At 38.4% G+C, this 61,063-nt stretch overlaps 6 protein-coding genes and 1 long non-coding RNA gene across 10 annotated transcripts; 3 read left to right on the forward strand and 4 right to left on the reverse strand.

Moving 5' to 3' along the window:
* The first annotated feature begins 10,293 nt into the window (after positions 1-10,293).
* On the forward strand, positions 10,294-13,994 carry LOC112166961. The gene is made up of 4 exons (XM_024303900.2): positions 10,294-10,447; positions 11,238-12,337; positions 12,915-13,318; positions 13,540-13,994. Exons 2-3 carry the CDS (start codon positions 11,293-11,295, stop codon positions 13,292-13,294), a joined length of 1,425 nt encoding a protein of 474 aa, XP_024159668.1. The 5' UTR covers positions 10,294-10,447; positions 11,238-11,292; the 3' UTR covers positions 13,295-13,318; positions 13,540-13,994.
* Positions 13,995-27,480: 13,486 nt separating this feature from the next.
* Positions 27,481-28,633, forward strand: LOC121049459. The gene is made up of 2 exons (XR_005800285.1): positions 27,481-27,933; positions 28,099-28,633. It is a non-coding gene; the product is annotated as an uncharacterized LOC121049459 (long non-coding RNA).
* LOC112167448 (G-type lectin S-receptor-like serine/threonine-protein kinase At4g27290) lies at positions 28,616-33,157 on the reverse strand. Of its 2 annotated transcripts, XM_024304473.2 has the most exons (7): positions 31,546-33,156; positions 31,216-31,335; positions 30,525-30,655; positions 30,235-30,445; positions 29,419-29,656; positions 29,178-29,328; positions 28,617-29,096 (listed from the first exon to the last, which is right to left on the reverse strand). In XM_024304473.2, exons 1-7 carry the CDS (start codon positions 32,873-32,875, stop codon positions 28,791-28,793), a joined length of 2,487 nt encoding a protein of 828 aa, XP_024160241.1. In that variant the 5' UTR covers positions 32,876-33,156; the 3' UTR covers positions 28,617-28,790. The 2 variants fall into 2 exon arrangements, with proteins under 2 accessions (XP_024160242.1, XP_024160241.1); XM_024304474.2 differs by lacking the exon at positions 31,216-31,335 and having other exon boundaries at positions 28,616-29,096; positions 31,546-33,157.
* Positions 33,158-33,794: 637 nt separating this feature from the next.
* Positions 33,795-37,249, reverse strand: LOC112167449 (protein Iojap, chloroplastic). The gene is made up of 5 exons (XM_024304476.2): positions 36,957-37,249; positions 36,419-36,545; positions 35,626-35,764; positions 35,429-35,517; positions 33,795-34,315 (listed from the first exon to the last, which is right to left on the reverse strand). Exons 1-5 carry the CDS (start codon positions 37,191-37,193, stop codon positions 34,194-34,196), a joined length of 714 nt encoding a protein of 237 aa, XP_024160244.1. The 5' UTR covers positions 37,194-37,249; the 3' UTR covers positions 33,795-34,193.
* A 1,133-nt stretch (positions 37,250-38,382) lies between these two features.
* On the reverse strand, positions 38,383-44,172 carry LOC112167464 (serine/arginine-rich splicing factor SR45). The gene is made up of 13 exons (XM_024304495.2): positions 43,852-44,172; positions 43,276-43,335; positions 42,576-42,664; positions 41,880-41,926; positions 41,723-41,803; positions 41,473-41,629; positions 41,170-41,380; positions 41,017-41,085; positions 40,384-40,506; positions 39,826-39,895; positions 39,704-39,738; positions 38,949-39,021; positions 38,383-38,750 (listed from the first exon to the last, which is right to left on the reverse strand). Exons 1-12 carry the CDS (start codon positions 44,058-44,060, stop codon positions 38,949-38,951), a joined length of 1,224 nt encoding a protein of 407 aa, XP_024160263.1. The 5' UTR covers positions 44,061-44,172; the 3' UTR covers positions 38,383-38,750.
* Positions 44,173-52,105: 7,933 nt separating this feature from the next.
* LOC112166162 (probable glutathione S-transferase) lies at positions 52,106-53,700 on the forward strand. Its single transcript, XM_024302934.2, has 2 exons — positions 52,106-52,549; positions 53,019-53,700. The coding sequence occupies exons 1-2, from the start codon at positions 52,235-52,237 to the stop codon at positions 53,361-53,363; spliced, it is 660 nt and encodes a 219-aa protein (XP_024158702.1). The 5' UTR covers positions 52,106-52,234; the 3' UTR covers positions 53,364-53,700.
* A 1,352-nt stretch (positions 53,701-55,052) lies between these two features.
* Positions 55,053-60,565, reverse strand: LOC112202264 (protein NARROW LEAF 1). 3 transcript variants are annotated; one of them, XR_002937243.2, is made up of 7 exons: positions 60,124-60,565; positions 58,431-58,939; positions 58,174-58,317; positions 57,492-57,732; positions 56,391-56,891; positions 55,604-56,091; positions 55,053-55,328 (listed from the first exon to the last, which is right to left on the reverse strand). XR_002937243.2 is itself a non-coding variant. In XM_024343207.2 (6 exons), exons 2-6 carry the CDS (start codon positions 58,923-58,925, stop codon positions 55,658-55,660), a joined length of 1,815 nt encoding a protein of 604 aa, XP_024198975.1. In that variant the 5' UTR covers positions 58,926-58,939; positions 60,124-60,564; the 3' UTR covers positions 55,053-55,657. The 3 variants fall into 3 exon arrangements, 1 of the variants encoding a protein (XP_024198975.1); XR_002937241.2 differs by having other exon boundaries at positions 55,053-55,520; XM_024343207.2 differs by having other exon boundaries at positions 55,053-56,091; positions 60,124-60,564.
* Positions 60,566-61,063: the final 498 nt, after the last annotated feature.

Here is a 61,063-nt window from a genome sequence, read left to right on the forward strand (position 1 = left end):
ACTTCACAAGCAGCGGCATAATCTCCTGTGTACCAAACTTGTGCGTTTGTTCGCTCAAAAATCGTCTCGGCCACGTGTCACTCGGCTGAGGTCTTCTTAGCTTACACGTGTCCTTCTGGCTTGGTGACGTGTGCGAGGGCGTGCCAACTCGCGGCCGAGAGGCCTAGCGAGGTTTTGATCTAGGTCACAGAGTTTGCACTGATCTGACTTCTAATCAGTCGATTGTGGGCCGAGGAAGGATCGATCTCGGCCGCGGGGTTCTCTCTGCCTTGGATGCAAGGACTTTACACGATTCGGCTTTGCTAGCCGGAGTGTTCGTGCTGTGCAACTCGGTGAGTGAATGTGAAAGTGTGAGTGATAATTGATAAATCTATAGGATCCAGATACTCACAAGTCACAGTGAAACAAAATCAAAATATAAGGTGTTACCCTGATGCCTTGATTCAATACTAGTTCGGACGAAGAAACTCATGAATTCTAAAAACTTGTTTATATGATTTTCTTGATATGATTTGTGAAAAAAGTAAGTGCAGGAAAAATAACGAGCAAGGAATTAAAGAACGACAAAATAAATATGCAAGAATGTAAAGGGCAGGAAAGACAAGAAAAATACCAGTAAGTAAAATAATTGACGATGGATAATTTAGATTGATAGAATGTAGAGATGCGATAGAGAATTTGAGAATGTTGAATTTATATTGAGCTGTTGTGTTTTTGGTCGTGGACCTTTAACAAAGATGTCTACGGCCCCTTTTATAGTACAAAATAAATAAAACAAATACAGTCTCGACTTTAATTGTGAGACTGGATTGATTACAAATTGGATTCTATGAATAAAATTCCTTTGATGTTCATAACTGGCAATCAACCATCATGACTCATCAACGATTATTTTTGTAACAGACCATCATGGCACTTCAATGCTTATTTTTGTAACGGCCACACTTAGTTCTGCAATGTCTCTAAAAGTAGAATTTGTCATTCAGTAGCTTTTATTTGCTCATAATGTCCTGCCATCAGTGTCTCTGGCCAATTGAAACGGCATTGGATAAGACTTTCTCAACCACAAGTAAATCAGAAATCGACTCATGTGAGCCGGATCTCGGCTGAGGTGAAGCAAGTCAGACCTCGGCTAAAGGGAGCCAGGCTGAAGTGAGCCGGGACTCAGCTGAGGTGAAGTAAGCCGGACCTCAGCTGGAGTGAGCCGAGTCTGGCCTCGGCTGGAGTGAAGTGAGCAGGACCTCGGCTGGAGTGAGCCAGGCTAAAGTGAGTCGGCCTCGGCTGAGGTGAAGTGAGCCGGACCTCAGCTGGATATTATATCACAGCTCACGATGACCTGGGCCTGCTTCATGTGGGCCCAGGCTTAACGTCACGTAGGTCTTGCCAAATTTAGGTTCAAACAGCGTCCTGAGCCGCCCAGTTTTAAGGGGGGTGTTAGAGCAAATCACTCTCCTACATTGATTTCCTCCCTCTCCACAATCAAAACTGATTGTGTAACCTCTCCACAAGCAAAACTGATTGTGTAACTGTAGATTAGTTTTGAATATTTATATTTATAGCATTGAATTCTGTTGGTAACAGTAGAGCAGATCTTAGCTATATAATTGTACAATTGTAGACATACAGATCAAGGAAAATCAATTTCAACAGGATGCCTAATTAGCCATTTCAATTGAAATTTCCACTGCTACTCTTATATCCCAAAAGCTACAGTTACTACAATACATTTTCTACAACTTATTTATGTGGATAGTTGAACACCGAACCTCATTTAACATTGGAAAGAGGTATCTAACGATCAACAGATAATTGCAAGGCAAAGTAACATAAAACGTATAACTCAAGTGAAAACTTTTGACAATATAATAGTAGTGGTATTCAATTACTTTTATCCCATTCCACCACTTTAGTCTTTCAATTCGGTTGTAATCCTTCAACTTTTACTAATGTGTTTTCTGTCTTACTCCATTAGACTTTTGTTATATTTAGATATGTTAAATGGTATGTTCAAGCCACCTCCCCGTTTTATGTCATTTATGTTGAAGGAAAATCAGTTTTGTGTGCCTATTCAAACTAGAATTAGTTTCATGGTTGTAATAGGAGAGAAGATTGTAGAATTCCTAGTCCTACTCAGATTAGTTTTCCTTATAACATTAGAACATGCACTTTGTAATTCCTATATATAGGACTCCTTTCCTCAATAATGAAATACAATTCTCTCATCAATCTCTCTCAGAATTCTCTCTTCCTTAAACACGTTATCAGCACGAGCCCTAACCTTGAGATCAAAAATCCAAAAACAGAAAATTCTTCAACATTACATTTTCACCATTGCAACTAGCCCATGCTAGACTAGCCGCTGCTGCCCACCAGCGTGCCCCTGCAGCCCTTAAGCATCCATGTGCCACCTGCTGCCCTTGCAGCACAGCAGGACGCTCGTTCCTGTGCAGATTAGCCTGCTTGCAAGCCCGTCAGCATCTTGATAGGGACCTCAGATCAAAATTCTTCTTTCATTAAAGTTGTTCGTCTCTGTCTCTTCTATCTGACCTCTGAATTTCAGCCTTATCGGAGTTGTTTTGAGATCTGTACACCAATCAAAGTGAAAGCTGTTAAGAGGAAAATCTGCTCCGAATTTCAAACAAAAAATCCTTGAAAACCGTTGCTGCCACCTTCAAGCATCGCTGCAGCAGCTCCTAGCCCGCGCTAGCCTCATCTGCGTGCCTGCCCCTGCAGCGCCTATGCGCCTCTGCACACTCATCCGTTGACCAGCTCCTCGGCTTACCTCGGCCAGACCTGTATCGGCCACACAGCAGGGATTGAAAGATAGTTTGCAATCCCCGACCCAGGATTGATATCACGCCTGCATCAACACGCGCGTGTATTGAGAATTTCAAGTTCTGAAATTCATGAGTAAATTTTCGCTAGTAAGTTGTTCCCATTTTTGAAATTTAAAATTATTTTTATTTTTCTTCGGGGACTTACAAAATCCCTTCTTCTACATCCCACCTTTCTGTAAAGTGGGTTTAATTTGCTAAAAATGGAATCGTGGGGATTCACGCTATATACGAACTAAGAGCGTTCGTGATCTTCAGACTAAGAGCGTCCGTGAGCATCGATTTTTATGAACTAAGAGCGTTCATAGGCTACGGACTAAGAGCGTTCGTAAGCATAAAAATTTGACCATATAAACGTCATTGGTTTCAATCTAAATCCAAAAAATTTGGAAACTATCAACAAAGACAGTGGTTATAACTCTTTCTCACTAGGCATACTCAAGAGTAATTGTGATGTCTAGGAAAGGTTTGAACTGAGAGAACGGTTTTAAAAGTGAGCAACGCTCCACCAAAATCTTGCCTTACCTTACCTGGTCACAACCAAATTGGAATTACCAAACGGATTGAGTAACTACTACTTATCTAAGCTTGATTATCCTTTTTGGATTAAATTTAGAAACTTTGACGTAATCATTGGCTTTCATTGAAATAAAGTGTCGATTTTGATTCGAATTTTATTCATTCAAGTATGTTTCCCAGAGAGCTAGAATGCCTCATGGATAGTGCTACTACGCACACCATACTTCAAAATAGGCAGTTATTTCTTGAGATGACGCCTACTCGATCTTCAGTGACTACAATGGCAGGTTCATCTAAATTAATTCATGGTCGAGGACCAGCTCAATTCTTGTTGCCACATGGCACAATCATTAATGTCACTGAAGTTCTCTACGCTCCTAGGGCTGAAAGAACCCTTTTGAGCCTCAAAGATATAAGAGCCCATGGTTTTCATGTGGAAACACATTGTGAGAATGGACAAGAGTTCCTTTGCATCACCTCTAATGACTACAGACATAAAAGAGTCTTAGAGAAACTTATGTGTCGTTCTAGTGGGTTGTATGCAACCACTATTCGAATAATTGAATCCAATCATGTTATGAGAGATGATTTATGGGATTCCGACACATATAGGCCTTGGCATGACCGTTTGGGACACCCAGGTCGTGATATGATGATCCATATATTAAAGACTTCACACGGACATCCATTCTTCATAATGAAGAGAAGTAAAAACCAAAAATTGGTTCGAGGAGATGCACTTGCACCTCACGGCACCAAGACTGTACAAGACCGGCAACTTAGGGCCGGCGCCGTCTACCCCCTATGGCAACAACATGGCTTTGACGTCATGGACCATTGTTTGACTCCTCTTTCTACTTCTAAAGTCAATTGTGACTTCATCGCTCAACCAAAATCCTCATTGGTTGTTTCTCAAGCCCATCATTCGTTCTGCAAAGCCTGCTCTTTAGCAAAATTAGGATCGAGACCATCCTATGCAAAGGACACTAAAGAAAATATATCATTCTTGCAAAGAATCCAAGGTGATATTTGTGGACCTATTCAACCACCATGCGGACCATTTAGATATTTTATGGTGTTGGTAGATGCATCGACACGCTGGTCATATGTCATGCTATTGTCCATAAGGAACGCTGCATTTGCTAAACTCCTAGCCCAAATTATTAAGTTAAGGGCTCACCACCCTGATCATCCTATTAAGTCTATAAGATTAGACAATGCTGGGGAGTTTACATTAAAATTTTTTGATGATTATTGCATGTCCATTGGGATTGAAGTTGAACATCCTATTCCTCATGCTCACACCCAAAATGGTCTCGCAGAAGCCGCCATTAAACGACTACAAATAGTCGCTAGAGCATTGGTAATGCGCACCAATCTCCCTATTTCTACTTGGGGCTATGCAATATTGCATGCAGTTGTGGTTATTCGTCTGAGGCCTACCGCCACTCAACCTTTTTCTGCATCCCAGATGGTGACTGGGTATGAGCCTGATGTCTCACACTTACACATATTTGGGTGTACATTTTATATGCCAATTGCGCCGCCACAGCGCACCAAAATGGGTCCTTAAAGACGATTAGGCATTTATGTTGGATATGATTCTCCAACGATTGTCCGCTACATAGAACCCTTGACAGGCGATCTCTTCACCGCTAGATTTGTGGATTGTCACTTTGATGAAATAGTCTTCCTGTCGTTAGGAAGAGATAAGAATATAAATGTTCAACAGGAATGACAGGAATTGTCGTGGTCTGTCCCCACTCTGTCTCATCTTGATCCCCGAACCGCACAATCTGAAATTAAAGTGTGGAGAATTCTCGATCTTCAGAACGTAGCAGAATCGATGCCTGATGCGTTTTCTGATATCGCTAAAGTGACGAGATCACATATACCTGCTGCAAACGTGCCTGTAAGGATTGAAGTCCCTAAAATTAGAGGACATGACGTCATCTCAAGGGCAACTGAGCAAGGCGCCAACGCCCCCTCTCACAGTGATGGTGATGTTGTGGCTAGGCCCACGGCTCCTACCAGGAAGTGCGGGAGCCAATAGGTTCGATGGATTCTTGCCTAAGAAAGAAAGCGAGTTTGGCACAAAATAATTCATTAATAATCGATGTAAATAATCCATCTCATGAGGATATTCCGGATTATGGTTATATCCAAGAGACATCATTGGGGGACGCTCCAATGTCAGAACGAATTCCAGATAATAGAGAGATCTCCATGAATTACACTAGTGTACATGAGATGATGGATAGAAATTCTATGGCTATTGATGATGCATTTGCATATTATGTTGGAAAAGGAATCATAGAATATGATGATATCAAACCTCGCTCTGTTGAAGAATGTCAACGAAGAGCGGATTGGCCTAAATGGAAAGATGCGATCCAGGCTAAATTGGATTCACTAGCAAAGAGACAGGTATTTGGGCCTATAATGTAGACACCCCTAGATGTAAAACCTGTTGGCCATAAATGGGTCTTTGTTAGAAAGCGTAATGAGAAAAATGAGGTGGTTAGATATAAAGCCGGCCTCGTGGCGCAAGGTTTCTCACAACGCCTTGGAATCGACTACGAGGAGACATATTCTCCCGTAATGGACGTTATAACGTTCCCATACCTTGTCAGTTTGGTAGTTTCTGAAAAACTTGACATGCAGCTTATGGATGTGGTTACAGCATATCTCTATAGGGATCTAGATTCAGAGATATATATGAAGGTCCCAGATGGACTTCAATTACCCAAGTCAAGTGGCTCTAAACCACGGAGCGAGTTTTCAATAAGATTAAAACACTCACTATATGGATTAAAACAATCCGGACGGATGTGGTATAACCGTCTAAGTGACTACTTGATTGGGAATGGATATATTAATAATGAAATATGCTCATGCGTGTTCATTAAAAGAACAAGTTCCGGATTTGCAATCGTAGCAGTTTATGTCGATGACATGAACCTAATTGGAACTCTGGATGAGTTAAAAGAAACTGCTAAATATTTGAAATCTGAATTTGAGATGAAAGATCTTGGGAAAACACGGTTTTGTCTCGGTTTAGAACTCGGGCACCGTAGTGATGGAATTTTGATCCATCAGTCTGCATATATTCAGAAAATTCTAAGGCAATTTAATTAAGATAAAGCAAAGCCTGTGAGTACTCCCATGATCAGTCGTAGTCTTGAGCCCGGAAAAGATCCGTTTTGTCCAAAGGATGAGGACGAAGAATCATTAGAGGTTGAAGTGCACTATTTAAGTGCAATAGGCGCATTATTGTACTTAGCTCAATGCATAAGACCGGACATCTCCTTCGCAGTGAATTTGTTAGCTCGACATAGCTCTGCACCAACACACCGCCATTGGATTGGTGTAAAGACAATCTTTCGATATCTAAGGGATACGATTGATATGGGCCTATTTTATCATTACAGATAGAAAATGAATGATGGAAGGATGGGATAGGACCAAATTGGCTCAAGATCCAACGTCCAAAACGCCATGGCCAGCAACATTGCCGCCACCACCACCAAGGGTGGCTAGCCTCACCCTCCTCCACTCCATCAAAATGACAATGATAATTTGATGGATTTTGCTAATGCATGGTACCTCTTTGACCCTCACAAAGGTCGCTCCCAAACAGGTTATGTCTTTACCATAGGAAACACTATGATATCTTGGAGGTCTACAAAACAGACCCTTGTTGCTACTTCCTCAAATCATGCAGAGATTATTGCTCTACATGAAGCTATGCGTGAATGTATATGGCTAAGGTCTGTAATTAGACATATTCAAGGAAGTTGTGGTTTGAAGTCTACCACGGATGAATCTACATGCATTTATGAGGATAATGCAGCTTGTATTGAGCAAATGAAGTTAGGTTTCATCAAGAGCGACAACACCAAGCATATATTGCCTAAGTTCTTTTATAATCAATAACAACAATCACTTCTAAAGATTGAAGTGAATCAAATCCGATCAGAGGATAATGTAGCGGACTTATTCACTAAGTCGTTACCTAAATCCACCTTCGAGAAACATGTGAAGAGCATCAGATTGAGAAAGTTATCCGAACTCCCATGATTGTAGCAATCAGGGGGAGATATCGACATCAGGGGGAGTTATGATGTCTACATGTTCGATCTCAAAAAGTGAAGGACGTGTTGTACTCTTTTTCTCCTCCTCGAGTGTGTTTTTATCCCACAGGGTTTTTCACTCGAGCAAGGTTTTTAACGAGGCAACGGACGAAGTGTCACTACCAAGTTTGAGCGGCACAATGGGGAGTTAAAGGAAAATTAGTTTTGTATGCCTATATATTCAAACTAGGATTAGTTTCATGGTTGTAATAGGAGAGAAGATTATAGAATTCCTAGTCCTACTCGGATTAGTTTTCCTTGTAACATTAGAACATGCACTTTGTAATCCCTATATATAAGGCTCCTATCCTCAATAATGAAATACAATTCTCTCATCAATCTCTCTCAGAATTCTCTCTTCCTTAAACAATTAAAGCTTCCTTGTTAAACAATTCTCATATTGACATATTCTTCCAATCTGGCAAACGGGAATGTTGCAACCTTCCCACGCTTCTGTTTACTTTCTCTTCGAACACTCTCAATATGGAACCAGGATCCCCCCCTCATCCTTGTCATCTTCAATGTCAGTAAAATCACTATACTTTCTTTTAGATGTCTTTAGCTTGATAACATCTCATAATTTTTGTCCCAGTGCTTTTAACCTTGGAAAAAGAGTTTTCATCGGTGGCCATAACCATTGAGATGAGATATGATTGGAGAAGCACATGGTCTTTAGTTAGACAGTCGAAACATTAGGTTTGGCTGATCGTCCATCCAAGTCTCTTTATGTGTTAAATAAAACAAGTCTTATTTTTGAGTTTTTGCATCGAAGAGAGTGATGATTTTGGTATATTATTATTATTCTAAGACCCCATTTGAGATTGTTTTACTTTAAAAAAAAAATCACCTTTTATTTAAAATTTTAGATTTTATTGTGTTTGGTTTTTTTTTTTTTTTTTTTTGAGAAATAGATAACTTCCAAAACTATCTAAGTTCATGCCATGACAACCCTAGTCACTTAGAGACCTCAATTGGTGTACGACTAGAGAAGCCAACCTACATAGCACCAGACTTTACCTCAATTGCTAGACACAAAGAGAGGAAAACAGTTTTCCTTTGCCCTTTTCTTTAGGGCCAGCTTCAGGAACAGTAGTAGCATATGGATAGGTGAGGTGTAGAGGAGTTATCCCCACCTTCTTTTGGGACCTAGGACCTTTATTCTTACTTCTAAGCGGTCGACCCATCTTTCACAAGAGTAACATCATCCTCAGCTTCAACCAAGCCAAGTACATCAGCATGTAATGTGAGTATCTTGCCTCCAAGTATAGTCTTGAACTTCTTAGGCGAAGGTACACTTGCTTCCTGACAAGCTCTCTTCTTATAGATCAAAGTTTGCTTCTCCACAGCTTGCTTGGGAGCAATAGGTAGGTCTGCAGATCCAGGTTCAGAAGAAATCCCCGAATCCAACCCAGTGATTTGATCCTGCAACACAGTCTCACAATTCATTCCTTCCAGCTCTGCCGTGTTAGTCACAATATCCTCCTTAGCAGCAGGATCAGAAGACAATCATTCCAATCGCCTAATGACCGACTTCTTCTTCTTCAGCAGAGTAGATGAAGGCAAAGGTAGGTCTCAATTATTCTGAGACGAGAAAGAGAAACCTCCATTGGAGGTAGAAGGACCGCCACCAAACCTCAAAACCCTAGGAGTAGAAACCACAGCATTGGGTTCCTCACATTTCTCACCATAGTGTGTAAGCAGTCCACATTGCGGACAACGACCCTTGAGATGTTCAAACTGGAATTGCAGTATAGCTAGGCTCAACACCTGGGGCCAAAAAAACTCGACGCTCCAAGAGAACAGATTTAGAAATATCATGAGAAAAAAGGATGCGGATGATACCTTTACGAAATTTCTTCTTGTCATAGTCCAAGTAGCCTCCTAAAAGGTTCCCAATGAGTATGAGGTTGTCTGATTCCTCATAGAGAGGAGGGATGCCAGAAACCCTAACCTAGATTCTGATGTGTTTCATAGGGACGTCCACGATGGCCAAAACACCATCATATTCCTCCAGACAGACCGGAGCCCGATCATAACACCACACCCCACCTTTAAGTACCTTGTTCAGATCCCGAACAGATCCAAAAGAAAATAGGAAGCGGTTATCCACTCGTTCTTGAACCCTAAATTCCTTGTCCACCATCCACATCCGGAGGAAGTGAGATTTGAAAGCAAAGGGATCCACTGGTTTACGAGTGAGCGGCTTTTTGAGAAGAAAAGATTAAGAAGACCTGCGAACATGCCCTCCTCCAATCCTCCCCATATCCGAAGCGTTTCCCCCTTCAATTAGCAAGTGCCAGAGAGGCGGAAAAACTAGCAGTCACTGCATCGATAGAAGCCATGGGAGATGGGATAGCGTTGGAAAGAGTTGAGAGACGACAAGTTTGCCACCTAGGGTACTATAGTTTGTAGAGAGAGTCGATAGGGTCGAGAGAGAATCTCGCTTACATAAAGTTGATTTTATTGTGTTTGGTAAATAAATAAAAAGAAACTTTAATTAAAAGTTATAAGTCACTGGCAGCAGATTTTAGAAACAGCCCAGATTTTGCTTTTGAAGCTGTTGTGGATCAAAACAAGCTCTGAAGTTGTTTTATGTACTTACAACACTTTTTAAATTACCAAATACAAAGCTGTTTTAATTCACAGCTGATTATTTTCACAACACAGCAGTAGCAGTTTTTTTTTAAAGTCACAGCAATTACAAACTAGCCATTAATTGTGATTGATAGGACAAATGTAAAAAAATAAATAATAAATAATAAATAAATTATTCAGCAAGTATTTTCGAACACTCCCAGTGTGATGCAGTTGTGACACTTTCACCAAATAGCCACCGCCAGTCGCTGACAGGGTATTTGCCAACTCTTTCTCTCACAGAGAACCTCTCCTTTCTGCAAAAGCCCTAATCTCCTTTGAATTGCAATTTCTGGGTTGACTTGTGCAACAATTTCATTCAACAAGGTCAGCTCTCTCTTTCTCTCTATCCCTCCTTGTGCTTCCTTTAAGAATTGCGGCTGTCTCATCTTCTCAAACCATTTCTGTATATATAACACTAGATAAAAGGAGACAAATTTGCCCAGTGTTTTTTCACTTTGGAATTGAAATACTTAGTGGGTACTCTTAATTGAAGCTAATTTTGGTTTCATAATGGTTGTGAATTCATCTATTGGGTTTCTTCCTGGTAAATTATATTTCTTTTATCAAAACCAACATTGCAGAAATTGGATAAAGCTCAATGGAGAGGGTCAACGTTGCCCCATGAATTTTTCCAATGTTTTCAATTTCATTTATCAAGAAAGACTACTTTTTTAGATATTATTCCTATAGAAATGAAGCTGTTCTAGTGCTTGGAAGGATCCAATTGATGTTGTAGTTTTGAAATCTGCATTTCATATACTTCTACATTTCAACACATTCTTACGTTTGTGCTAAGTTTAGATTTCACTGAGGCATGGTGGATATCACTTGAATTTTCTGACTTTTGAGCTTAGGATTATCTTTACATGCATAAAGATCGATGCTTTGATGTTTAAAAGAAGAAATGAATGGTGTTTTAGGTTTTACAAAGCCAACTGAACTCAATTATGATTCTTTAAATGGTAGTATCTTTTGATATTCCTAGTGCCTGGGAATTCCTCTCGTTAAGAAAAACAAAAAGAAAGATAGATTGATGATTAATGTTGCTTCTTTTTGTTGTTTCTCATGTGTTTGTTTTTTTTATATGACGTATGTTAGTTTGTAATCTATGCAGTTGATTGGATAATACCTCTGTTCAAAATCAGGTAGGGAGTATTCCAAAGGAATTTATGGCAGGTAGTGGCCTGCCATCTCTCGGTCGTGTGAAGCTAGCTGATCTCGTACCTTCTGAAGGCCTTCCATCAGATTCTTACAAACTATCTGTTTCAACTCTGTCACAATCATTGGCTCAGTATTCCGCCGCCATTATTCAATTTTCAGTGAGTGATGGAGCTCTTTTAAGGTCCGGTTTAGATTCTGCTCGCCTCTACTTCCATCAAAGAGCAGCATACCCAGCTCCCGACATTGTTCATAACAATGACCCTCGCGAATGGTGCAAGACTTCCGGTTACAATGCAGATCCTCAGTTGTGGCTAGAAACATATGATTACAGACCTGGAATAACTCCTTTAGAGCCCAACAACATGATGGAATTTCCTCCAGCAGGTTTGCCAGATATATTTTCAGTGCTTGGAAAGGCAGCTAGGGACATATTGGATGCGATCAGCTTCTATTTGAACCTGCGGAGCTCGCCATTTACTGAAATACTTGATAATGTTCCATTAAGAAATCGGGAAATATCTTCCTCAGTATTGTCTGTCTGCTGTCATGCAAGGCCATCGTTCCAAGGAGCACAACACCATAACTTTGCAACCCAAGAGGATGGCCAGTTGGTTATGTTTTCTGACCATGAGCATCAAGTAGACAAAACCTTGATATCTGTTGTCAGGTCAGATAAGCCAGGCCTACACATAAAGGACTTTCAGGGTCGTTGGGTTCTTGTAGATGAAGATCTTGGTCCTCAAGAAGCTATTGTCTACCCTGGACTTGCACTGTATCAGGCAACTGCCGGATTTGTTAACCCTGCACTGCAAAGAACAGAGATCACTAATATACAGAACAACTTGTTTGGGCGATGTTCTTTGGCTTTTAAACTGATGCCTAAATCCATGACCAGTCTCAGTTGTTCAGAGATGAGAGCCGCTGGTCATGGGGTTGAACCTCAGTTCCAGCTTCCAGTACCGGTTGATGACTTTATGCAAAGGTCTCACCCAATCGATCAACTTTTTAACAGACAGACTGTTCAGAGTTTCAATTTCCATGCAACCCCAGATGGTATGTTGCATTTAATTCTTTTACCATGGTTACAAACTTACAATAAGGTCTTGCTATTGTACTGTCAATTAATATCAAATGTATCTTTTTTAAATTACAGCACTTCCTTGATTGTCTGGTCTGCATAGTTCTGGATTGTTACGTACTATGTACTTACTCAAAGAGAAGCACATGCACGCACCTACCATATAAATTTTAAGCAATGAATTTGGCCGCTAATTTTCTTCGGAGGAATCTTGTGTAATTGATACAGTGTAGTGCTAAATTAAGTATAGCTCTGTTAGGTAGACTTTGTGCTCATTTGAATGAAAAGACTTGGATGCTGTTATCATTGATATTTGATGCCACTTTATTTTTGGTGAAAGAAAAAAGAAGGAGAATATGGTTTAGCTATTGTGCCTATTCATTAGTTTTTGAAGTCCTGTTGTCAGAAATGTTCAACCTAGTATAGTTTTCTAGCAAATCATTCATCTGATGAATGCTCTTTATGCTCAATTTCATTTTGTTCTTTGTGTGAGTAGCTCTTAGTGAGAAGCTTTTAACAGCAGGTCCTTGGATCGGTGAAATCCTGGTACAGGGTCTATGAAGCCTATGATGAGGAGGAGGAAGAATGATTCGAAATCCAAACCTCTGCCACCTTCTAAGAGATTACGACTGGAGGCCCAGAGAGTTCTAAAAGAAAGAGTTCAAGACATTGCAGACAAGAAAGGTATCAAGCTGAGGTTCTGTCCCCTGAAGGATTGTGAGAGTCACATTCAAACACTTGATAGCCCATGTGCCAATATAAGAATGGAGATTGGGTGGCCGCATGGAGTGCCATTTGTTCATCCACATGATCTTCCCAATAAGGCAAAGATTGGTTTCCTTGAAGCTTATGAACCTGGTTGGTCAGCTACGAATGATATGGAGTTGGGTCTAACTGAATCTGGACAGGCCAGTCAGTCGGCACTTGGCTAATTGTAATCCTTTGTCACATTCAAGGTATCAAGTTCGTACATGAATGACCTGCATATTTATGCATCTTATGCCTGTTTTGAGTCACTGCTTTGCAACAAATACAATGCTGGCTACCTCCCAAGTATTGCGAGATTGCTTATATGATGTGTCAGTGAAATATTGTGTCAGACGTTGAGAGTTGGTTCTTAATATAGCTAAAGTTAGTGGTCGATAGAAGTTTAAAGTTCTGTTTCTTTCTTCTGCAGGAGTCTATCTCCTTGATTTGGATAGATCAACTCCTTTTTGTGTGGTAAATTAACACCTGTTATAGAGCCACCTGACACATGTGATCCTCTTCGGCATATGGTTCTCATAGGAAATGAAAATCATCTTGACACCCATAATCCGGTATCCGGTTTGTAAATACACAATCTTGAGACTTGTGGTAGTGAATGTTAGCTCACTGTATCTATCAGAATGTACTGAAATCTGAAGAGTGTATTGGAAACCAGTCCAGGATGATCATGGAAGAGCTGAAGAAATAATGAGGATCGTCTCATCTCGATTGGATTGGAGGGGGATTTTGGAATTTTGTATTTGCACCAAAATGCTTTAGGCTGTGGAATAATGTTGATGCTGTATTACCAACACTTTTGTATAACGAGTGCGTTTCATAGATGGAATAAAGAGAGAAATCACTATAATTTTGTTGGTGGTTGTACACTCCTCTGTTTGACGTGTAATGCAGCCATTAGAAGATATGCCTTACGGTATTTGTCTAACTTCAGGCAAGAAGTTTTTAGGCCTCGTTTGTTTCACGGATTTTAAGTTCGAGGAAGGGAAAATGCTTACTTTCCTGTGTTTGGTAAGTGTAAGGTTAGGAAAATGGTTTCTCTTGCAAGGGAAAATAGGAAGGAAAATGAACCCTTCCATTCTCTGAAGGAACTATTTTTCTCTCATTTCCTAACATTTATTACACTTTTCTAACATTTATTACATATTTGTATGGCTAAAATAATTCTATAAAAAAATAAATACAAATGGCACGTGTACTTGGAATAGAAAATAATCATGAATCAGAGACATCTAGAATGAGAGAAGAAAGGAATCGATATTGATTCCGGAGGAGTTGATTCCTGAACTCATCTCTCCCCTTCGTAATAAATTCCTAAGTATTCAGGAATTGATTCCTTATAAGGAGGTGAGACCTACATCCATTATGATTCATTCATTTGTTAGTAAACGCAAGAATACTTTTATCCGGAATCATTCTGATTCCTTTATGTGTAGAGGTGGCAAATGGGCCGGCCCGGTCCGGCCCGACCCATTTTAAGCTGGCCTAGTCGTGCTTTATGCCGTGCTTGGGCCGGCCCATTTATTATCGTGCTGGGCTCGTGTCGGCCCATTTACTTAAACATTAAGCCCGGCTCGGGCCATGTTTAAGCCCGGCCCGGCCCATGGCCCGAGCCCATATCATGTCGGGCCGTGCTCGTGCCGGGTCAATAACGGGGCGTGCTCGTGCCTATCCACTATAAAGCACGATTTTAAAATCTTAATTTGAACAAATAAAAATTAATTTTATTTAACAATTTAAAAAATTAAAATAAATTAAGTTCCACAACGTTTTTCTTAATCTTAGCTTTTTAAGATTAGGTTTCTAATAATTTTTTATATTCCACTATAAGAAAGAAAGAAGAAAAAAAAACTCAAAATATATTGTTTTTAGTATATTATTGTGAGATTAATCTTTATTAATATAATGAAGATTTAGTATCTATTATTCTTTCCTTCATTCTATAGTCGTATTATATTATGAGATTAGTTTTTATTAATAAACATATATTTAATATTTAGAAAAAAATACTTATGTCAAAACAAGGATATAATGTTTTGTTTCATTATTTTGATAATATAAAAGAAAACATTGGTGGAATTGCCATGAGATTTTAAAAAAAAAGTCTCATATTCAAATCTCATCATTGTATTTTTTTAATATTTTTAAAAACAAAATGAAATTTTGTGTTTGTAACGGGCCGGCCCACAATATGTTGTGCTCGGGCCGGGCGGGGCCAATGGGCCAATATTCTTAGGCCCAGCCCGACCCGTTATTCTAACGTGCTCGGGTCGTGCCGGGCCACTAACGGGCTTGGGCCGTGCCGGGCCGCTTTTAAGCGTGCCGGGCCCGTGCCGTGCTCGTGCTTAGTGGCCCGTTTGCCACCTCTATTTATGTGTTAGTAAACGTAGGAATAGTTTTACTCCGTAATTATTCTCTCTCATTCCAAGTAAGTAAATGTGTTCTAATTTTCTTTAATTATACTATTAGTTACTGATTCTATTCATTACTGTTACCAAACACATTAGTAGGAATTTTAATTTCTCTTCCCGATGGAAATACAAAGGAACAACTTTCCTAAGAAATTCATTCCGTGAACCAAAAGAGGTCTTAGGAGAGGGTCTTAGTTTGGCGGTTAGACAATACGATTGGAATTGTCCAACTGGCCAATGAAGAGATATTATATCATGGTGTGAAAATCAAAAGATATTTTGAAGTGGGTTTTTTTTTTTTTTGAGAATGACTAAATTTTTATTCAAATAAAATAAAGATTACACCATATGGGAAAATTCGGTGATGGAAAATTCTCCACTCTCTTCCCTACTAGAACAAGTTACGGGTCTATCATCACCGATGACATCCATGAGCCAAGAGGGCCCAACCCCTACCAACTATGACGCCCATTTAACCGGGCTACAAACAAAGCAAAACCATGAGCAGCACCATTAGCTACCCTAGAAACATGATGAACACTTCGAATACCAACATACCCCAGTAGGAATTTAATCTTCTCTACTAGCAGCACTTGTTCCACTACCAGACAATCCTCCTCCCTATTTATCAAATTAACAGCCTCCAAACAATCTATTTCCACCATCTCAGGCCTCCAACCATGCTCTATCATCATCTCAAGCCCCAGGATCACTGCCTGCAACTTAGCAGCACAAGGCTTAAGGCAACTTTGGAGCCGCTCACCCACCGCAAGTAGCAGTTCACCATCACTTCCCCTTATAACACAACCTATACCAACCTGATTTCCATTATCAAGGATAGATGCATCACAATTAAGTTTCATCATACCTTGAGATGGAGGAGACCACCTAGCCTAAACAATGGGATTAGACATTGTACCACACCTACCAACCTGCTCTCGTACTTGCACCGCAAGCAAGTTATTCCAAATAGAATAACATTGCTCATAAATGATCACTGCAGGTCTAGGTTGACCACCATGCACGATCACGTTCCTTTCTTTCCAATTATTCCACATCATAACAACCAAAAGTTTAACTAACAGAACTTGAATAGCATAATCAACAAAGGAGGAAAAGTCATTCCACATACCTGGGTCCAATTTCGAATAAAATCTCACCCTTTCCAACACCACAACACTAAGGCCTCGTTTGGTTCACGGAAAGAAAAGTAATTCATTTGTCTTTCCTATGGGAAGGGAAATGAGATTTCCCAACAACTTTCCATTCTGATGTTTGGAAACGTAAGAAAAGTTATCAGGAAAGTTGTTAAATTTTTTGTAAATAATGTAATAAAATAATATGTTGTGAGTAATAAATGTAAGGAAAGAAGAGGGGAAAGTGATTCCTTAGAGATTTGGAAGGAACCACTTTCTCCCTTATTTTCCTTCAAGAAACGATTTCCTTTTCTTTTGCATCCCAAACGCAGGAAATGAACAAGTTTCCTTTCCTGATGCTTCCTTTCAGCGAACCAAACGTGGCCTAAAAGAACACTCCCATGTTACGTACTGGAACACTTAAAGGAGCTCCTGTGTCAATCACTTCCATTCCTCTCGTTAGGCGTTTCATCAGCTAATTGACACCTCGGACACAATGAAATGTTCGAAATACGTCTCTGGTAAAGTGATCACATACACGGCATAAAACCAGTCGAACATCTCCATAGAAAATGACTCATCTTAGGAGGGATTTTGAGTTTCCAAAGATGTTTCCAATGATCCGAAACCACCGGTAATGGTTGCTGTCCACTCCTTTCCAATCTAGATTCTTTAAGTCCACTTATTTATCAAAGTATTTTAAAATTTACTTCTTCTTTTTTTTGGTACAGTGGGGGCACAAGGCCCAAACGCAAGGAACAAAACAGAATAAAAAATAAATAAAAAATAAATAAAAAATAAATAAAAAAACCAAGCAAAAAAAAAAAAAAACTAGTCTATCACATGATTAGTGAATCAAATGTATCAACGCCATTGAAAACTCATTTCTTGTATAAAGTTGTAGTGTGGATCCGATCAGATGAGTCCCCTACCCCTTAATGTGCCTTCGTGACACACAACCAGATAAGAATTTTTCACTTCTCTTTTGGGTAACCTAGGATTAGGCCTGGGCCTGGGTCGGGTCGGGTCGGGCCCGGAATTTGGTAAAACTGAGACCAAGCCCGAAACAATCGGTTCGGGCCTGTTCGGGCTTTTTCGAAAGTAGAAATCGATCCCAAACGGGCTGGTTCGGTCTTCAAGCTTTTTGGGCCCAATATGCAAAATATACACAAAATTCAGTAAGAGGCGAGGTTTGAACCCCCGACCTCTTACACGAAATGCTTGCTCCCTACCACTAGAGCACGAGATGCTCTCAATACATTATGTGCAAAGCTTATATTTATTTCGTCCTAGGCTGTAGAAGTAAAAGTGTAAAACAAAATACCTCTTTTACTTTCTATACTCTCTTTCTCTTCTACATTTCTTCTTCTTCTTCTTATGCAATTCTACTTCATATCTTCTTCTTCTTCTTTTTTTTTTTTTCCTTTTTTCTTCCTTCCCAATCCCCATTATGCAGTTTTCTATTTACCAAGTACCATATCTATTTACCAATTACCATATATTCATCAAATCAACATCTTGCGTCTGGGGAGCATGAGGTATGTGTTGGATCTGGAATTCCTTCTGGCCAAAAAAAACTCTTTCAATTCCAACAAAAGCCCAAATTTGATTTCTTTGTTCACATGGTTTATGGGTGTTTACTGAAATTATGAAGATGTGGAGACTGGGGACTCCGGTATTGGTTTGGTTGCTTCAAGAGCCACTACAAATTTGAGTATGGAGGAGGAGGAGGAGTTGGCTTGGGAGGAGAGTTTCGAGAGGCTGAGATGGAGGGGAAAGGTTTAGGAGGAGGAGCAGCAGGGCAGCTGTCTTGGGAGGAGATGGTTTCGCTGAGATGGAGGAGAAATCGGGTCGGGTCGGGCTTTCGGTCTCCGCAAATTTGAAGCCCGAGACCGAACAGAAAATGTATATTCGGGTCGGGCTTTGCACCGAACCAAGATTTTCCATACTAAAACCGAACCGAATCGGGCTTTTTTGCTCGGTCCGGGTCGGGTCTTCGGTCTTTCGGGTCCCGACGCCCACCCCTACCTAGGATGGAAGGAATGGTTTTTACTTTTTAGCAAAAGTAAAACAAATTTACTAGTTTGGGTAAAAAGTAAAGGTAAAAGAAAGGACGAGGAAAATTGGCACACTCGATATGGCTGTCACGCACCACCGTTTATTTCGCTTTTCCCTATTTAACCAAAGTAGAATGATGTACATCTCTCCACATAAACCCTATTCTTTTCCGGCCTGGCCTCCATCAATGGATTTTAGCAACCACCTCCTTGCTTTGCCAAAACTTCTCCGATCCGATGCGGCTGCGTTTTCGAAACGGTGACGTCCTGCACCACAATTGGCCACCTCCCAATTGAAACTTAGGGTTTGATGCTCAAATCATAGTTTGAACTGGGATTTGGCGAATTGTGGTCGAGATTACGTACTCAACTCCACCGTTGACAAACGCATGCAGCCATCTAAGCAACCGGATCAAAGTTTTCACGGCACCCTGGAGATCTAGGATGTTACACTTTGATTTCCTGCTGAATCATCAAGTTTTTTCTTTGGCAGTGATAAGCAGAGACTCCATGAATCTTAGATCTTACTTTTCTAGGTATTTCTCTTTGTTTTACGGTTTTACTTAGTTAACTTAGTTTATGAGATCAGCTTTCTTTGGCATATTTACGAATTACATGAAAGTAGTCCACAGTTGAGAACATATATAGGTTTTATTAGAGAAGACACTGAGTTCTTCTAAGTCATTATAAATTAACCCAAGGTTAAGGGTAACTCTACAGGATAGATAGGCTTTGTGCTCGTTTGATTGAGAAAACATGAAACTAACGTACCTTGTGTTCTGTTTCTTAAATATTTTGCAATATTCCTGTCATAAACAAGGTCTTTAAATATTTGAAACTAGAAAAGAATGGACCTCTAATCTCATTATGTTGTAGCAATTTATGCCAGCTGAGAATATCTTGATGCTGAATTACAAGGGAATGAGGTCGCTATTATTTTGATTTCTGAAGCTTTTAACAGTAGGTCCTTGATCAGCTATTTGTAATTGTATGGCTAGAAGTGAAAAAAGTTCTGTCCTTTACATCACTTGGGTTCGATTTTTAATCTTCTTCCATTGTCGTTTGTCGCAAGTCCTCAAAGGTTGTTTCGACTCTTTTTGCAATGTTAGACTGTAAGTCTGTAACCGTGTCACATTTATTTCAGATGCATAAAGCGATTTGATCGAGAGTTGCATATCGCCTTTAGGTACTGAATCTTGAAGCCAATACTTTGAGTGCCATTTTAATCAAGTAATTAACATCAAGTTTTAATTTAACCTAAGTTCCTTCTTGAGTACATTTTTCTCCATCACAACAATCACTGCTTGCAAGTAAATTCACATATCACATTGAATCTATCAACAACAAAAATTAATGCAAATGCAATAAAATCCAATCTTGGTAGTACTATTAATTATACATTGAAGTGCTCTTTCCTTCGTTTCGATGATTCATCAAGAGCCATCCCACTGGATTTGTCAGATTTTACCATTTGGTAAAAGAGGGATCAAAGAAGTGGTGGAGGAAAATTCCACTCCCATCCATAAATAAAATAATAATTAAATGGCAGAACAGGAAAAAAGAAAGAAAAATAAAAAGGCTAGCCCTGATTGGATAACTACTGAATGACTGAGCTGGTTTTATTTTTTACTACTTTTTAGTAAAAAGAGGTGAAAACCCTAAAAACTTTGTCTTAAAGGTGTCGGCGAAAGAGTCGACGTCTGTGGAAAGTCAGTTGCTTGAGGCCTTTGGGAATAAGAAGATGCTCTAGTCACCGTCTTGTGTCTTGTGACTTGTGGCTGTACCACCTGGTAAGCATGTTATAAATTATAAACTTTATAAATTATAAATTCAGTAGACAAACTTCTAATCCCGACTGATTATTTGTACATGCCGTGACTAATGTCATTAGTTAATGTGCCATTTAGCATAATTTGAGAAATAATTTGGTCTCTTTACATTTGTACTCTGAGCACCTAGCTCTAACTCTATCTCTCTCCCTTACTTTGAGCACCCATCTCTCTCTCTCACTCTCTCACACACACACACACACTTGCATTAAAGAACAAGTTTTGTCAAATTGAGAACCAATCTCTTCCCTTTACCCCACCTTGCAGGCGGCGAAGTAGGCAAATCCAAATCCTATGCCATTACTTCCCTCATAATCGAATCAAACTTAGTTTGGAAGCAATGAGAGGCGAAATCTCCAACTTCCGAGACTGACCCAATTCCATTAACCCTCTCAAAATTGCATCTCAATCTATTCAAGAACAAAAGCCCCTTAGATAGATTGATCTAGACTAATCCAGATCGTTGACCCGCGACGGCGAATCGGATGGTTCTCTGCCGTCCAGCGACGATACTGTGGAGAACCGGTCGAGTTTGAATCCTCTTTCCAGTAGGGGTGGGCATTTTGTACTGAAAATGCGGTTACCGACCCGAACTGCACTGAAAAAACGGTTCGGCAACTGCACCGAACTAAAATGGTGTCGTTTTATGATCATACCACACCAAACTGTATAAAAGCGGTTCGGTAGCTGTCTCAGGTCATAAACCGCCCGATTTAAACCGACCCACACCGAATTTATTTTAATTACATTTTATTTATTTATTATTTCTCTATTGATGGAAATGTTGGTTTTCAGTTTGTAATAAGTTGCTATGTTTGCTTGATCATTGATATATATATATATATATGTGTGTGTATATATATATATATATGTATACAGATCCTATCCAGAGCGAGGCCTCGCTCTGAAATTAAAGTGCGAGATTGGAGTTTAGGGTCACTTTTCTGTCTCATATTCATATCTCGACCGTTTTCAATTTTAGGTACTAATGTATAGATCATTTGTGCAAAATTTTAACCAAATTAATGATCCTTAAGGTATCTAACTCTCTTAAACCAATGGACGAACTGAATCTGTCCAACTTGAACCGTACTAGCTTTAAGGCAGTTATAAATGTCTTAACGATAATCAATTTGGCTGAAATTTTCCAAAGATGATCTATACATTAGTGCCAAAAAACTGAACGGTCGAGATGTGGATATGAGACGGAAATGTGACCCTAAACTTCAACCTCGCACTTTAATTTCAGAGCGAGGCCTCGCTCTGGATAGGATCTGTATATATATATATGTGTGTGTGTGTGTGTGTGTGTGTGTGTGTGTGTGTGTGTAATAAGTTGCTATGGTCTTTTTGCAAGTTGCTTGATATTTGGGTGACATTTGCCTATTTGTGTGGACTCTAAATGCATTCAAAATTTATTTATGCCTTATTGAAATTGTTAGGTAAAAATAAGCCTGATTTTGGCCCTCTCTTTCTAGTTGAAATTAATAAATTGCACCAAACCGAAACCGACCTGCACCGCACAGAAAAATGGTATAACCGAAATAATCGGTTCAGCCCTTTTGTAATGCGGTTGCAGTTTGATATATAGACCAACCGAAAAAAGCAGTTTGGTTGCGGTTTGGGCCTCAAACCGAACCGAACCGTATCACGCCCACCCCTACTTTCCAGTACCGACGTGCCTTTGGTCATGGATAGTCCATACTACGAGCGAGTAGAGAGAATCGTAGCCCGAATGCTTAGGGTCTTCCAGCTGATTTTTTACCTTTTTCGGTGACTCCGGCCGAATTGAATGGTGCTTAAGGTGAGAAAATTCATCCTCTCGTCGAGCTCTACATCTAGGTATAATTGGTTTTCAATTTTGATTGAGTTTTGATGGATTGGTGTTTTGGTGTTGTCGGCCTCCATTGAGATTACTGTTCACGGCAACCATTCCGGAGCTTCTGGACTTGTTCCCGATGTTGATTTTCGTTCCAGAATCAAGAATTGATGCTTGAGTGCTCGCTGCACTTCGGACTGAAGGAGAAAATTGGGATGGGCTCTGCTCAACTTTCACAGTGCACAGTGGCTGCAAGTTTATGCTTGCTCACTATTTCTATTAGCTCAGATTAAGCTACTCTGATTGTCGGAGGTATATTCAAAACCTCAAAATGAAAATTTGTTCCTTTGGGTAATCCTCGCAAATTGTGTGTATTGCCTGTTTTGGTTAGTGGTGAATTTCGACTATGGTTGTGTTTGAAATTGAGATTAGCTCTACTTGGTATTGTTAGTAGAATGGAGATATGGGAATTTAATGATGTTATGATTTTGGATTAAAACAAAAAACAAAAGTTCCTCAGATTGATTGAGGTCTTGATCGAAAATGCTGAAGATCTAGGCAAGAGTTTTCTGGGTTTGGGTTTGGGGTTTATCTTTTGGAAAAATTTTAAGATTCATACATGACATATAGGTCATTCCGAAGTTCGGTGTATTTGGTTTCAAAGAATTAACTTCGGTACATGAAGTTGCAATCCCGACCTGAAATCGGTGTATGTCGTTACGGTTCCCATTAGTCAATGTGATTTTGGTAAAATTAGTAAGGGAAAATCCGTCTCTTCATGGATTAACAAAAAAAAAATTGCAGAAGGAGAAGGAAGGAGAAGAAGAAGAAGAAGAAGAAGAAGAAGAAGAAGAAGAAGAAGAAGGAAGAAGAAGGAGGAGGAGAAGAAGAAAACCAGATTTGGGTATCCAAATCAAACCTTGATATTGAGGAGGAAGAAGAAGAAGGAGAAGAAAATTAGATTTGGGTGTCCAAATCAAATCGGGGAGGGAGGGAAGAAGAAGGAAGAAGAATGAGGAGGAGGAGAAGAAAATCAGATTTTGGGTACCTAGATTTGGGTGTCCAAATCAAACTGGGGAGGGAGGGAGGGAGAAGAAGAAGAAGGAAGAAGAAGGAGAAGGGTACCTAGATTTAGGGGTCGTCAACGGGCCGGGCCGGGCCTTGCTATATTTTTAAATAATTGCGGGCCGGGCTTTATTAAAAATCAAAGGATCCAAGCCCGTCCATATAAAGCGGGCCTTGCGGGCTTTTTTGGGCCGGGCCTTGCGGGCTTTATTTATAAATAAATATTTAAAGACACAAGTATTTTTTTTTTTAATCAAGCTTTGGAAATTCAATGGATAATGATCAAATACAACCAAAGATAACATATCTATATAACTATATTGTACCCAAAAAAATCTATATTTATATATAGATACTAATTTATTGATAAATAAATTTTTAAAGACACTAATTTTTTATAAATCTATATTTATACATCATACACTCCAAAGAGCAACCCCTATCAATTCAAAGAATATGAAAAAACCGACCGTTGGATGAGTTTATTACAATAAATTATGAGTGTGGTAAAAAATTTAGCCAATTTCACCATATTTTCGAATCCGATCGGATTGGTCAACCGTAGTCTCTTATATGTTTTATTGGTTGACCGATGGCGTGGCAACCGCGAAACGTGCTTATTTTTTCACATCACGTTTGTATATATTCCATTGATGGATGTGCGTGGACATAAGATAAAAAAAAATTAATTTTAATTACAAACACATTAGTCTATACCAATTTTATTCCTAAAGTTATATGACTTATACATTGCATTTAAATTGTTTAGGTTCATTCTAAAGCAACCATGAAGTGGAAAATGAATTCGGAGAAACCAACCGCTCGATGAAGAGATTGTAATGTTTTATGGTGGTTTTAGAAAATCCAGCCAATTTGGTTCTCGTTTCGAATTCGATCAACTAGGTCAAACCTAGTTACTCTTATAAACTTATATTTATATATCATACACTCCAAAGAGCAACCCCTATCAATTCAAAGAAAATGAAAAAACCGACCGTTGGATGAGTTTATTACAATAAATTATGAGTGTGGTAAAAAATTTAGCCAATTTCACCATATTTTCGAATCCGATCGGATTAGTCAACCGTAGACACTTATATGTTTTATTGGTTGACCGATGCCGTGACAACCTCGAAACGTGCTTATTTTTTCACATCACGTTTGTATATATTCCATCAATGGATGTACGTGGACATAAGATAAAAAAAATTAATTTTAATTACAAACACATTAATCTATACCAATTTTCCTCCTAAAGTTGTATGACATATTCATTGTATTTAAATTGTTTAAGTTCATTCTAAAGCAACCATGAAGTGGAAAATGAATTCGGAGAAACCAACCGCTCGATAAATAGATTGTAATGTTTTATGGTGGTTTTAGAAAATCCAGCCAATTTGGTTCTCGTTTCGAATTTGATCAACTAGGTCAAACTTAGTTACTCTTATAAACTTATATTTATATATCATACACTCCAAAGAGCAACCCCTATCAATTCAAATAAAATGAAAAAACCAACCGTTGGATGAGTTTATTACAATAAATTATGAGTGTGGTAAAAAATTTAGCCAATTTCACCATATTTTCGAATCCGATCGGATTAGTCAACCGTAGACACTTATATGTTTTATTGGTTGACCGATGCCGTGATAACCTCGAAACGTGCTTATTTTTTCACATCACGTTTGTATATATTCCATCAATGGATGTGCGTGGACATAAGATAAAAAAAATTAATTTAAATTACAAACACATTGGTCTATACCAATTTTCCTCCTAAAGTTGTATGACATATTCATTGTATTTAAATTGTTTAGGTTCATTCTAAAGCAATCATGAAGTGGAAAATGAATTCAGAGAAACCAACCGCTCGATTGAGATATTGTAATGTTTTATGGTGGTTGTAGAAAATCCAGCCAATTTGGTTATCGTCTCGAATTCGATCAACTAGGTCAAACTTAGTTACTATTATAAACCTATATTTATATATCATATACTCCAAAGAGCAACCCATATCAATTCAAAGAAAATGGAAAAACCGACCGTTGGATGAGTTTATTACAATAAATTATGAGTGTGGTACAAAATTTAGCCAATTTCACCATATTTTCGAATCCGATCGAATTGGTCAACCGATATGTAGAATATATATATATGCACATATTCTATATAGAATAATAGAAATATAAAAACTTCCACACACACACACACACATATATTATATATATATATATATATATATATAAACACACACACACACACACACACATATATATATATATATATCTCTATATATATATATATATATATATATATAAAAACACACACACACACACACACACACACACACACACACACACATATATATATATATATAATTATATATATATAAACACACACACATATAATATATATCTATATATATATATTTATTATGCGGTAATGCATATATATCTTTTCTATATATATATAACACACACACACACACACATATATATATATATAAACACACACACAAATATATATCTATGTGTGAGTGTGTGTGTGTGTATATATATATATATATTTATAAACACACACACACACATATCTACACATATATATATATATAAAATATTTTACGGGCTTTTACGGGCCGGGCCGGGTTTTTGCGGGCTTTTCGCGGGCCGGCCCTCGGCCCACCAAGGCGGGCTTTTGCGGGTTTTTTGACGGGCCGGGCCGGGCTAAAAGCCCTCAGGGCCGGCGGGCCTCCATCGGCCCACTTGATCCGCGGGCTTTTTGATGAGGCCTACCTAGATTTGGGTGTCCCGTATGAGAGAGAGAGAGAGAGAGAGAGAGAGAGAGAGAGAGAGAGAGAGAGAGAGAGAGAGAGAGAGAGAGAGAGAGAGAGAGAGAGAGAGAGAGAGAGAGAGAGGTAAAAATTGATGTCATGTACTAAAAGTGGGTCGGGTTTGCAACTTCATGTACTAAAGTTAATTCTTTAAAACCAAATACATCGAACTTCGGAATGACCTATATGTCATGTATAATTCTTAAATTTTGTCCTTTCTTTTTTAGGTAAAAACCCTATTCTACCCTTCATTATATGGATAATGACATATGCACTGACGAGGTTATTGACATCGTGTATAAGAAGGTGGTCGGGTTTATAAGTTTGTGTACTAAAGTTTAGAACTTGTAACAACTTTATGTATAGAATTTCATAGTAGGCCTAACTTCATGTACTGTTTCTAAAATTTCCCTTTTGGTTCTAAACCTATTGGCAACCAACTAAACCAAAGCGAACGGTTTAATCTTCAAAATGGTTAATAGTACATGAAATACTATCATCAAGTCATTGTCGCACTAAAGAAATCCTTCTCTCCATAAAGATACCTGTATGATTTTCGATGTAAAAGCCGATATATTACCTATGTCTAGAAGTTCTATAGTGATGGAAAAGCTTCAAAATCTATTATTTCCAAGTACAACTACCAAGAAGAAAAGAGGGACGAACTTGTAAATGGTGTAACAAACACACCTTGGAGGTTACAACGAATTGTTAGAGATATCAAACACGATGCTAGTTTAATTGACACCATCACCTTCAAACACATTTTTTTAAGAAGTGTTGTTGATGTTTTAATCAATGTTAGACATCATATTTTTTTAGTTGACACCATCACCTTCAAACAAATTTTTTTTAAGAAGCAAACTTTGTTGTTGATACTTTAATCAATGTTAGGAGTCATATTTCTGAAGACAAAATTGAGAGAATGCAGTCTTTTGTCAAACGTTTAAAACCATTTTGTATGACAGTTTAGGATTGGACTGCTGTAGAGACTTTTGTATCTGATTGTTGTAGTGGTTTCTTATTGAAATTCAGCAGTTCAGCACGCATGTATTGCATGTCTAATGTTATCAGAAATACGGACGGAGATACCAAATTAATCTTAAGAGTAACAAACTTTTACCAATTCAAGTAAAATTAAGGCCTTTCTCAAAAAAAGTAAAATTAAGGTAAAACGGTAAAAGACGTGGCCACTCAGTCGTCGGCTTCGGAAAGTTGGTAGCACGTGGCGCGTCCTCGTTTCCCTGGCCTAGCCATAAATTAAGAGCTCTCTCATCGCACTCCATACACATGTACTAGGTTTAGGGTTTCATATAGTCCTCTCTTTGGTTCAGTTCTCGATCGCCGCAGACTAAGTTGAGGAACCACCTCCCTGAAGTTAAGATAGTTAACATCTTCCCCAGTGTGCCGTCATATTTCGGGATCCGAGTCCGCTGCGCTTTCTAAACGGTGAGGATCTAGGGTCTGCGATCAGCAATTCGTCAGATTCCATTTCAAACTGATTAGTTTTGGATGGTCGACTGATCGAGAGAGTTTGAAGTGGGATTTGGCGAATAGAGGATCGAGATGAATGGAGCTCCAGCGTTTTGAAACGCAGCAGAAGCGGGTTCTTGTTTTGACAGGGTAACCTGGTGGGGATGCTCACTATTTTATCTTGAGGTAGGATGATCATGTTCTTCACCATATCAATCAGTCTAATTTTAAACAAGAGAGTATAGAGCTATTTTGAGCATAGATTCATTGAAACCCTTAGGCTCTACGTATATGTAACCATACACTATTGCTGCTTTTGTTTTTGGCGATCATTTTGTATTATACATGCAGGTGAGGTTTCAGGAATCTTCCGGCAATGCAAATCTGTCTCAGATCAGATCTTCGAGAAGACGTACAATTGTATGCTGGATGTAATTTTTGCTCGTAATTGATATATCCACCGAGTTTTGATCATTTATTAGTGATGCTCTGTAGAGGCTTAAGGCTTTGCGCTCGTGTAAATGAGAGAACATAGATTCTGTTGGCCTTATTTAATGAAAGCTGTCGGTCTCGCAACTTTGTTGGCCACCAATCTACAGACCATGGTTGGAGCCATTAGGTTATGTACAATTTTTCCAAAATTTTCAATCGCATGACTCCATTATTTTGTGTTTAGTATACTATTGTAGTAGCCAAAAGATCAAGAAAAACAACAATGTATCAGTACAGTAGTAACCACACAGTATAGGCCAGGGCCACATGGGGGCACAATAGTGTGTGGTAGTAGTGATCGATCTTTGTGCTTCATTCTTTTGCAATACAAATTTCCTTAGCTCTAGAAATTCAAAAAAAAAAAAATCCAGACACAGAATAGTTTGAGAAGAAATTAATGCTAGCACTGGAGTAATGTTTGCCTACGCGTTGTGCCTTTGACGTTCATTTTTGATCAGTTGATCATACAAATATAATATCAGGAAGGAAAATAACAACAGATCAAGATTGGAACTCAACAATGACACCTACATGAAATGATGAAATATAATTTATCGGGCCTCCAATAGTGTAAAAGTGACTTCATTAGCTGAACATGGTTTAGGAGCGGCGTCGACTTTGATCTCACTCAGATTCCTTTCAGTATAAAAACCTGGTTTCTGGGGTTGAGGCAATGCACCTTCACCACTCAACATTAGAACAGCAGCTGACATGCTTGGCCTATCTTCTGGATTTTGCTGCACACATAAGAGTCCTACATGAACCGATCGCAGAACTTCCTCTAGTCGAATAGTCGAGTCCCCTACTGATGTATCAAGCAGTTCAATGGACCTGCCTTGTGTGTATAGCTTCCATGCCTGAAAAGAAGAAAACCATCCCACACTTTTTACTATACAGAAGCAGAACAAGCAAAGAGAATGTTGACATTTGACACTTACATGTCCAAGGAGGTTTAGGCTGTGGTCTGGATTATAGAATCCTCTGTTTCTCTTCCCACTTATTATCTCCAACACCGAAACACCAAAGCTAAAGACGTCGGATTTGGTAGAGTAGAACCCATCAATTGCATATTCTGGAGACATATAACCACTGCAAGCCAATGAATTATATTAAAGGGGAAAAAAATGGTAATCTTATAAGCAAAGAAAGAAGAGACATTAGTTGTTTCGGGATACTTACTACGTGCCAACCACTCTATTCGTTTCTGCTCTAGTTTCATTTCCTCCCAAACTTCTAGCCAGGCCAAAGTCAGATATTTTTGGGATAAATTCACTGTCTAATAAAATATTTCCGGCTTTGAGATCTCGATGAATTACTCTGAGTCTGGAGTCTTGATGAAGATAGAGGAGCCCTCGAGCAATGCCATTAATAATGTCAAACCGCTTACGCCAGTCTAGTGACATGCTTTTTGTATGATCTGCAAAATACCATATATAAGTCACCAGCCTTGAAAAGCCATCATTCTAAAAAAATCCAACTTCCTGAGCATACTCAAAGTAGCAAGATAACATGTTATATTTCTGTAATCCACTAAACCCCCAATTCAGAATAAAGAAGTGTAAAGATCCTGAAAGCTCAGAAGCTGTTAAAGATTGTGCCAACTATACATGGGAGTAGTTGCAGATTCATGTGCACCGGCATCGTGCACATAGAAAGTCAAAGATAGAGCACAACATATTTAGGTTCAATCCCACAGTTCCGACCTCACAAATCAACAAATTAAGATGTACCGGGAATGCAGATTAGAGGTTTTGAACTCATAGTCTTTTGCAAGAGCTTGGAGATCTTGCAAGACAACCACTAGACTCCAAAAGCTCGTGTTATTAGAAAATGTGCTAGCAATGAATATCAACATGAGGGATGATCGAGATGAAGAAAACCCGTGCAAGCCCTCACCAGCAAAGGACATGGAATAACCAAATACGATGGTATCAAGTAATTAGAAACTTAAGTGAGCCAATTAAACGCAATCATAAGGTTTTTGTGTTCACAGACCAAAAATAAAGAAGTCCAAGCTTTTGTTGGGCATGAATTCATAGATCAGTATCATTTCATCTTCTTGAATGCAGCATCCGTGAAGCTTCACTAGATTCCTGTGCTGAAGTTTTGCAATATGCATAATCTCATTCTTGAATTCATCTAGTCCTTGTCTAGAATGCTTTGAGAGCCTTTTCACAGCTACTTCACGTCCATCTCTCAACATACCCTGAAATCATCAGTCTCTAATATGACCAAAACTTTACATGCCTTATATGATATAGAATTTGCAAACTATCTGGTTTTACCTTAAAGACTGATCCAAAACCTCCCTGTCCTAGTTTGTTGTTCTCTGAAAAGTTATTGGTTGCATAAATAATAGATGCCACGTCAAATAATGGAAGTTCCAAATCTTCCTTTTTGCTGCTCCATACTTTTCCTACAAATAAAGTAACAATTGGTGTTGAGATTGGAATAGAAATGTCAAAATAAAAAACCTAAAAACCCTCAAAAATCAAATCAGGAGGAGCTGCTCAATCTATGTCTTTAAAAAAGATCAAAGATCGATCTGCTCGAGCAATCTTTACAAGTTCTAGGCTCTTTGACTAGCTAGGTAGATATGTCGATCAAGTCCTTCCACCCACGCAACTAGCCGTCATGTCAACCTTTACTGATTATCATGCACTAGATCAGAAAAATTGAACATGACGCATGCATGCTACAACTCCAGAATTTAGGATTCAACCTCTACAGGGTCACAGAAATCATTTTGAACTGATGATTGAGAAAACAAACTACACTTGACATGTTATAAATCATGAGATTCTAAATCGTTCCTCGGTCGAAATAGAATATCCGATCAGGAAACATTAAGAAAAAGATAAACAATAAAAAATAAAGCATGGTTAATTTCATTTTAGTGAATTTTTTAGTAGTGTTCTTTTTCTGATCAAATTTAAAGGTCTACTAGGACCACAGAGGCCAAGTATAAAAACTTACCATGTTTTTGGTGCTGCTTCTTCCGAAGATATATGGTCAAGAATATCAGCAGGCTAGTTGACAACATAGAAGTGATTATTAATACGATTCTCACTTTCTGACCATTGATCTTTGTATTGTCTTCATGAAGTAGATATAGTAGGCAAAAACTTAGTAGTAATTGGAAAAAATCATCAAGGAGTTAGAATATAAAGAAAAAAATCCATAAATGTGTGCTGAACACTAATAATGCTACCTGAATAGACAATTTTCCAAGAAAATTTTTCTAATTGTGTCAAAAAATTTATAAAGCACTGTCTACTTCTGATGTTCGAGATCATGATTCCATACCTGTAGGTAGTTCTGATGCGGCCATTCGTATATAGAGATCTTCCCCATTTTTAGTGAAATTTCTAATAGTAATATCAATCAGGTCACCAAACCACATCCGGCACCCAGTCCCTCCTTGACTGATATACAAATTTGAATAAGCTGTGCACGAACAGTTCTTTGTGCACTTCATTTCACATTCCTTGATGTTCATACTTGTGTTGAACCAGGATTGTTCTGTGCTTGGCAATTTCACCCCATAGTACTTCTGAAATATGTCTCCATTGCAACTCAGTGGAGTCTTTCTGACGCAACCATTTGACCAATCCATCACTTCCCAATCTTTCGGATATTTAGGTGAAAATCCTTTCAAGCACCCACATGCTGGGGAGTTCTCAATATTACATACACCATATGCACCACAAAGTGCATAGGTATCACAGCTATCAAGTTGTGCTGTTAGATGAAGGAACCATTCTTGGGTTCTATCAATCCATGTGTATCGGTGCACAAGCCCATCTTGAGCCAACACCAGCCTGGAAAGAATTGACCTGTTAAGAAGCTTATAAGAATAATATTCTTCATCATGATCAAAAAGAAGATTGTATGTGTATATTGGATTTGGACTTAAATGAGGCGCTCCACTGAAGCGGATTCCATTCCATGGTCCAGTCCGAAATTTCATGACCGAACCCTCCATCATAATCTGCTCTGCATATCCTTTGGGACCATTTTGAAATGTATAGTTGCCTTGGGAAGGATCCTGGGGACTTTTCCATGATGACATAAACCATTTGAAACCTGTAATTGTGTTTCTACCAAGTTTCATACCTGGTAGCAATGTATTACCTGGGTAGTCAAAACTTTGCCACAGAAAGCTCTCTGCAGATGGGTCAACATTATCACTCTTATCTATCACAACAAGATTTCCTGAATCCAAAAGCTGTGCTACTGGATTCTGTGCTGGACTTGAAGTGTTGGAGGACCAAACTGTCTTGTTATGGTCGACAAGGACAAGAATTCCAGGACTGGTGATCTTCAGAACACCTGATGAGTCAGTGAGGGGTGTGTCTCTGTTGGCAACCCATACAACAGTGTTAACGGGTATATTCTTGTACCATATTCCAACATATCGCTTATTAGAAGCACCTTCAGGAGTGAAAAATCCAAGCTCAAAGGTTCCACCCGTTGAAACATGGGTCTGGCCATCTCTGAGGGACTGAAAGGTACTTGTGTATGTGTCATCTGCAATGGAAACCATTGCTGTGATCATGAGCAGCACAAAACAGGAAAAAAGATGCAAGAACATGATCCTAACTAAACACTTCAATGGAGTTATTGTTACATCCATTTGAACAAACTGAATGCTGCTAATGAAGACTTCCTAGTCGTCTGGTATAATAGGTGCAACTTTCTTCTCCCTCATTTAATTGCAGAACTGCCCCACTGAAATTTCACTGGATGTTGCAATGTCACTCTTGCCGCCAAATCCGTTTTATTTGTATTGCCAACAGTGGATATGAAAGGCTGCTTGTTCCTTTTTACATTATATGAGTTCGATAAGAAGTTCAAAAACTGAAGGTACTGTGGTACTATTTTTCTCTCTTTCACACCCTTGTCACTCATCTTTCTTCCATGGGGATTGGAAAACACGTTTAAGTAGCTTTCTTTGTCCTTCTCGTAATTCACATTGAAGTTGGAAGTTGAAGTTGGAAGTAGCAGGAACCTGCTCCCTATCATGAGCAAGTCTCCGACTTGACAATAGCATTCAGAACCCTCTCGTTCAACCTGTTTCTTATCCGGGTGCATCAAAGAAAATGGATTTAACCACCACTCTTGCATGTGAAATGATACTCGACTCATTCCCCATTGTCGAAACCTCTCATCATTTCGAAAACAGACATTACTCCATCCATCATAAACCCACTAGGAACTAGCTCATCCATTATTCCATCACACTGAAGACCACCAAAAGGCTCTTCAAATACCCTCATCTCTAAGCAAGCCCGTTAACCATTACATCACTCTCAGGCATTTCGTCAACCCTTGATGTGCTTCCTCCACTAACCCAAATTCTAGATACATATTTACTCAACAACATATACATCCAGCTCCAACCCATATAAAGGATATAATGCTAGCTCATTTTGCATAACCCAGTAATGATCGGGCACTTGGAGTGCATGTTGTTTATTAGGCTACATACTGGAGCGCATATCATATGTTCATGTGATGGCTGTGTCCTTTGTTGGGGTAGTGGGTACCAACACTTACAAGACCAGATGAATATGCAACTTATATTCCACAAGATATAAACAAAAATAGTAAGCTACACTAAATAGTATTTCAAGATTCTTAGCATAACAGCTCATGGATATTACATATACAAGCCTCTAAACTTGTTGATGACCTGATGACTAGTGAAGTCTTAAAACACCAACTAAAATGTAGAGTTGCAATAATGCTTGCACAGTTGCACCATGCCTACTACGCTGATGGTGTCATCCCAAACAACCATGCTGGGCCCAGAAATTCGTTTCAGTAACACTGTCAGTCTGCAAGGAAGTCAGTAGATCAAGCTCCAAAACCGGCAGAGGTTGAGGTAGCTGCATAAGCCATCCAATGAATGCATCGGCACTCAATTCCATTTGTTGAGAAAATAGTCTTTCTTAGCCTCGCATTGGTGGCTGGTTTTCGAAAGGTAGTTCAACGGGTGTAGCGTTACCATAGAATTCTTCCAAGTTGTAGAAAGCTCGCTGTGGCGGAAGAAATATATGGATAACAACATCACCTGGAATTAGGAAACAGGAGTAAAAGTTTAGCATGCAGGATCAACAATTTCTAAAAAGAAGCTCCAACCACAGTATCATGTTTTGGTCAATACACCTAAATTGCCATTTGCCAGAGCCCAATGATTGGTCCCATGAGGATGCATACTACATCTCACCAGAAAACAGTGATTCTGGTGTCTAAATTATACCAGGTGAATCATTACTCAGAAATTGAAACATAGAAAAGCAATATGCTTGTAGGTTTGTGCAGATGTGGGTCAGAAAGAGATATAATTTCTTCCAATTTAAGGTGTTACATAACAGCTTGAACAACATAGCCTATGAGCCTATGCAGTTGCATTTTGAATGGACTATTAAATACAGGATCACGATGGAAACTATTTATGAATTTATAAGATGCAAGAGAAAAAGGAAGGGAAAATTTACAAAACAGAACATTGAAGTCATATATTGACTGTTGTGTTGTGGGCACTACAAATCTTGACTATGCTTTTTAACAAGACAGAACTTTGATTTACAATAACATAGCCAGTTTAGATACATAGTTAAACTACTGGTATTCACAACTTTACTTTTAACAAAACTTTTGCACCAGAGTAGTGCACAGGTAGAATCCCTGTTTACTACCATAAACAATAGGCATCATGTTTGCAAAATCTTTGGTCGTCGATATTATTCAAATGAAAGTATGAAACTAGACTTTTGGAAGGAAAGTTTCAGAAAAATTCCCTACAGTTCCCTTAAATTTGTAAAGTGAAGAATCTGAGCTTTGACTGGCTAGGAATGTCTGGTAGTTTTTTTATCGTATACAGGGGTTCATGTGAGCAAGTCTAATAGAAACTGCCTAAGAAGGCTACAGCCAGCTTGCCTATTTTCATATGGAATTAGTTAACTTACCCCCATATTATATAAATATTATAAGCTGATTCATGTTAGCACCATGGACAACAGTTTTAGACAACGGATATAAAACAAAACAAAAAGAACCAGAAGTTCAGGTCATATATCCCATTAATATAAATGTATCAAGGTTAGAAGCTAGAACACATGCACAAACTTAGCAAAAAGTTTGTTTGAAGGCAAATTCACAAGGCAAGGAATACCACACTTACCAAAGTCCAACAGGGTCCATGAATTGGGTTTAGCGTCTCCGTTTGGAATTTTTCCATACTTTTTCTCTGCCAGATCTCTCATCTTGGACCTAAATTGCAGTGTAAAAAGTGGATCAAATATGCTGCCAAGTCCAACTCATAATTCAGCTTGGAAATCAAACATAAAAGAAATCATAAAGATGATTTGAAGCCCATACCTAATTGCATCAATTTGTGGACGAGAAAAAGCTGTGGCAATAATAAAAAACCGAGTCCAGTATACAAGAGGCTTAACAAAAAGCACCTTTATATCTCCGGCCTTTACCTCATTTGCAACTTTGGCCAATTCTACAGCAACTAAAGAGATTGAAGGAAATGATTAACTGATTTCATACACAAAATATATCAAGCATTTTAAAATTTCAGGTTCATACATCTGTATATTTTGGTTCTAATTTAATTTTAATTTGAAGAACAGACATGCTCAAAGCTCAATAACTGGACATTGAAAAAGAACCATGATAGACAGACATAATCTGACATCTAGATTCCAATCTATAACAAATGCAAGTATGAAGCATTCTTCATTTTTATTAACTACTTGCACATATCTAACATCGCAGATTGACTTAGTCAAGAGATTGTGCGTATTACTGCAAATGCAATCTTCAATAAGAACTTCCTGCAGTCAAATTCACTTAAGTGGTTGACAAGAAAGGAGGAATAGAGGTAGATCTCAAGGTACAAGCCTATTTTGTATACCAGGACAGATGATTCAAGTTATAGGCTTATCTCCCCCCTCCCCAGCATGCAGTCACAAGCCTAACACAATCCCTTCTCTCCAGACTTGAGAACCCCCAAAACTTGGAAACATTGTAATAGAATAAGACTAGACAGACCTATTTATACACATGCAATATTAAGGCTAAAATTGAGAGGATATCAAAAACAATATCGACATGTATCACACAGCAAGGAATCAACTTCATACTGATTCTGATATGAGCTTACATGATAAGCTCTCAGCATCGTCATCAAGCTCTGCACTAGGAGGCTTCTTGTCCTTTCTACTATATACCACCTTTCCATATTTATCAAACAAGTCATCAAACATATCGTCTGTATCTTCACTCACATTCTGCAACATTCAGCATATAGCCAAATAGTACCCAAGGTTCAGAATGACAAAGCGCAAATTACAAGATTTAAAAAATATTAAAAAATTAAAAAGTTGCCTCAACACTGGAGCAAACCAAAGACTCACTTTCAGTGAGACTAAAATTCGAAACCATAACTCTCCAACAGGTTCAGTTAGTTGATCAATCTAGCTTTTTTTACTTTATCTTCTACAACATCTACAAGATAAAGTTTCAATCTTTCACTCTCTCAACACAATTTCTTTATTCAAAACCCAAAACCCAAAAGCGAAACTTGTTTCATAATTCCACTTTCTTATTAACAGCAACTCTACACAATTCAAAAACCAAAACCCCCAGCTCAAATGAAATGAATAACCCAAGAAAAAGAAAAAAGAAACGAAATACGATACCGGAATGAAACTATCTTCAGCTTCTTTCCCCTGAGCCAAACACCGCAATCTGAGCAATTCCATCGTCGTCCTTTTGCTTCTGGGCAGTTGCCAAAAGCATTTGCAGGGCAACCATTTATGAGAAGAAATCGTGGCGGGGCTAGTTTGAGGTTGAAGACGACCCAGTTTCTGGAGGTCATCGTAGAATCGGTTTCCGGCGCCAGCTGCCGGGAGAGACAGAGTAACGAGTACCGCCATTGTTGTTGTTCAGATTTTTTGAAGATGATAGCAAATGTAAGAGATAGATGATACGAGCGGGCAGTATCCATATATGGATTTGGGCGGGTTTGGGTTTGGGTTTGGGTCGGGCAGATAACTCTCGGTCTTCCACTCTCCACCAAGTCCACAATTGTTCTGTATTTTTGTTTTTTGTTCACAAATTTATTTTGTATGGGGAGTGAAATCCACTCCTAAATTTGTAAAATCTACATTCTCTCTTTACTTTCTTATAGTCAAAATTCTCATAAAAAAAAATAAAATTTAAGTTAATAAAAATAATTTAAGTTATCAAGAAATGAAACATGAAGTGTAAATTTCACTCCTCTTTTATATCTATTATTTTACTCTTATAAGCTTTGCCAATTTATACGAGAATCAAAGTCCAGTAGAAATAGGACTTTTACTGTGTGACAGCATTCTCAGATGAGCAGGGTATGCGTAGTAGAATTTAGACAAAAAAAAAATGGTATTGGGATCGGCAAAATCCTCATGAAAGAACGTTCCATCAAAATCATACGTACCAGGAGCCAGGTAACATCCAGGTGTTAAATGTGAGGAGATTTAGAGTTGAGGTAGGGAAACGTTCGAGTAAGAAGGTAGATGGGGGGGAAGTGAAATGATTTCAACCGTAAAAATTTTAATCCACAATTTGATGCTATTGGAGAAGCACGAGAAAGTATCTTCAAGGCTTCAAGCAACTTATAGCTCACAGAGAAATGAGAAGAACTATAGCACGTCCACATCGCATTGGTGCTTGTATATGTGGATTGAACACAGTTGCGGTCTACAACTTCAAAGTTGGGAATTGCCACGCAAATCGTTTGCACTCATTGGTGAGTTTAGGTCAAACTATGATTAACTGATTTATGAACCTCTATGATTAACTGATTTATAAGTCTCAGTAACTACTTTCAGATCTCATTGGAACAAAAAGATTCTTATAGATATGAGATTATTGGTGCATAAAATAATATTATCACCATCTTTCTTTTTATACCAACCAACGTCGCAGACAACATTAATAATAATAATAATAATAATAATTGTGAGATTATATCAGTTTATTTCTTTTTAACGAAACTACAGGTAGACTGCCCTTTTCTTCTTCTTTTTCGAGTCACCAGTCCCACATTGGGCAATTTTACCTCACTTTGGTGTAATCTAAAAGAACACTAATAGATGGGAATTTTTAAGTTCTACCATGAATTTAAAATAATACATATAAGGTGTTACAATAGCTTCACCAATATTCCATCAGGCAACACCTTAATCCCCAGTCCATACAAGTAAAACAGAAAAAAATTTAGCAAATTACACTTCAACTCAACCCATTAACTCATAAACAACAAAACAGTATTAGCGACTCAGAATATCAGTCACTCTTGACAATGTCAGTAGTACATTTTCACGGGTAGTTGGTACCAGGGAAGAGAGGGTGGGAGAGCAAGAGGGGAAAACAGGGGGGAGAAGAGAGATGCAGGTATTACCTATGGGTTACGAGGGGGTGATCTGCTACTGCTTCTTCCTCATAAAGGCCTACAAAAAGCAACCCACATCAGAAAAAAATACCAAATCTAATGCAGCTGTGGATTTCATATGAATGATATTGAACTGATGTAAAATATTTTTGTATGATTAAAATAAACCATTAGAAAAGCTCTTAAGACATTTAAACGTGTTATTTTGAGCCTGAACAAGAAAAACTTTGCCTTCTTATAGGGATGCAAGTACTACCTATGGCTTCCGAGGAGGAAGAGGTGAACTGCTTCTGCTGCTGTTGCTGCTACTGCTTCTTCCCCTTGCAGGCCTTCATAAAACATCAGAACAAGCTGTTAAAAAAGCAAACCCACCAAGGTTTTGTGGCCATGAATATCTTTCTAAGCTCTTAAGATTTTGTGCCCATCCACCGAAAGCCCAAGTTTTCATTATGTTGAAACAAAAAAAAAATTAATAGGAATTTCAGGAATAAAGACATCAGTACAAAAAGATTGCCAGTCCCTTGAGGAAACTACACAACTGAACATGAAAAAGAAACTTAAAAGTTAGGTAGAAGAAGACTAAAACATTACAGCGATTGCATGGAAGGGGTAATCTCCAAACACAAAAAAGACCAAAGCCCAAAGATAGGCCCAAAAGTGGACTTTCATCCCACAGAAAATCACCTCTTCAGCCCTTGCTCCCAAAATTCGGTGTTTTATATGATTAAGCATGCTCACAAGGAAATTATCAACAAAAAAAAAAAATGTCCAGATAAATTCATTAGCATCCAATTGGCTATTTTGAATCACTATTAGACCAGTATGAATACCAAGCAAGAAAAGCTCAAAGTATGCCAAGCAGAAACAGATGGTAGCAAGATGCATAAACCAGAACCAAAGAAGTACACTGGCAACATATGCACCAACACAACCACATTAACAGCATGTATCCTAAAATAGGTCAACAGAAATTTAAGAAAATACCAACAAAAGCAAAATAAACAAAGATACCTTCTTGGACTACGAGATGGTATCCTCCGGACTACCTGTTAGGATGGAAGAATCAAGCCATGTAAGGCAACCCACAATCTAAGTCCTCAATCAAAATGACAAAGATACACAAAAGGACAAACCTTGCGTGGACCAGGTGATCCAGAGGAAGATGATGATGACCTCCCACGTCTCATCGCTGGACCTCGACCTCTGTTGAAGCGAAGAAAAAAATAGCTTAATTTCAGTACTTCAAGATATTTAATAATACATGTTCAATCCAAACAGGGAAGGTTGGTGGGCATTTTAACAAGGTCGATACTCCCCTCCTCCCAAAGAAAAAGAGGGAGAAATTCCAATACCAAAGACCCAAGATAGATTATCACAAAGTTGGGCACCATCAAAAGAGGATATCAACCACAACTTTGCTTCTACAAACATAGATATTGACTTAAACCATATTACTGTCCACTTATGTACACATCATATATTTCCATAATCATTGATAGTAATGAACAAAATGTCAATTCATACCCAATCAATCAAACACGATACTGGTAGAATTATGAGAAACAGAACTCCCAGTGAGGGAAAAAAAGGACCAAGATGGGACAAGCCCAATCACTCAAAAGAGCATCAACCATTCTGAAATTCTTCAGACACTAAGTTTGAATTCAAACGATATGATATTTAAATGTTACCTCCGTGGTGAAATTGATCTTGAACGTGACCGAGCAGGCCTACGAATAGGAGGAGAACGGCTACGCCTACGACTGATTGGAGACCTTCTCGGAGGACTACGAGCCCGTCGAGGAGGAGGTGAACTGAATAAAAATCAAATTCATTGGATAATTAGAAGTAGACTCAAAGTAGCTTAACAAACACATGCGACCATCTTGCTCAATTCCTGACTATGTACGATAAATTGATATGGGATATACAGTGTTGTAACAGTAAATATCAAAACACTTGCTTATTAACCAATAAATATAGGCATGAACCTTGACCATTATTAAAAGTTGGTGGGCATGGACGCATACAAGTTCAATGTTAGATTGTTATCATGGGGCTTTTCACAAATATATATAGATGACTTTCATAACTGAAACATAATAGCCCGACTTCATTTCCTTGCAACACTCACGTGCTGATTAAACATGAATATCCATGCTTTTGTGTTGTCATAATATGCATTCAACAACAATGTCTACATGAACAATCAACATGAAGCGCCATTTTTAACCCCAAAAAAGTTTATGATTTGCCAAAAGACAAAAGTTAATTAAATGAACAATGTCTGACAAAATTAAGTAATTGCTGACACTAATAATTACCGGCGCCTTGGGGGAGGAGAGCCACGTCTGCGAACAGGGGGGCTGCCACGTATCCTTCTTGGAGAAGCCCTATATAAGAAGATAATTAATCAAATGCCACTAGATTTTGGAAAAGCATATATACAACAGATATTCATCTGTAATTATAGATACCTAACTGGGGATCGCCGCCTTGGTGGCGGAGACCCAGAACGTCCTCGGGATGGAGAAATAAGCCTCCTTCTTGGAGATGTATCACCACGTCGGTAAGGAGAACCTGCTCGACGACGAGGTGGTGGAGAATCTAGCGGTCTTCTTGGAGATCCACCTCTACGAGCCACTGGAGATCTCCTTCGTGGTGAAGGTGGTCTCCGACGAGGAGAAGCTTGAATCATTAAATCAAAGATAGATTAATATATTGCTAGCCAAAATCCATGTATATTAATGTCCTGAATATATAAACAAACCAGATTATACCTTCCCTCAAACGCTTTGGTCCATCCTTATCAGCATTGATACCATCAGTTTTCACAGTATCTCTCTTTGGAGCAGTCACAACAGGCTTAGGAGGTGGCGACTTCTGACGCTGAGATAATGTAAATTTTGCTTGAACTACATTACCATCAATTTGACCCTGCAATAAGGTAATTTAAAGATATCATACTCAAAATATATTATAGTCATATAATAGAAACTTCTTCTACTCTCACACTTTTTGAAAACTTACGCCATCCATGTGTAATAGTGCTTTTTCAGCATCTGCTCTCATCTTGAACTCCACGTATCCATATCCTTTTGGAAGATTAACCTGCAGTTTTAGCCAGTTTTATAAACTTCCACCAATATAAGTTCCTTGGATAAAGACTCAATCTAGCATGACTTACACTACGATCCATTGCCAGCTCAACATGTACAACTTCACCATAGTTGCCTGCAAAATGATACAAGACAAGATGAGGGACTTAATATTAGACAATGTAAACTATTGATGTAAGAACACTACTCTAAATTAAATTCTTAATTTAGGGTCAGTGCTGCAGACAAGAAGCCACTTTTATGACCAATGACTAAGCATACTTTTATTCTTTTGGTTACAAGGAGTCCCTAAAAGGGCCTAGAACAGAAAGGAAAGCAAAACTAACTATCAGGCCCAACAGAATGCCTGGATCTAGGAACACCATTAAGTCATCATGAAACACAGCAGCTGGTTGAATGGCAAAGCATACTTAACAGTTGATTGAAACAGTTCTTTGATAAACTTTTGATAAAGATAAAAGAGATGTGAAAAAGAATAAAACTTGCAAAAAATAATAGCATCCCGTTCTGGTTACCCAGTCGCTACTATAAGAATCTTTCTGATAGAGACACACTTATTAAGATTTTAAATTTAATTACTTGTCAAAATAGTAACTGACAAGGTTCGAAATTCAACCCATCCAGCATCATCTTTAGTTTGATGCAATACTTGACACAAAGTTATGGTTGGACATGTCAAAATCATCAAAATGATATTAAAACCACTCAAAGTCAAGAAGCCAAAATGAAGTCCAAAATTAAAAGATACAGAATAAGAAACATACCAAAAATTTCTCTTAAATGGCCTTCATTCACATTCCTTGAAAGCTTATCAATGTGAAGAACAAGTGACTCATGAGCCGGAGAAGATTTCCTGAAATGTGATAAGTTAGTAGATGCATGGCAGATACACTTTGTATGGATTTAGAGGGGCAAATATGGCGAAGGTACTCCAGGCATAAATTTAATGTCATAATACTTTAAAACAGACAGAACTCAATACAAACTGCACCCCCAATATAAAGTTGAAAGTAAATGTATGCTAGGGAACCTAAAATTAAATGTCACCTGTAGCAAAAGCATGCTTATCAGAGGTGCAATAATCAATCTCCCATAGTTTCAACAGTTGGTAAATCAAAACATGGGTTTTCATTACTCGAATAGCATAGTATAATGAACAGGCCTGCAGATTCTACAGGTTACGAATCATATAAAATCATGTAAAAACTTGCCTTCAGTTATAGAGGGATGTAATTAGTCTCCTCTTCTAATTATACAAGCTAATATATGTTAGCCTTGATCAACATTCTATACCTAGTTTCAACTATCTTTCCTTACAAACTTCCTGAGGAATCAATATTTTCAACTTTGAGCCTCCAGAGTATTCTCTTCCTACTGTGCCCACCCAAAAACAGGATAATACAAAAGCCATTAAGAAGACCAAAGCTAGGAGGAATCGAAATCAAGCACAAAAACAATCTTTACCTTGGAGGTGGAGATGCCCTTTTAGATGGTGGAGGAGATCGACCTCGTCGAGCGCCAGGACTGTGAAAACAAAAAAAAAACAATTTACTTGGCATCAAAACAGGCAATGCCCACGGTTGCACAAAAAATGGGGATAAAAACTAAACAAAGAAAGAAAGGTTTGAAGTTTTCAATTTTAATTCATATCGAAGTTGCTCAAGTTATCTTTTCAAAATCAGGTCATAATTATAGTTTTGCGTAATTCAACTCCGAATCTGCTTGAATATATTCCTGCCAACTATAAAAACTATAAGTTTTGATGCAATAGTGAGCAGCTAAGGTCGAATTTCTCACTGCCAGGCACAAAAGACCAATGCAACCAAAGAAACTGAATCAATTACAATACACATTGACCAAACCCTAACAATTAACCAAAAAGATTCGATCTTCAACAAAACTCACAATTTCATGCTATATAAACAGACAATTTACGCCGAAAAGAATCAAAATTAAACAAATAAAACTTGATTCGACACTGATACACATGCCAAACAGCACTTCCAAAACCCTAGAGTGTGTGAAACTCAAAAATCGAACCTTCTTTTGGAGGAACGGGGGCTAGGGCTGCGAGAGCTGCCGCTGCGGGAAGAGGAGGAGGCGGAGGACCTGGAGCGAGACCGGGAACGAGAAGAGGAGCGGGAGGAAGAGCCTGAGAAAGAACCGGAAGGGGAGCGGGAGAGTGAGGATGAGGCGGAGCCGGAGCCGGAAGGCGGCGAGCGCCGGCCGCGGATTGGCTTCTTCGCCATGGATGACGGAGGAGAGGGAGAGAACGAAACCCTAGATAAACCCCACCCGGCTGGAGAGAACGGTCAGTGGAACTGGATACCAACAAGGAGTAGAAACTGTTTATGGTTATGTTTGCGAGTACTGCCTGGTAAATAAAAACAAGGCTTTTCTTGGGCGACAGATAAAAACAAAGATTTTTACCCTTTTTTTTCCCCCAAATTAAATTTCATAAACTAATTATGTTTATTTTTGATTTTTCTATCTTTTTAAAGCGAGTATTCAGTGCACCAAAAATGTTCACCTGGTCAGTTATTGACTAAGAAAATAATGCTCAACCACCTTTGGATGTAAATCCAATGGCAGAGAGAATTATTATTAAGTTTAGGTGTTTTGTTTTCCACCCTTAGATTTACATCTAAGGGTTATTGAGTATAAATTCTTTGGTCAGCAACTGACCAGGTGAACACTACTGAACTGTTCAGTGCACTGACAGACACTGGCATTGACAATTACCACATAATCTCCCAAATTTATAAAATTGCCACTGTGTTTCAACCCTCATAACTCGTTCGTTACAACTCTGATTTTAGCGTGCTACATGTCCACAAACTCGGTTTAACGTCCTCTACAACTTCCATGAAGAAAGTTTCCTCAAATTTTGACCCAAACAAAAAGTCAACTTTTAGGGCCCCCTAAAAGGTCGAAACGGAGCCGAAAATAAAAATAACTCTCGTTTACCTTCCGAAAGACTAGTAAACTGGTAAATATGGGTTCGGGACGTCACACTTATCCAAACACTCTAGGAGATCATTTCCCTAATACCCAATTAAGTATTTTTTATTCCTTTTTATTTATTTTTGGAACAATTTTGCCCTTTCCTTCTTTGTCACTTAGAGAGAGAAGTCATTGGAGACCTTGCTGGACTCTGGTGACCAGTGGCGGGCCGCGAACTCCGGCGACTGGTGACTGGAATCAGGCGACCGGTCACCGGAATCCCTAATCCGGCTACCGGACTGGTGACTGGATTCCAACGTCTGAATTTATTGCCCCCTAATAATACCCAGTAACCAAATTATTGCCCCCCCCCCCCCCCCCAATAATAAGTTTGTTAGGGATTAATAATTAGTGAAAAATGAAGATGTTTTTAATTTTGAAAGGTTTTGTATGTTTATCCAAGTAAATAATCTTATTATTGCCCCATAATAACCTTATTACTGCCTAATAACTATTTTATTGCCCCCCCCCCCCAATAATCTTATTATTATCTTCCAATAATCGTTTTATTGCCCACTAATGATCTTATTATTGCCCAACCAAATCATAATAAACAAAACAATAACTTCTAGCAACATTCCGTATGGAAATTGGCCAATTTTTTGTAGAAACCCACCGCAACAACATGGACGACGTTGGAGGCCTCTTACTCATTTTACCAGAAAGAGGGGGAAAAGGAAGAAGAAGAAAGAAAGAAGAAGAAGAGAAGCCTAAACGACGGCGTCAGAGCCCTGACCCAGAGCAAAGCCCGGACCAGAACTCCGGCTGGCGCATGGAGCTTCAGAGGTCTGATGACCACCCTAGCGTTGCAGTGGAGCATCGAAGGTTTTCTTCTCGTGGCAGGGGTGCTCACAATCGGAGATGCAGTCGAGGTTGACAGTCAACTCTCCAATCTCACAATTCCGACAAACGTCAGCCTCGCCGAGTTTTCTGTATCAGAACCGTCAATACGAAGCTTGAGGAGCTCCGATTCATCGCTGATTCAGTGAGACCCAACCTTACCGACTTAGTCCTGTCAAATTTCTCTGACAGTCCGACACACATCCTGCGACGAAGCTCGCAGACGTTGCCGATTTCAGTCTCCGGTGAGAGAAGAAATCAGTGAGGGGGGGGAGAGAGAGAAGAGATCAAAGAGGGGTGGAGAGAGAGAGAGAGAGAGAGAGAGAGAGAGAGAGAGAGAGAGAGAGAGAGAGAGAGAGAGAGAGAGAGAGAGAGAGAGATATGAGTGTAATTTATTAATTAAAATGAGGGCAATATTATCAATAGATGTTAGATTGGGTAAATGGGAGTAAAAAACTCTTAGTGAAGTAAGTGAGCAATTTTTAAGCTGGAATTGGATAAGTAGTCACGGCCGTTATTTTTTTATTGATTTTACAACCTTACCTTTGTCCATACTTAATTATCAACGTTACCTAATGCGTTGACGAAAAGCATTAATATTTTCTTAATAAACAAATTTGATCAATTTACAGAGCTTAATTCCTGTATTTGTCATTGTTACTGGTTTTATTATTTCTAGTCCTATATACTGAATGACATGCATGCATATGACAATATTATCAATAGTATAACAAGTTTATACAGTATATGCTATGCTTGAATGCAAAGGAACGTTGCTCATCCTCTTAACTAATCATTATGCTTCGCTTTAAAGAGAAAAATTCAGTCACTGTCCCTAAACTGTGCTGCCAAGGCCAAATTAATACCCGAACTCTCAAAAGTATCAATGTGATACCCAAAGACATATTTTGATATCAACGTGATACTTCCGTCAAAAATTCCTAACGGCTCCGTTATTTGATGACGTGGCAAGCACATGGAGACAAAAAAAAAGTTAAATGACCAACTTACCCTTTTGTTTTTGTTAATTCATTTTTATTTTATTTTTATTTTTCTTTTCATTTCTTCTTCTACTTCTTCTTCTTCTTCTGTTCTAACTCAGCCGCAACCTCCGAAGCAAGCTCCGCCACCAGCCACCAACCACTCACCCCAAAATGAATTCCGATTTCGGCCTCGAACGTGAGCTCAGCCCCGACCACAGTTACCGCCCCCAACATCAAGAATCTCACATTACATGCAAATGCAGCAATTTGACAACTTCTAATCCAATTCAAATTGAGAAAACAAGAACAAACAATGTCCGAAAACAAGAACAAACAATTCAACTTCTAATCCAAAATTTCAATCTCCCATCTCCACTCCCAAAATTGGAATCCCACCTGAAAACTTTCACGGTCAATCTCCTCATCACCACTTCCATTACCTATCTGCTCTGCACCACTTATCTCACATTCTTCAAGTTCACAAGCCTCCTCATTGCCCTCCTTCTCCGCCTCCGCCTTCACATTCCCTTCTCCATCCTTCTCCTCATCCTCCTCATCACTCTCTCTCTCTCATCCTCCTCCTCCTCATCACTAGAGCTACTACTCGAAGAAGATGCTGCTACTGATGAACTCTCACTCACTCTCACTCTCCAAATCCGAACTTACGCTCTCAATCCCACTCTCCATTTTGCTCTTCACACCCTCCACACCTTCGATTTTGGTCTCCAAATCCTCACTCACTTCATTCCCACTATCAAGAACCAAACTTTCTTCATTCCCTCCAACCAAACTAACCTTCCCCAACTCTTCTTCAATAGAACTCCTTAAATTTTCTGAAACTTCAAACTTCACGTTCACCACACTACCAAGCCCACAATCAATTGGGTCGAACCCATTAACGATTTGGCCTCCACCACCTACCTCAGACTTCACCTCCACCACAGAACCACGCTCACAGTCAATTGGCTCGTCGTCGCCGTCACGGTTATCGCCAAATTAGAATCCTCCCCAATCAAACCAGACGAGAGCTTCGTCCTTATCTCATCAATCCTCCCCACATACACATTCACCAAGTCGCCTCCCTTTGTAATCGTCTGCAAATCCGACATCGTACCGGCGCCAGAGCTTGAAGTCTGAGGTGAGCTGTGCGGTGGGCTCGACTCCGGCGTTGAGGGCGAATTTGTCGGGGGTTTTGATGGTGACGTCGACGTTGCCGTAGAGGCCGTGGGCGGTGAAGATGGTGATCATGAGATGAGGATGAGATATGATGTGTGAGGACCAGATTTGGGGTTTTTGGGTAGGAGGAAGCGGCCATGGTGGAGAGAGAGAAAGGAGAGAGGATCAGATTGCGAAGGGGGGGGGGGAGAGAGAGAGATCTGTTTTGTTTTTTTTGTTTTTTTGTTTTTAATTAATTAATTAGTAGAGAAAGACAATTTTACCCCTGATAAAAATATTGCATAGGACCCACGTACTTGCCACATCAGCAAACAGACGGCCCCGTTAGGAATTTTTGACGGAAGTATCACGTTGATATCAAAATATGTCTTTGGGTATCACATTGATACTTTTGAGAGTTCGGATATCAAATTGGCCTTGGCAGCATAATTTGGGGACGGTGACTGAATTTTTCTCCGCTTTAAATCATGTATATAGATCACCATCTCGATCATTGTACATTTTGAACTAATGAATTTAATTAGTAATACTACATGTGCTAAGCAAAATAGGAACATGCAACACTTACTAGTTTGAACTAGAAAATTCTCCAAACTTAATTGTACATACGTCTTGCTTTTACCATCATCTATTTCTTTTGTTTTTCTCAACACCACCCCTCAAAATTATTAATCACGTTTTCTTACTATGATCTTCTGCGACGGTCATTTCTCATATGTACGTGAGTTTGACTTTAATTATGCCTCACAAAGAAAGAACTATAATCTCTATGTCAATAATCAAAGCACAAATATGGTAAACGTTTTTGGAGTAATTCTCCAAACTTAATTGTACATACGTCTTGCTTTTACCATCATCTATTTCTTTTGTTTTTCTCAACACCACCCCTCAAAATTATTAATCAAGTTTTCTTACTATGATCTTCTGCGACGGTCATTTCTCATATGTACGTGAGTTTGACTTTAATTATGCCTTGCAAAGAAAGAAGTATAATCTCTATGTCAATAATCAAAGCACAAATAGGGTAAACGTTTTTGGAGTAAATACTACAAAAACTTGGTTCTAGTCGAGGTTGTGATTTTTCTCAAAAAAAAAGGTTCTGAATTCCTTATTCAGTCTATCAGTAAGACGTTTAGGGCATTTGAAACAAGATAGGATATAATTTGGCATTCCAGATAAATTAGATTTTAATAAAGTTAACTTACCTCCTCGAGAGAGAGGGATTTCCAGCCTGCAAGTTTTTTCTGAACCTTAACAGTAAGGTCATCAAAGTTAAGAGGATCTTTCCAGCAAACAATGTTTTGAACAATATATATAATTCATATAATGAAGATAATTTTTGTTTTTGTTTTTTTGGGGGAAGATTGGGGACAAAGATTAAAATTCTGTATCAAAATATCTATCGAAATTTTGAAAAAAAAAAAGGATCGACTAAATTCTGCTTACTACCCTGTACTTTCAAGGGTTAATCAGTTCAGTCCCTGCACTTCTAATTTAATCAGAAAATTCTTTACACTCTCTAATTTCATCAAATCGATCCAATCTGTCATCACTCCGTCAATTTTCGGGGAAAATTTTCAAACTACCCATCTGCATTCACAATACTGACACGTCAGCGGGCTGCCTAGCAATGGGCAGTTTGGGAATTTTCCCTGTGAGAAGGTCCCATGTCAGCATTTTAACAGCGAAAATTGACAAAATAGTGACAGATTGGATCGATTTGATGAAATTGGAGAGTGCAAGGACTTTTCTGATTAAATTCGAAGTGCAGGGAATAAACTGATGAACCCTTGAAAGTATAAGGTAGTAAGCAGAATTTAATTCAAAAAAAAAAATTGGAAATATCGAGGATATAGGAGAAAATATATCGTTTTTGAAAGAGACTATATGGTTAAAATACATATAAATACATATGAATGTCAACTTCTTCTGCATCCAAAAAAAGACTCTATATGGTTAAAAAGCCACTTGCTAGTATACGAAAATGCAATAATCAGACCAAGGCATATGACCCATATAGTACAAATTGTAGTGATGAACATGATAGTTATAGATCTCTTTAGAGCTACCAACTGTTTCTCCTATAAGAGGATAATAACTCAATAGTTTGTTGTCTTTGTCTGAAACTTTAATATAATTGAGGCCAATCGGCCAATCCCATATGATTGAGAAGGATGAAATGAATGAGTTACTTTTTGAAATTATTTTATTATGAATTAATTATCCTTGTTTAGATTTCGTCTTCAGGGAATTTCTCCTCACTTGAATTCCAATCCTCACTCAGATTTTTCTCGAAGGGAATACTCCCCATCCAAATTCGCTTTAAGGAGATTTCTCCTCACCCATATTTGCTTTGAGGGGATCTCTCCTCACACAGATTTGCATTTAAAGAATTACTTCTCATACAGAATCATGCCTTGAGGATATTTTTCCTCACCTGGATTCACCTTGAGGGGATTTCTCCTCATCCAAATTTTCTCTTCAGGAGATCTCTTTTCACACAAATTTGCATTTAGAGAATTACCGAGTCTTTTCTATTTTTTATTTTTTTTAATCAAATTTTACAGATATTTAATTACTTTATCGGGAATATATCCCAAAATTCTTCACTTTATTGGGGATATATCCCAAATATCTAAGATATCGAGAATATTTGACGATATCCGAGAAATTTCTGAGGAAATGATAGAAGATAAGATATTAACCCCTTAAGATATATCGGCCCATTTAAAAAAGGAGATATATGAAGATATATCGGAAATATCGCAGATATTTCAATCCTTAGTTGGAGAATCAAAGTCCCTAACTAAAATTATTATTAATAAGTGAAGTGTCACTATATGTCAAAGGAGACATAACAAACGCATCAAATCAGAAATTAACAAGTTGCGCTAATCTATAAATTATGTCATTTGCTTTACGATAAATACGACACAATGGTATATAATTTTTTTTCAATGAAAAAAGACAATGAAGGTAATAAAACACAATGGTATAGAATTGAAAACATGCATATAAGACTTAGGCCCCGTTTGGGATTACTTCACTTAAAAAAAAATCAGCTTTTGTTCAAAATTTTAGATTTTATTGTGTTTGGTAAATAAATAAAAAGCAGCTTTAGTTGAAAGTTATAGGTCACTGGCAGCAGATTTTAGAAGCAGCCTAGAGGTTGCTTTTAGAAGCTGCTGTGGATAAAAACACTCTGCAATTGTTTTATGTACAGAAAGCACTTTTAAAAATATTATTTACCAAACATGAAACTGTTTTAATTCACAGTTGATTATTTTCACAATACAGCAGCAGCAGTTTTTTTTAAAAGTCACAGCAATCCCAAACTAGCCCTTACAGTCCTCTCAAACAATTATCATCCGACAAGTGTTCATCTACATCTACAGTATTCCTTGTCTTTATGCCTAAAACTGACTTGACTTGGGTAATTACATTTGTAACCCTTAAGAGATCAAAGAGGGGAGGAGAGAGAAGAGATCAGAGAGAGAGAGAGAGATGAGTGTAATTTATTAATTAAAATGAGGGCAATATTGTCAATAGATGTTAGATTGGGTAAATGAGAGTAAAAAACTCTTAGTGAAGTAAGTGAGCAATTTTTAAGCTAGAATTAGATAAGTAGTCACGACCGCTATTTTTTGGTGTGATTTTACAACCTTACCTTTGTCCATACTTAATTATCAACGTTACCTAATGCGTTGACGAAAAGCATTAATATTTGCTTAATAAACAAATTTGATCAATTTACAGAGCTTAATTCCTGTATTTGTCATTGTTACTGGTTCTATTATAGTCCTATATAGTGGATGACATGATCATCTCAAAAAAAAAAAATTTGACATGCATGCATATGACAATATTATCAATAGTATAACAAGTTTATACATTATATGCTATGCTTGAATGCAAAGGAACGTTGCTCATCCTCTTAACTAATCATTATGCTTCGCTTTAAATCATGTATATAGATCACAGCAAAATCTCCCCTCCTCTCTCTCTCCTCCCCTCTTTGTCACAGCAAAATCTCTTCAAATATAATAAAGTAAATTCATGAAATTTACTTAGTTTGAACAGTTTCTCCCAGACTCTAGAGTTACACGACCAAAAAGGCCAAAATTCTACAGACATCATTGTAGGTATGGCATATTCGCAAAGCACAGCACTCAATTTCCACTATCACATCGTCCCGAACAAGCTAGAAGCCTAGAACATTTCAGACACATCATTTTCTTAAGCAAACGTCATCCAACACGCCACACATCTATCTCAAAATCAGCCACGACTATACCACATGCAAACTAATTAGACTTCAAACGCCTCTATAAAACCCCCTTGCTTTTCTTTGGGTTCTTGCAGTCTCCGAGTTAGTTCGCAATACCTGCAAGCAAGCTAGAAGAACTTTGTGAACAGTTTCCATGGCGGACGAGGTTATTCTATTGGACGGTTATGTGAGCATGTTTGGGATGAGGGTCAGAGTAGCTCTGGCCGAGAAGGGAATCAAGTATGAGTACAGAGAAGAAGACATGAGGAACAAGAGCCCACTGCTTCTTAAGATGAACCCGATCCACAAGAAGATTCCGGTGCTCATCCATAATGGCAAACCGGTCTGTGAGTCGCTCATCATCGTGCAGTATATTGATGAAGTATGGAAGGATAAGGCTCCTCTGCTTCCCTCTGATCCTTACCAGAGAGCCCAGGCCAGATTCTGGGCCGATTTCATTGATAAGAAGGTAACGTTTTGTATTTGTATCTTCTTCGTTCTTCATTTTAATTTGCAATATCGTTTCATTTATTGTAATTTTGTTTCATGGTGGAGAGGTACGTGATTTTGGTTTGCTAGTTTACTTGTTTAGCACCATTTGGGACTGTTTGGTGCTTCATTCATTTGGGGATTTGCATGATTTGGGTTCTGTTTATATTCTCTTTATGATTGTGAAAGATCTCCTCTTTGAGATAAAGGAAGCAGACATTTTTAAGGGATTTTTCTTGTTTTCAATTAAATTAGTGATAATGGGGAGACGGGAGTAAAACATCATTGGATAAATGCTTTTGTTCAAGGTTAAATTGCATATTGAACAAAATTTGAAATGATATTCATGAATAAGAAAATGATTTCTGTGTCAGTTTTAATAAGCAACCTTATAATTGGCCTAAAATTATCGAATGAATAGTCACTAACATGGCCTGCGAAACTTGCAGTTATATGATGCGGGCAAGAAGATATGGACTACAAAAGGAGAAGAGCAGGAGGCAGCAAATAAGGAATTCATTGAAGTCCTGAAGGTGTTGGAAGGAGAGCTTGGAGACAAGCCTTATTTCATGGGTGAGAGATTTGGGTTCCTGGACATTGCTCTCATCACATTCTACAGCTGGTTTCATGCTTATGAGACACTTGGAAACTTCAGTATAGAGGCCGAGTGCCCCAAGCTGATTTCATGGGCCAAGAGGTGCTTGCAGAAGGAGAGTGTTTCAAAATCTCTTGCTGACCAGAAAAAGGTTTATGAGTTTGTTGTTGAGATGAAGAAGAGGCTTGGTGTGGAATAGTGGTATGAGAAAGTCCAGAAATAAAACTCTTCAGATGTGTACTACTCTTGAAAGTTGAAACTTTTCTGGTGAGAGATACTTTGGTGTGTCCGTGTGTCTGCTGAATGTTATGTAGCATCTATTACGTATCCTAACAATAATGTAGACACTTTGATGTGTCTTCCCATTTGTTAAATATATGAAAGGAGTATGTTCTAATAGTTCGGGGGGTACAATTTTTCTCTCAAGAAGGAAAGGGGGAAGCATCTTTGGTAGAGTCTTTGATGCGGCTCCACTCCATGAAGCCTGTGCTCATTTTCGGTCCACTTTATGTTTCTTTCCATCTTTGTAAAAACTTGGGGGAGGTATGCATTTGATAACTCCATATTACCAAACTAACTTTTGAAGTTCGGAAGGTGTCACACATTATCTGCACTTGCATTTTTCCTTCCTCCTTTCTATTTATCTGCCTCTTCCTTTGTTGGGATATTGCTGACGTCAATTTTGTTCATAACAAGCGATGACAACATAAAAATTTAACCATACAAGTCAATAAAAATTAATCACTTCTTTCAATGAATCAAAACTTCCGTCACTCTTGATGTGGTTGGATAATACTGGTGAAACCGGGATTCATGGTTTCTTGCTAACCATTTTAGGAGGATAGGATCATAAGAGTCCAGATCAAAAGTCTAAATCTATAGCATCCATCAACTGTAAGTTTTTGATGTGGTCATTAGAATCAAACTAATTGATGACTTTAAAGACTATTTTCCACATGTCCTCGATGCAAAACAATCTGTTTTCAGTTCCCACGCTCGCATCTTCCTGAGGTATCTATAACATTGCAGACGCATTACTTGCTTAAAAAACTGACACGCACATCTCTCAAATCCTTTACCAGCATGAGAATTGGCTCAGGAACAATACAAGCTTCAGCAATTTTTTAGTGTAAATAGCATTTTTGGGATGAGGATCAGAGTAACTGTGGAAGAAAATCCCGGTTCTCATCCATAATGGCAGACCAGTCTGTGAATCTCTCATCATCTTGCAATACATTGATGAGGTTTGGAGAGATCGGGGCAAAGGGGTTATGATAAATTTAAGGTTCTAAAAAACGCTAGGCGCTAGTCGGGCGGTGATCCGGAGACTAGCGCTTAGGTGTCTAGGCGTAAGCGTAGGTAGGGACTAGGCGGATTTTAATATTTTAGTTTTATATTATTTTTATGACATAATCATATAAATAAAAATATTTAAAGTCCAGCAATTAATTGGTTCTATATAATCAAAATAGAGACAAAAAAATTTAGAATTTTAATAATCATACTTATTATTAGCCAAAAGAGAAAAAACAATTATACTTGGAGCATCTTTAACAATGCTAGCAATTTTTGAGTTAAATTTTAATTAAAATAGCTAAAAAGTCATTTTGGCTAGCCACTTTAGAAATACGTCTGTATCAGTGCTCTTTATTTTAGCTAATTTTGAGTTTATATTATTTTTTAAATGGAGATTAAATAGTTTAAAACTTTAAATGTATTTATAAGTTACATAAAATAACTCAAAATGAATGTTTTAAATTATAGAGAGCCTCATCTCGCTCTTAAATAGCTAAAAGTTATAATAGGGAGCCACTTAGAAGTCTGGTGTAGTTGTTAAAATATATAAAAAACTAAACATACTTTCTAAAAAAGCTAAGGAGCCAAAATATAGAGGCATCTTAAGAAGGTTTCTTCTTTGAAGGAAGGGTCTCCAGTTATAGTCGCCAAAAATCAAAACCAAAAATTAAAGCCTTGTTTATGTCTTTCGAATCTAAATTACTTATGGACTTCATGGAGAGGAACAAGTTGACTATATTATAACACACAGAAGTCTCTTACTCTCTTATGGCGAAAGCGTTAAAACTTAAAAGACTTCTCTCTGTGTTAGTGACTTCGTGGAAGGCATTTGAATGCTGCACCATGAGCTATCGCCTATCGAGCAGATCTGCATCCGGCATTAGACACAGCCCTTCCACTTTTATAAGAAGAAGATTACAAGAAAATGAGAGACACAAAGAACAACTTGTTGGAAGATAGAAAATGTGAAGGGTACTTGAGATTGTGGATCTCCGCTTGGATTCAAATCCCCAGCCTTAAAATCCGAAAGACTTAACACGGCAGCTGGATTACAATTGCTCTATAACAAGATTACAGATATCAGCTTGGACCCTTGGAGCCAACTCCATCAGAGATCAAAGATTACAGACCAACTTAACTTACCAATATTAGCCTGGGTCGGTTCCCAAAGCTTAAAGCCAGAGATCTCAAGCATGTTCATTTTGGTTCTACAGTACTGGTTGAAGTATCAGAACGTCTTCTCTTGGCCTCATTGTCGCCCAACTGCAGTGAAAAACAAATATCTTCGTCGCAGCCATTCCTTAATGATGAGAGATTCTCAGAAACTGTTCTGCCCATCTGATTCATATTATGTAGTGGGGAACCTCTGATGAAGCTTGGTATGAATTGATGCTCAACACTAGGAACCGCCTTGATCCCATCTTCTAGATGGAACTCTGTTTCTACTAATGACGGACTCACAGGTAGGCTTCCAGGTTCAGCTTCTAAAGGGATACGCTGGATTTGGAGACCCAGTGACTCAAACTTCTCCTCAGGCCCTTCCTTTGGAAGTAACCCATCAGGAGGTGACGAGTCACCAACGGTGGATCCAATTGCAGTTGCTGACACACTCCTCTGTTCTTGTACAGCCACTGCATGAAGCATTTACACAGAAATGTATCAAGACATGGACATTCTCGTGTGCGCACGCGTGCGCTAATATAACGAGTGACGTGAAAAGACTAATAAGAAATGATATTATAAATTCATTCATATTAGGTTTGTCTTAGTTGATGCACAATATGCAATTGTCCTTGTAAGTTCATTCAAAGATCATGACTTAAGAAAATAAGAGGAAATCTGCAGACCAACTACAAACAAAAACTTTGAAGATGCACAAATACAATGCAATTAAGGGTGAACTGAGCAAAAATTGGCAACTTTCACTAACCTTTTAGCCCTTCATCAGTTGTAATGAGGTCAAGTTCAAGGAGATTGAGAAGACGCCCAAGATCAACTCCACTTGTCCAATTCTCAGGAGGTTGACCAATTTTTAATTTAAGACGGCCTCGGTTTGCAGTCCCACCCCATATGATCCCAATCGGCCGTGGCTTCTCACCATTCTCACCTTTTAGTGTTATGAGACTTCCACTGTCTCCTTCAAGGTCAAACGTCTGCTGGTTCTCGCCGACAACAAGGAAATCAGTCAAGAAACATATGCCTTTCTCATCATTGTACTCAAGGGCATAGGCCAATACAGTTCCAGCTGTCAAGCCAGAACTTCTTCCAACCTTCATCACATGCTTTCCGATAAGGGTACTGATCGGAGACTGCAAGTCTATTATCTTAACATCACCAATCCATCCTACACCTTTCACGGATGTAGTAACAGTAGACATGTCAAAATCATCAGAAAATGGGATAAATGCCCCGTCTGCTCTCACAAATGTCTCTGCAATAACATAAAAGAAAAAGATGAATATGTATTGCTCTTCCTTCTGTTTCTTTCTTTTTGGAGGGATCTTATACATAGTGAGGAGGAAAAAGGATAACTTTAGATATAGAGACGCATGCCTGTAATGTAAAAAAGCATAAAAGTTGCATAAAAAATATCTTTGTCCATGTTGATATTAACAATCCTAGGAACAGATAGCCTTACTAGTGATGATTAAACCACATCTTTTAATGTTAAATATGCAAATATTAAAGAAGTCCCAAAACAAGGTACCTATGACATCGACACACACACACACACACACACAAACACAAACACAAACACAATCAGTAGCCATGCACCCAATGAGTTAAGTAGGTAAATGTGACACCATCAGCATGTGTTTCCCAGACATCAGAAAGAGGAAAGGTTGGGACAAATGTAGGCATAAACACTAGATAACGAAAAGTAAACACTGATGCAGTCGTTTTAATTATATCATGGAACTGTGAAATTTTTTTACGATAGAGTTTGTTCCGTTAACAAAATGGTCAGAAAAACATAGTCAAGCTCCAAATGCAATCTATGCCACATAACCAACATTTGAATCCTCATTACCTGGGTTAATTCCAGCAAAAATGCCATACCAGAGCTCATCTGTGATAAATGAGGTAGCTCTCTCTACAGCACCAAGGTATACACCAGGTCCAAGTGAAGGGGGCAGGGGATGGAACATTTTCTGATTTGGGTAATCTAAGTCAACTGCAACATGGCGATTTGTGAGAAAACCAACTTGTCTGTTCCCAGTTTGGCTTTTAACTATAGCACCCAAAGTCCCATATGTCTCCTGGCTTGCCACCTGAGTACAAGCAAAAGAAACAGTGTCCTTACCATTATTCTAATTTAAGTAAACAGAATCAGACATGGAATTACTTAAGTACCAAATGAAGGTACCAGATTTAAGTAGTAAACATAAGCAGGCACTTCAACAATTATCTTATTAGGAAAATGCCAATGGCTCTTGCGGCAGCAGCATTTGACTTAGCCCAATAAGCCATTGACTTTGGTTTACTGGACTCGGGACACTGACCAATGAGATGGTACACATGATATAGGAATGAAACCTCAATCAAGGCTATAATTATTAACAAATTGAATATTACAATCATTCTCTATTAGCAATTCAACAGACACACACACACACACAACAGACATACAAACAATTTAGTGCATTCCCAATTCCACATCCATAGTTTAGTTCATATAAACAAGGTAAGATCGGAAATTAAACTAAAAATACCTGGGAACCTGAGCCAATGCATAGATCACCACCACGCAAATCATCTACAATTTCAGTGTACAATTGTTCTTTGGGAGCAGGCTCGGGTGCACCAAAATATGAGAATTCTACCACATCCACATCACACCATACACCTCCAGGCCCCTGATTAAGTGCAAAAGAGAAAATCAGGTGGCACCCATCAGTAACCTCCACAAAATAATTGTTCAGCAAAACAAGAATGAAGAATCAAATCATTACTATCATTCTTTCCTGACCTCTAGAGCAGTAGGTAGACATTGTATTGGGCTGAGCCATTGCTTGTGAACTTTTCTTGAAACAAACACAAGGATAGCTGGTATATCTGTTAACACACCCCGTCGAATGCGAAAGCCAATTGCTGTTCCAAGACTGTAACACCGCAAGATCTTGCTATGAAATGCCCTTATAGTCATCAGTTCAAGCAATGTAGTCGCTTGCTGCCCTTTTGGCAATTGACCAAGAGTTTCAGGCAGGACACCTTTCTGCAGATTAGTAAAATAATTTGCCCTCTCTTCAGCTGCATCATTCAATCGACTTGAAGTAGGCCAGGAGAAGTACGCAGCACTAGTCTCACAATGCTGTCCAGCTGATGCAAAGGGTTGAAGTGTTGGCGGACTTAAGGAAGGCAAATTAGAATGACTACAACAGGTTCTCTCGAGATCTAAAGCTGACTCCTCTGATGGTGTTGAACCAGAACAACGCATCCTCATATTAAATCTAGTCCGGTCCATCTGTTCAGTTCACCCTACATGACAGCATAATAAAAAAACTGAAGGACACCAATACTAAGGTACTAATATTATAACGTCCAAAATGAGTGCAAGAACAAAAACAAAAGGATAGTTTAGGTTGCAAATTTGCAACAAGCAATAGAAATGCTCACTTGATTTATCCATAAAAAAGAACATAATGAGACTAATAAAAGTTAAGGTAGTTTAGATATGATTTATGCATCAATCAACAGTGCAAGTGGAGTTATAGGATTTTGGCAAATATAATCCCCAGTTAAACTGACTGAACCAAGCAAATGGAAACACAATGTGTTGCACCTTTTGTCAGAATGCAAATGAAAATGTAAGACAGGTATCCGACATGATGATCAATAAAGTAGACCACACAATCCCAATTATAGGTACAAATTACAGAGTAAAGACACTCCACAGAATAAGGCATGAAGGAATACCATGACTTCCTTAAAGGTGAAATCCAAAAAGTGAAAGAGAATTAAGAAACATCCTCCTACAGTAACAGCAGGGCCAATACACTTAAAATTAACATACTTTGTATTTATGATGTTTTCCACTACACATAAAACAAAGGCATGATCTGCTGCAGTAAAAGAACTTTTTGACCTCATCCAGAGTGATGATCAAAATATGAATCTCTAAAATGGAGTCCTGGTTTTAAAAAAAAAGAATGATTATCCTCCCCACTAATGCCTGCTGCTAGAAATGGACGAAATGAAGAGAAAACAATCCAAAAACTTCTGCTTTCTAGCTCAAAAGAAAAATCTTCACTACGATTCACTGTGACATTCATTGTTGAAATCTAGGAAAATCATCTCATCTCATTTTCCTTTTGTGTCTCACCAACCAAACATACCAGAAGCCACGGCAATTGGTAAAGGAACTTACTTTATGATCAAAGTTTCAGTTTTCAAATTGACAAGAAAATCTTACTTCCAATCAGTTTTCTCACTTTCTGTAAACTTATGCAGTTATAGAAACCAGGAAACTCCAATCAAAATCACAATCACAAGGCCAAAGGCAACATAAAACTATGAATTCATGTATATAAGAACTAAAAACAAACCCAGCAGAAACCAAAAGGCCAAACTTTTTCAGATAAAGAGAACTAGAATCACAATTTCCTGCATAGAACAACTTGAACAAAAACCAAACACTTATGAGTTCAAAGAAGATGACTCACTGATCAATAATGGTAGAGATGGGGTAGAACAAAATAAAGTTTTGTGGGTCCTTTTGCAAGAACCTCAAAGTCACTGACCAACTCAGAGCAAAACCAACCCAGATAGCAACTCAGCTCAAATTGACCAAGAAAACAAGCTTCTGGGATTGCCAGTGCAGGGTTGCTGTTGCCTAAAAACCCATGAAATTAACAATTTAGTAAAGTAAGCAAGCAGCTTTGTGCGCTTATTTTAATGACCTTTATTGTGTTTATGGGGAAGAGAGCCTGGTGGGAAATACTGTATTGTGTGGGGGGCTATGTGCTAAATTAATTAAAGACCCAAAAAGAAAAAGTGCTACATGGTTTTGAAAGCTGTCTCTGGGATTTGTAATTTAACCATAATGACTTGTATTTTGTGGCTCCTTGAACTCGACCCAGAAGAAGAAAACGATTAAAAAAAGCTTGAATTGATTCGACATGGTTACAGTTCAGTTCAGGAGCGTATTAGGATGGAGCACGTACCATGTAGCATCTTACTTACATTGACGCCTACGAAGTGTGAACAGAATGTTTGTCTCTGTCACGTCAGAATGTAAAGGTCTTTATATTGCCCTGAGAAATGTAGAAATTGAGAATCAGGGTTGTTTGCTCTTACTGAATTTTTTTGTCTGATTATTTCTTAAATTTATGTTTATTCGTTTCCAAGAGTAATAAGTAATAACTAATAATAAGTATAAGATATCTATGATAACAATAAAGTTAAACATTTGAATATTGAGTAATTTTATTAGTATTGACGTCCTCCTTCTTTTACAGACTATATTTACAATTTTTCTGTTTTGTTGTTAATTAATGGTGAATAGAGATTCGAATTTTGAAATTGTTCTAATATTTTGTTAGAGAGAAATATCTTATTTATCAAACTTGAATACCGATAAGAATAAAGAGTCTCAATAGAGAT

This window comes from Rosa chinensis, chromosome 5 (assembly GCF_002994745.2).
Source record: "Rosa chinensis cultivar Old Blush chromosome 5, RchiOBHm-V2, whole genome shotgun sequence".
Classification (NCBI taxonomy): domain Eukaryota; kingdom Viridiplantae; phylum Streptophyta; class Magnoliopsida; order Rosales; family Rosaceae; genus Rosa; species Rosa chinensis.

Excerpts from the sequence above, each read along its gene's own strand:
- LOC112166961 (XM_024303900.2), top strand. The coding sequence starts at position 11,293 with ATGGCAGGTAGTGGCCTGCCATCTCTCGGTCGTGTGAAGCTAGCTGAT. Across the intron at positions 12,338-12,914 it reads TTTCCATGCAACCCCAGATG|GGTCTATGAAGCCTATGATG; the intron begins GTATGTTGCATT and ends ATCCTGGTACAG.
- LOC112167448 (XM_024304473.2), bottom strand. The coding sequence starts at position 32,875 with ATGGATGTAACAATAACTCCATTGAAGTGTTTAGTTAGGATCATGTTC. Across the intron at positions 30,656-31,215 it reads GAAGCAGCACCAAAAACATG|GAAAAGTATGGAGCAGCAAA; the intron begins GTAAGTTTTTAT and ends CTTTATTTGTAG. Across the intron at positions 30,446-30,524 it reads GTTTTGGATCAGTCTTTAAG|GGTATGTTGAGAGATGGACG; the intron begins GTAAAACCAGAT and ends TGATGATTTCAG.
- LOC112167449 (XM_024304476.2), bottom strand. The coding sequence starts at position 37,193 with ATGGCGGTACTCGTTACTCTGTCTCTCCCGGCAGCTGGCGCCGGAAAC. Across the intron at positions 36,546-36,956 it reads CTGAAGATAGTTTCATTCCG|AATGTGAGTGAAGATACAGA; the intron begins GTATCGTATTTC and ends TGAATGTTGCAG. Across the intron at positions 34,316-35,428 it reads ATGGACCCTGTTGGACTTTG|GTGATGTTGTTATCCATATA; the intron begins GTAAGTGTGGTA and ends TCCTAATTCCAG.
- LOC112167464 (XM_024304495.2), bottom strand. The coding sequence starts at position 44,060 with ATGGCGAAGAAGCCAATCCGCGGCCGGCGCTCGCCGCCTTCCGGCTCC. Across the intron at positions 41,086-41,169 it reads AGGCGGCGATCCCCAGTTAG|GGCTTCTCCAAGAAGGATAC; the intron begins GTATCTATAATT and ends CTTCTTATATAG. Across the intron at positions 39,739-39,825 it reads GATCACCTGGTCCACGCAAG|GTAGTCCGGAGGATACCATC; the intron begins GTTTGTCCTTTT and ends CCATCCTAACAG.
- LOC112166162 (XM_024302934.2), top strand. The coding sequence starts at position 52,235 with ATGGCGGACGAGGTTATTCTATTGGACGGTTATGTGAGCATGTTTGGG. Across the intron at positions 52,550-53,018 it reads CCGATTTCATTGATAAGAAG|TTATATGATGCGGGCAAGAA; the intron begins GTAACGTTTTGT and ends CGAAACTTGCAG.
- LOC112202264 (XM_024343207.2), bottom strand. The coding sequence starts at position 58,925 with ATGGACCGGACTAGATTTAATATGAGGATGCGTTGTTCTGGTTCAACA. Across the intron at positions 58,318-58,430 it reads GTCTACCTACTGCTCTAGAG|GGGCCTGGAGGTGTATGGTG; the intron begins GTCAGGAAAGAA and ends GCACTTAATCAG. Across the intron at positions 56,092-56,390 it reads AACTGATGAAGGGCTAAAAG|TGGCTGTACAAGAACAGAGG; the intron begins GTTAGTGAAAGT and ends TGCTTCATGCAG.